General features: G+C 42.7%; 1 protein-coding gene across 2 annotated transcripts; it reads left to right on the top strand.

Annotated features, from left to right (window-relative positions):
• Positions 1-15302: 15302 nt before the first annotated feature.
• Positions 15303-70909, top strand: CMTR1 (cap methyltransferase 1). Of its 2 annotated transcripts, none has more exons than XM_047733257.1 (24): positions 15303-15486; positions 17461-17598; positions 25947-26098; positions 28137-28295; positions 30954-31046; positions 32450-32521; positions 33690-33784; positions 33895-33967; positions 38720-38918; positions 39943-40061; positions 42142-42238; positions 42563-42695; positions 43410-43589; positions 60412-60468; positions 61227-61284; positions 61784-61852; positions 62819-62950; positions 64030-64152; positions 64801-64892; positions 65697-65765; positions 66984-67031; positions 67872-67984; positions 68586-68694; positions 69498-70909. In XM_047733257.1, exons 2-24 carry the CDS (start codon positions 17466-17468, stop codon positions 69628-69630), a joined length of 2508 nt encoding a protein of 835 aa, XP_047589213.1. In that variant the 5' UTR covers positions 15303-15486; positions 17461-17465; the 3' UTR covers positions 69631-70909. The 2 variants fall into 2 exon arrangements, with proteins under 2 accessions (XP_047589213.1, XP_047589212.1); XM_047733256.1 differs by having other exon boundaries at positions 17417-17598.
• The last annotated feature ends 231 nt before the right edge of the window (positions 70910-71140 follow it).

The following is a 71140-nucleotide window of genomic DNA, read 5'->3' as shown; positions in this document are numbered from 1 at the left end:
GGAGAGGGAGAAAGAGAGAGAGAGAGCATGAGAAGGGGGACTCGATCCTGGGACTCCAGGATCATGCTGGAGTGGGAGGTAGTTGCTTAACCAACTGAGCCACCCAGGCACCCCTTTGGCTTATTTCATTTAGCATAATGCCCTCCAGGTTCATCCATGTTGTTGCAAATGACAGGATTTCCTCATTCCATCCTGTGTGTGTGTGTGTGTGTGTGTGTGTGTGTGTGTGTGTATGTGTGTAGAGCACATTTTTTTAATTCACCCCCCAAAATTATTATTTACTATAAAGGACATTATGGGACAATTGGTGAAATATAAATAAGGTCTGTAGATTAAAGTAGCATATCAATGGTAACTTACTGATTTTGATCATTATACTCCAGTTAAGTAAAAGATTACCTGTATTCTTATGAAATAAATACTTTAATATTTAGGGATAAAGAGGTATTGTGTCTGCAACTTACTTTCAAATGGTTCAAAAAAAATACACATTTCCATAGAGATAAATGTGTATGTATTTTTGTATGAAACGATGAAAGAGAAAACTACATATGTATAAAAAGAAGTATAGGAGTCAAATATATATAGAGAGAATGATAAACTAAACGTGGTAAAATGTGAACAATTGGGGAATATAGTCCAAGGTCTATGGCAATTCTTTGTATTATTCTTTTTTTTTAAAGATTTTATTTATTTATTTGACAGACAGAGATCACAAGCAGGCAGAGAGGCAGGCAGAGAGAGAGAGAGGAGAAAGTAGGCTCCCTCCTGAGCAGAAAGCCCGATGCCGGGCTCGATCCCAGGACCCTGAGATCATGACTGGAGCCAAAGGCAGAGGCTTCAACCCACTGAGCCACCCAGGTGCCCCTCTTTGTATTATTCTTGAAAGTTTCTTATAAGTCTTAAATTATTTCAAAATTTAAAAAGAGGAAGCAAAGTAGATCAATTTTTTTTTTTTTTTTTTTTTTTTTTGGACAGCGAGATCACAAGCAGGCAGAGAGGCAGGCAAAGAGAGATGGAAGCAGGCTCCCCGAGAGAGCAGAGAGCCCGATGCGGGGCTCGATCCCAGGACTCCGAGATCATGACCTGAGCCGAAGACAGCGGCTTAACCCACTGAGCCACCCAGGCGCCCCAGTAGATCAAATTTTTTATTTTAGCTTTATTTTTGTTAGTTTTGACAAACCCAATTTAAAATGAAATGTCAAAGAAAAGGACAGATGATGAAGACCACGTATTATATTTCTTACTTGTGTTTTGAATGTGTTGGAACACAAAGGCCAGAGTGGGGCAAGTATATGCATACAATTTAATGTGAATTGAGGTAGAATGTCAGCAAAATTCAAAGAGCATCTCACATGCGTCCAGCCTGGAAGGGCATATAAATGAGTTGGTGTCTCTCCACAGATATTTCTCAGTACAGCCAGCTCCCTCTCTGTTTACTGTACACATGCGGGTACCATCAAGGAAGAATTCTTATTTTGTGAGTCCTTCTGGAAGCTCTAAAGGCTTTGGACATTTTGAGAATGGTAAAAATATTTTTGCCAAATAAAACTTGGGAAAGAAAACCTTCACTTTCTGCACAGATGGAGGCCGTGAGATGCTTGCTAATGCATCTAATTTTGCTACTCTCAGGAGAAAGGAAACTTTTCACATCCCTCATTGTCTTTTTTATGCAGACATACACTGACAACAAGATTTTTCTCACAACCCTGAAAAAGAAGTTTTGTCCGTAGCCCTAAATGTCACCAACTTGGTCAGAGGCAGATCTTTGAGTCAAATGCATTTTAAAATTTGCTATAAAGATGAGAGCGAAAGATGAATTCTTTCTCTACCAGAGAGAAATTCACTGGCCTTCATGAGAATATGCCGCTCAAGTGCTTTTTTGAACTAAGAGCAGAAGTTTTTTGTTTTTGTTTCTTTTAAATTTTGATTTAAATTTTAGTTAGTTAACATACAGTGCAATATTGGTTTCAGTAGAATTTGGTGATTCATCATTTACATACAATCCCAGAGCCCATCACAAGTGCCCTCTTTAATACCCATCCCCCATCTAGCCCATCCCCCACCCACCTTCCTCCATCAACCCTCAGTTTGTTCTGGATCCTTAAAGAGTCTCTTATGGTTTCTTTCCCTCTCTCCTTTTTCTTTCCCCCCTTGTAAGGGCAGAAGTTTTAATTTAATTGAAATTTTAAAAAGAGAGGAAAAAAATCTACCCTTGGAACACGAGAAAAAGAATTTTATCTATGTATTGGCTTACCTGGCATCTACTTTTTTTTTTTTTAAAGATTTTATTTATTTATTTGACAGAGAGAGATCACAAGCAGATGGAGAGGCAGGGAGAGAGAGAGAGAGAGAGGGAAGCAGGCTCCCCGCTGAGCAGAGAGCCCAATGCGGGACTCGATCCCAGGACCCTGAGATCATGACCTGAGCCGAAGGCAGCGGCTTAACCCACTGAGCCACCCAGGTGCCCCCTGGCATCTACTTTTAACCACGTGAATGAAACCTTTCAATTCAATGCTATAAAGTCAACAATACAGAGGCTTCCTAAAAAATTTAAAACATACCTGGTTAAGTAATTGCTAAAGAAGAAACTGGAGGACGTGCTTGTCTAAGATGGAGTTGTACAAAATTCTGGCAATTTCTTTGGAAAGAGAAATCTGCAAATTTCTGGAACACTTCAGAAGTCCTTCAAAAGTTATTTCTACCTTGATGGCTCCTAAATTGAACCATAGATATGCAATCCATTTCTTTCTTATATAAGCTGAATCAAAGATGTTAAGATGTTGACCTAACTGAAGATGAATTCATTGATCTTAGACCAAAAAAATAATTGAAATTTAACTCAAACACACTTGAAGAATTCTAGTATTCCTTGAGATAGGATTATTCTTGCCTTGATTTTAAAAAACACTCTAGAAACTTTAATTCCATTTGTAGCAATACATCTTTATGAATCTTCAAGTGGGGATTTTCAACATATCTGACCATCAAAACAAAAATTAAAAATTGATTGAATGTTCAACAAAACATGAGTGTAAAGACCAGCTCGCAATTCAGTTTTCTTATTTAAGCTGGATAACAGCTTTCTCACTGACTTACATATATATGTTGTGTATGATATATATGGTATTTTTTTTATGGAGATAAATTTTATATCCAGTTAAATCATAGCACTAAGTGTGGACAGTTTATGAATTTTGACAATGTATATCTCTGTGTGACCACCAGTTCAATCAAAATGTAAAATATTTCTAGCACCTTAGAAAGTTCCTTCACACCCCTTTTCAGTCAGTTCTTCTGTTCTAGAGCCAATCACTGTTCTGATAACACCATTGATTAGTTTCAACTCCTCTTGAACTTCAACTGCTTGGCTTCTTTTGCATAGTATTTTATGTTTGAGGTGATTACCAATATAGCTGCTATGCACATTCATATACAAGCCTTTTCATGTGCATATCTTTTTATTTCTCTTGTAATACCTAGAGGTGAAATGGCTGGGTCATAGAATAAGTTATGTCTAACTTCATGAGAAATTGCCACAGCAATGTATGAGAGTCCTGGTTGCTCCATATCCTTGTCAACATTTGGTTCTGTCTGTGCCATATATTTAACTTTAGCCATTCTAGTGGCTTTAAAGTGGGTGTAAAGTGGTGTTTCATTATCGTTTTTGTTGTTGTTGTTTTTTAAAGATTTTATTTATTTGTCAGAGAGAGAGTGAGTGAGCACAAACAGGGGGAGTGGCAGGTAGAGGGAGAAGTAGCCACCCCACCGAGCAAGGAGCCCAAAGCGGGACTCAATCTCAGGATCCTGGGATCATGACCTGAACCAAAGACCGACACTTAACCAACCAAGCCGCCCAAGCATCTCGGTTTTTGTTTTGTTTTGTTTTTGTTTTTTTTAGAGGGGGAGAGGCAGAAGGCAAGGGAGAGAGAGAATCTTTTTTTTTTATAAGATTGTATTTATTTAAGAGAGTTCACGAGTGGGGGGAGGGGCAGAGGGTGAGAGAGAGGAAACAGACTCCCTGCTGAGCATGGAGCCCATCAGGAGCTCTACCTGATGATCCTGACATCATGACCTCGCCAAAACCAAAAGTCAGATACCCAACTGACTGAGCCACCCAGGCACCCCTCATTATGGTTTGAATTTGTGTGTTCTTGATAACTAACAACATATAGTCAAATTGGGTCTTTGGTGTATGGTCCTATAAGTATTAACCCATGTAGATCTGCGTAACCACCACCACAATCAGCATATAAAATAGTTTCATCATCCTAAATAGTCCCTCATGGATCCCATTTTGTTTTATGGTCAAACCTTGCTCCCCACCCCCTTCCATTCCTAACTCCTAACAATCACCTATCTTTTCTTTATCCCTATAGTTTTTTCTTTTCCAGAAGTTTATGTAGATGGAATCATACAGTATGTAATCACTGGAGTCTGGGTTCTTTTACTCAGCATTTAAAATTCTTTCATGTTGTTCCCTACATCAATAGTTCTTTTTTATTGTTTGCATGGCATTCTTTTATATTGATATATCATAGATTGTTTACCCATCCTCCTTGAAGAGCACCTCAGTTCTTTCCATATTTTAACAATCATGAATAGAGCTACTCACTATATAAACATTTGTATTTGGTTTTTGTGTGAACATAAGATTCCTTTATACAGGGGTGCCTTGATGGCTCAGTCGTTAGAGTATGTGACTCTTGATCCTGGGGTTGTGAGCTCAAGTCCCATGTAGGATGTAGAGATTACTTAAACATAAAGTCTTACAAAGAAAGATTCATTTACATAGGGTAAATAGATAAGTGTGACTGCTGGGTAATAAGGTGTGTATATATATTAAATTTATAAGATTCTGCCAAACTGCCAAATGAAACTTATTGAGATTGCTTGTGCCATTTTGTACACCCACCAGCAACATATAAGAGTCTCAGTTGCTTTGTATCTTCACCACACTTAGTATTATGAGATTTTTTTTAAAATTATAGGCATTCTGGGCGCCTGGGTGGCTCAGTGGGTTAAGCCGCTGCCTTCGGCTCAGGTCATGATCTCAGGGTCCTGGGATCGAGTCCCGCATCGGGCTCTCTGCTCAGCAGGGAGCCTGCTTCCCTTCCTCTCTCTCTCTGCCTGCCTCTCTGCCTAGTTGTGATCTCTGTCTGTCAAATAAATAAATAAAATCTTTAAAAAAAAAAAAGATTTAAAAAATTGTAGGCATTCTAATAGGTGTGGATCTAACTGTGGTTTTAATCTGCATTTCCCTAATGGCTAATGATGTTGAGTATCTTTTTCAGGTGTTTATTTGTGATCCATATTTTTTTATTAACATTTAATGTATTATTAGGCCCAGAGGTTCAGGTCTGTGAATCATCAGGCTTACACACTTCACAGCACTCACCATAGGACATACCTCCCCAATGCCCATAACCCAACCACCCTCTCCCTACCCTCCTACCCCCAGCAATCCTCAGTTTGTTTTGTGAGATTAAGAGTCCCTTATGGTTTGTCTCCCTCCTGATCCCATCTTGTTTCATTTTTTCCTTCCCTACTCCCCAAACCCCCCACTTTGCCTCTCAAATTTCTCATATCAGGAAGATCATATGATAATTGTCTTTCTCTGATTGACTTATTTCACTCAGCATAATACCCTCTAGTTCCATCTACATTGTTACAAATGACAAGATTTCATTTCTTTTGATGGCTGCATAGTATTCCATTGTGTATATGTATGTGTGTGTGTGTGTGTGTGTGTGTGTGTGTGTATAAAATCTTCTTTATCCATTCATCTGTTGATGGACATCTAGGTTCTTTCCATAGTTTGACTACTGTGGACATGGCTACTATGAACATTCGGGTGCACGGGCCCCTTCTATGGATCATCACGATTTGGTGCCATATCTATAAACTCATTGCCTAAACTAACATTATGAAGATTTCCTCCTATTTTTTTTCTAAAAGTTTTATAGCATTAGAGTTTATGTTTAGATCAGTGATCTGTTTGAATTTAATTTTTGTATTAAGTTGCAGTTTAGTTCAAGATGATGATAATGATGATTCTGCGTATGGTATTTAATTGGTGTTCTAACACCATCTGTTGAAAAGACAACCTTCTCTCCATTGAGCTGCCTTTGTCAAAAATCAATTGGCTATGTTTGTATGAGTTCATTTATTATCTTTATATTCTGTTCCATTAATTATGTGTCTATTTCTATATCATTACCACCCTGCCTTGATCACTAAAGCTTTTTAGTAAGTCGAAAAATCATGGAGTATGAACTCTCCACCTTCTTCTTTTTGAGATTGTTTTTGTCTACCCAATTTCTTTGCTTTTGCACATAAATTTAAAAATCAATGTGTCTATATCTATAAATTTTTCCGCTGGAATTTTTATCAGAATTGCTCTATATTGATAGATCATTTAAGGATAATTGATATCTTAATTACACAGAGTCATCCAGCTCATGAATGTGGCATTTCTCTCTACATAAGTTGTCTTTGATTTATTGCATCAGTACCCAATATTTGTTTGTTTGTTTTTGTTTTTGTTTTAGTAGACATTCTTCGAACAAGGTTTGTTAGAATATTTCATTTTCTTGAAACTTTTGTAGATGGTGTTTTTATTTTTTTATTTTTTATTTTTTTAAGATTTTATTTATTTATTTGACAGACAGAGATCACAAGTAGGCAGAGAGGCAGGCAGAGAGAGAGGAGGAAGCAGGCTCCCGGCTGAGCAGAGAGCCTGATTCGGGGCTCGATCCCAGGACCCTGGGATCATGACCTGAGCCGAAGGCAGAGGCTTTAACCCACTGAGCCACCCAGGAGCCCCTAGATGGTGTTTTTAAAAGTTTGATGTCCAATTGTTAATTGCTAGTACCTAGGAATGCCAATTTATATCTGTTGACACTGAATTCTGCAAACTTACAAAACTCACTTATTAATTTAGGAAGTTTTTTGTAGATTCCTTGGAATTATCTGTGTAGATATTGTGTTGTGTGCGATTAAGATCCTCTTATTCCTTCCTTTCCAATCATATGTCTTTTTTTTTCTTGCCTTATTACACTGGCTAGGACTTCCAGTATGATTTGAATATGTGTGTTTATCCTTGTCTTGTTTTTGACCTTAGGTAAAAAGCATTCAGACTTTTAAATTAGGATACTTAATATACATAATAAGTAATATATAATAATATATCACTACATTATATTATGATAATTGATATATATATGTATACATATATATGATATATATAATTATCATATGTATATATACATATATATGTATATGTATATGTATAAAAATCAAACCACATGATAATAATTGATGCAAAAAGTATTTAACAAAATTCAGCACTTATTTATTACTAAAATCTAATTTTATTTTATTTATTTTTTTTAAAGATTTTATTTATTTATTTGACAGAGAGATCACAAGTAGATGGAGAGGCAGGCAGAGAGAGAGAGAGAGAGAGGGAAGCAGGCTCCCTGCTGAGCAGAGAGCCCGATGTGGGCCTCGATCCCAGGACCCTGAGATCATGACCTGAGCCGAAGTCAGCGGCTTAACCCACTGAGCCACCCAGGCGCCCCTAAAATCTAATTTTAAAATGATATACATATATGTATATATATATATACATATATATCATTTTAAAATTAGATTTTAGTAATAAATAAGTGCCGAATTTTGTTAAATACTTTTTGCATCAATTATTATCATGTGGTTTGATTTTTAAGTCTGTTAATATGATGGATTACATTGACCTTTTTAATATTTAATTATTGCTGCATTCTTGGAATAAACCCTACTTGCCATGGTATAGGATTTTTTTTTTTAATACATTGCTAGGGGTGCCTGGGTGACTCAGTGGGTTGAGCCTCAATTTCAGCTCAGGTCATGGTCTCAGGGTCCTGGGATTGAGCCCCTCATCAGGCTCTCTGCTCAGCAGGGAGCCTGTTTCTACCACACACCCCCAGCCGCCCCGCCTCTCTGCCTACTTGTGATAGGCAGATTATCAAATAAATAAATAGAATCTTAAAAAAAATACATTCCTGAATTTGATTTTTCTTCTTTTCTGATATTTGCATTTAATGCAATAAAATTTACCTAGATGCATGGTTTAACTGCATCTTGGAAATTATTTTATGTTGCATTTTTATTTTGTTCAAAATATTCTCTAATTCCACTTGAGATTTCTTTTTGATCCATAGATCATTTGGAATAATTAAAATAACTACCAAGTATTTGGAGATTTTTAAGTTACATTTCTGTTATTGATTTCTACTTTAATATTACATAGAGAACTTACTTTGTATGATTTCAATTATTTTAAATTTATTAAGGTTTGTTTAATGACCCAGAATATGGTCTATCTCAGTGCACATGTGTACTTGAAATGTATTCTGCTGTCATTGGATGAATGTTCTCTAAGTGTTTGTTAGATCCAGTTGGTTGATGAAGCTGTTCAGTTTTTCTATATCTTTGCTGATTTCTGTCTCCTGTCCCACTGATTACTGAGAAATGAAGTTACCACCATAATTGTGGAGTTGTCCATTTTCCCTTTCATTTCCATCTGTCTTCACTTTTATTTTGAAGCTCTGGTACATACATACATGTTTAAGATTGTTATGTCTTCTTGATGAATTTACCCCTTTATCATTATACAAAGTCTTTATTTATTTATTTAGATAGTGTGTGTGTGTGTGTGTGTGTGTGTGTGTGTGTGAGCATGGGGAGGGGCAGAGGGAGAGACAGAGAATCTCAAGCACTCCAGGCTCAGCACAGAGCATGATGTGGGGCTCAGTCTCAGGACCCTGAGGTCATGACCTGAGCAGAAGTCAAGAGTCATATCCTTAACCAACTGAGCTACCCACGTGCCCCATGCAATGTCTTTCTTTATTCCTGATAATTTTCCTCACTCTGAAGTCTACTTTGACAGATATTATTCTAGATCTTTCAGCTTTCTTTTGGTCAGTGTTTGCTTGTATATTATTTCTTGATTCTTTTAATTTTAACTGACTCATATTTAGTGAATTTTTATAGGGAGTGTATAAGTTGGTTCTTGATTATTTTATCCTTTATAATTGATGTATTTAGACCATCGAGACTAAATACAATTATATGTTTAGCTATAGGTCTGCCATTTTGTTATTTATATTCTGTTTGTTCTATTTTCCATCCCTCTGTTCTCCCCTCTCCTGACTTTTTTGGATTATTTGATTATTTGAAATTTTGAAAGATTCCATTTTGTGAGAAGCATAAGTCAATCAGAGAAAGACAATAATCATATGGTTTCACTTATATGTGGAATTTAAGAAATAAAATGGATGATCGTAGAGGAAGGGAAGGAAAATAAAATAACACGAAATCAGAGAAGGAGACAAATAATGCGAGACTTTTAACTCTAGGAAACAAGCAGGGTTGCTGGAGGGGAGGTGGGTGGGGGATGGTGTACTGGGTGATAGGCATTATGGAGGGCACTGGGTGTTATGCAGTGGGTAAATAACTGAACTCTTCATCTGAAACTAATGATACACCATGTTAATGAATTGAATTTAAATAAATTATAAAAATTTAAAAAAAGTTTCCATTGTAATTGATACAGTGACTTTTTAAACTTTATCTCTGTGTATACTTTTAAAAATTCATATTATATATTTTTTAAGTAAGAAATAAAAATACATCCTCTCAAGTTACTTCTGACTTTGTTTTCTGATTAAGTGACAGTTATAAATACAGTAGGGAATATAAGACAGAGAACTCTGAATGTAATTTATTTACTGTTTTTCATTTGTCTACTCCCAAAATGGATTTGAGGTAAACTTTACTGGTGTTATACATTTTCTTTGCATGGATTCAACTTACTATCTAGTGTCCTTTCTTTCAGCTTAAAGGATTCATTTCAGTATTTCTTGTAAGGCAGGTCTGATAATAATAAATTCTGCTTTTGTTTATCTGGGAATGTCTACATTTCTTCTTTATGACCCCCAATCCCCCAGTTTGGGTTTTTTGCCCCCCCCCCTTTTTTTTTTTAAGTTTTGCTGGGTATAGAATTCTTGGTTGACCATCTTTTTCTTTAAGCATTTTGAATATGTCATCCTACTGCCTTCTGGCCTCCATGATTTCTGATGCGAAGTCAGCTGTTAATCTTATTGAGGCTCCCTTATGACCCCAGTTAACCTTAGTTACCTCCTAAAGCCCTATTTCCAGATGCAGTCACATTGGGAGTTAGGGCTTCAACATATAAATTTTATAGGAGACACAATTCAGTCCATATTATTATGGCAACAGTGAAATTTTCATGTCAGTTATTGTACTTTTCAATGCTGGAATTTCTACTTTATTCTTTATTGATGTTCTCTATTTGGTGAGACACTTCCCTCATACTTTCATTTAATTCTTTGGACATAATTTCCTTTAATTCTTTGAACATATTATAATAGATGATTTAAAGTCATTGTCTACTAGGTTCACTTCTGGGCACTCTCTGGTATAGTTTCTACTGGCTGCTTCTCCTCCCCCTTGAATAAGTCATACTTTACCATTTCTTTGTGTGTTGAAAACTGAATTTTGAAAATAATGTGACACCCCCCACCCAACTAGTTTGGTTTTGTTGCTATTTTTTGGTGGTTTCCCTGAATTAATTCTGTAAAGTTTGCACTCTTTGTCATGACCACTGAAGTCTCTGCATGGTTAGTTTAATTGTCAGCTAATGATTGGACAGATTTCCTTAAATGCCTTGAACCAATAAATCTCCTAGCCTTTGTTAAGGTCTGTGTGTGCATGGCTTCAGTGCTCTGACAGGCAGTTTACAACTAACTCTCCCTTTATCTTCACTTCCTGCTGTGAAGAACCTCAACAGTAGGTCAGAGGTGAGAGACTAGGGCCTTCTCAGGTCTTTCCTAGGCATGTGAACAGGCCTGCATATTCCTGTAGCCTTCTAGATACCTAGGAATATTCTAGGGCTTTTTATTTATTTTCTATATTTTTATTTTTTAAATATTTTACCTATTTATTTGACAGAGAGATAGAGAGCACAAGTAGGTAGAGCAGCAGACAGAGGGAGAGGGAGAAGGTGGCTCTCCGCTGAGCAGGGAGCCCAATGTGGGGCCAGATCCCAGAACCCTGGGATCATGACCTGAGCTGAAGGCAGCCGCCCAACCAACTGAGCCACTCAGGTGCCCCATTTTAGGGTTTTTTAGAGATCCCTTTGGGTAATTCATTCCCAGATATTTTATTTTTAGTTTTTGTTAGCTCCAACTGGTAATGGTTGTTGCTTATTATTTTTGATAATGCTTTGCAAATAGAATCGTTTGCACAGAGTAACCTCTGGATCAGATAAAATAAAGACATACTCTGAGAAAGGAATTTTTTGGCAAACTGCCAGACATTTAAAATAGAGATAATTCTCTGGGGGAATGGGGCTTTGGAGGAGTTCCAAACCTGTTTTGTACTGCCACTTGCTGTTAGATTTGTGGTTTTCATAGCTACCATAGTTGTGATGTTGTTGGTTTTCAAGTCTACCATGGAGTTGGTGGTAGGGGAGTAGGAATGGGGCAGGTTAAAATGTCACAAATCTCATTGTTCTTACTGAAACCTTTTTTTCCTGAGGAAAGCCTCCTTCAATTGTTGCAAGACTTTGGTTAACTTCCAGAGTTCTGAAAAAATTGATTTTGACAAATCTGCCTGTCTTTTCTTTGCCTTTACGAAGACTATATTTTTAGAAGTCCTTACTATGCCATTCCAGAAGTTGGAATTCCTAAATCTTTTTGAAGGGGTTGTTCTAGGGATTACAATATGTGTACTTAACTTTTCATAGTCTATTTAGAATTAATATATTACAACTTTCAGTGAAATATAGAAACCTTATAGGTTACATTGCCCTCCCCCATTTATGTTATAATTGTGATATATAGAGTACACATACGTCCCTTGAAAACTCCACCAGACAATGTCACATTTTTTGCTTTCAACTCTCATGTGAATTTTAAAGAACTTAAAAGAAAAAGAGAGTTTCTATTATTTATCTAAATATTTGCCATTTTTATCATTCTTTCTTCATTCCTGACATTTCTGATGTGAAATTCACAGTTACTATAATTGTCCTTTTTCTATGTGTGATACTCAGTTTTTCTCTGACTGTTTTCAAGATGTTTTCTTTGCCTTTGGTTTTCAGCAGTTCGATTATGATGCGTTTGGGAATAGATTTCTTTGAGTTTTTCTTGTTTGGAGAGTGAGCTTCTGGAATCTGTAAGTTATGGGTTTTCCCCCATCTTTTGGAAGTTTTCAGCCATTATTTCTTCAAATATCTTTTCAGCACCAAATATTTTTTTGAAGATTTTATTTGATTGTTTGAGAGAGAGTGTGCATGAGCGTGTGAGCATGTACGAGTGATGCAGAGGTAGAAGGAGAAGATGACTCCCCACTGAGCAGGGAGCCTGTGGTGGGGTTTGGTCACAGAACCCCAGGATCATGACTTCAGCTGGAGGCAGATGCTTACCTGACTGAGCCACCCAGGTGCCCCTGTTTTTCTTTTATTATTGAGTATTATAAATTTTTTGGGTGTATGTCATTTGTCAGATGTACATATTATGAATGTTTTTCTCTCAGTCTGTGGCTTGCCTATTCAATTTCTTAATGGTGTCTCCTGATGAGCAAAGCCTTTTATTTTGGTGAAGTCTATTTTAACAATTTTCTCTTCTGATTAATGCTTTTTGGGTCTTTTGTGAAAAAATCTTTGTCTACTCCAAGTCTGCAAGGTTATTCTCCTATGTTTTCTTTTTTTAACTTCCTTTTTCCCCTGTTAGTGGAGATATAATTGACATACAGTATCAGTTTAAAGTGTATAACATAATGACTTGATATATGTATATACTGTGAAATGATTACCATAAATATGTTAATATCTATCACCTCACACCTCTATAATTTTTTCTTGTGATGAGAACTTTTAAGATTTCCTCTGTAACTTTCAAATATACAATATATTATTGTTCACTACAGTTGCCTAATGTTTTTTATTACAAGCTTTATCATTTTTGCTCTTATGTTTAGGTCTGATCCATTTGATTTAATTTTGCATATGGTGTAAGGTAGAAATCAAGGTTCACCTTTTCTCTATAAATTTATCTAGTTGTTCCAGCACTATTCATTGATTTTACTCTTATGTATTAAAAACTAGTTTTATTTTTAATTTTTCTATTTTTAAATGCATTATTTAATGCTTTACATTAAAATTACCAAAAAACCACAAAATTTGTTAAATAATTCTTTTTCAATATAATTGATTTCCTTTGCAATTCTATATATTGTATTTTATGCCCTTCAAATTATTATTTTGAGAATGGGGCCATAAGCTTTAAGATTACCAAAGGTGTCCAAAACATACATATTTTAAGAGCCTCTGGTGAGGTAGAAAAATGTTTAGCTTTAGAATCAAAGAGACCTAGGTTTAAATGCTCATTTGCTGCTTCCTAGTTCTGTGACCTTGGGCACATCATTTAACCTTAATTCACCTTCCATACTTCCACAGATTCCATAAATGTCTATTGAGCACCTACTACTAGCCACTGTATTAAATCTTGTGGATCTTATGGATTTAATACAGACAGATGGAGATAACCTTTCTTGTATAAAGTTTACAACTGACGGGGTGCCTGGGTGACTTAGTTGTTTAAGCCTCTGCCTTTGGCTGGGGTCATGATCCTGTGGTCCTGGGATGGAGCCCTGCATCGGGCTCTCTGCTCAGTGGGGGGCCTGCTTTCCGCCCCCCACCCCCTGCTTCTCTGCCTATTTGTGATCTCTCTCTGTCAAATAAATAAATAAAATCTTAAAAAAAAAATAAAGTTGGGATGCCTGGGTGGCTCAGTTGGTTAAGCAGCTGCCTTCGGCTCAGGTCATGATCCCAGCGTCCTGGGATAGAGTCCCACATCGGGCTCCTTGCTTGGCGGGGAGCCTGCTTCTCCCTCTGCCTCTGCCTGCCATTCTGTCTGCCTGTGCTTGCTCTCTCTCCCTCTCTCTCTGACAAATAAATAAAAAATCTTTAAAAAAAAAAAAGAAAAAAAATAAAGTTTACAACTGAGTGGGGGAAACAAATGAGTCAAGGGGTCATTACGCAACACTGAGATAAGTACTTTGATAGCAGAAGGACAAAAGTATGGGAACTCAGGCATGGGATTCCCAAATCAGACTTAGAGAGTCAGGAAAGATTTCCAGATAAGGTTGCTAAACACATCTCAGAGTTAAGTGGGGATTAGCCAAGCAAAAGGGAAGAAGAGCTATCCAGGTTGGGGGGGCGGTGAACCCTTAAGAGACATGGGGATGGGGAGAAAGTACCAGTAACACAAGGCAAGGACTGCAGAACCGGGTCAGACAGAAGAGTTTTGTCGCCATCTTAAAGACAACCTAAGAGAAATGGGAAGTCATTGATGGGTTTTAATCATTGACAGGTTGTGACAGAATCAGAATAAATTTTTAAAAATTTACTCTACAGGCATCACCACTGGAGACAGGAACAATGATTTGAAGATTATTGGGGAAATCCTGTCGAGAGAAGGCAAGTGCATGGGTTGTGGCAATGGGGATGGAAAAGAATGTATACATTTGACAGACAATTAGGTGGTAAACTCAATGAAGTGTATATTGGAGGCTCTAGGAAATGAGGGAGATGGGGCCATCTCAGATTTCCGGTTGGACCAACGGGATGAACGGTGGTGCCATTCACTGGAAAAAGAGCAGGCTTACAGGAAAATATAAAATCAGATTTGAATTTATCGGTGTGAGTGACTAAGTGAGGATGTTCAGCAGACTTTTGGCCATATTGTCCAGAAAATTGGAAGAGGGGTTTGGGATGGAAAGCCATCTGTTTCCATATGGTAAGATGGCATAGGCAGCATTCCTTCTCTCCTCCCGGCCTTCGTTCAACATCTGTTGAGGATGTATTATACGCAGGATGTTGGGGATACAGCAGTGAACAAGGGGACTGAGTTTCTGACCTTAACCAGTTCACCATTTACCTCTCTCAACTTGCTCTTAATCTGTAAAATGAAAATAATAATGAGATCAGGTGAAATGTGACGACACCCGCTTTTTAAATTTTTTTATATTTGTTTCTCGTGCCTAGAGCGGGAAGGAAGATAACTGGGTTACTTTTGCTTTTGTACCCTTCCCCCTAGGTTCCTGCGCGCAGGCGCCCTGGACGGCCTTGGCTGGGGGTGGGGCGGGCCCGAACCCGTGTCTTTTTCCCCCGGGGCCGGGACCCGGCCGCGCAGAGGGTGCGGGCTGCCCGTGACGTCATCAAGCTGCGCAGGCCGCAGGGCGGGACCCGAGCGCGACAGCGCGGCCGGCGGACCGGGCTGGCGGTGGGAAAACGAAACTGAGGGAGGAGGCGGCGGCTCTGGCAGCGGCAGGGCCAGGCCTGGTGGCGGCGGCGGCAACGGCAGCCTGAGCCCCCCCCCCTCTCCGCTCCCAGGCAGCTCACCCTCTCCCCTCAGCGTGAGTGCCGACGCGCGGCCTGGGGGGAGCGAGTGGGAGGGCGGGCGCGCGGGCGCGCGGGCGAAGCATCCCTCTCCCCTCCACCGCCGCCTCGGCCGCGCACTGGCGGTGGTGACCCTCGCCGCCCCTACTCTCTCTCCGACTTCTTTCAACCCTTCTCCGCCCCCTACCTGCTCCTCCAGCTCCTAGTAGCCCAAGTTGCCGCTGACAAACGTCTCTGCGCACACATTCACACACTCACGTTGTTTTCAAATGAAAAGACTGGTCGGGAGAGAGAGGTGCTCATCTCCCTCAGTGAATAAGGGTGGCGATACCGACACCCTGGGAGAGAAGCCTGGAGAGGGGGATTTGAACCCTTTCCTTGGGGAGCAGCAGGTAGAACCAGGCCTTTTGCCTTACATGTAGAAGTTCCCTGCCTGGGCGCATTCTTCTGGCCTGTGTCGATCACTTGAGCGGGGCACTGGTTAAGATGTGCGGCCTTCCCTCTTGGGCGTCGGTTCTATCCAGTGGAAAATGAGAGGGTTGGAGTAGATGATTCGGAAGGCCTGAATCTAAGGTGGTTTGGGGAGGAGCATCAGTATCTTCTGCCTTTCACACAACTATTCACTCTCCTTTTTTTTGCACCCACCCCAACGCAGTCCACACTGAGTTTCCCGTGCTTGCAGTCTCCCAGAGTCGTTAAGAATCAGATGGCCCTTTTTCCTTTTTTTATGGGCATTTTGGGGGGCATTTAAGACGGTGGTTTAAAGTGAAACGTGGTTTTGCTTTCTCTTTGTTCAAGGTTCCCCGTTCTAACTTCCCCAGGATAGCCCCTGCCTGTGGCTAGTAAAAGGCTGCCTCCTTAGGATAAGATAATTCATTGGGTTGACAGGCTCAACCTTGAGCTGCAAAGAAGTGAAACATGTGATTCAGGGTTTTGTGAGGTTGAGGGGATCAGTGGTATCCTTGCATTCATTGCTCTTGCAGCTGTGATCCAGTTAAAAGTCTATTTTGTACCTCTGCACCTCCCCTTCCTCAAGGAATTGCAGCCCAGCTGGTCACCACCTGTTTGCTTCTATGTTTTGAGTTCTCTTTCTGAGTCTCCTTATAGCCCATCAGTTGTGTGTAAACCACACTGTATTCACTACTGCTCCCTCTTTAACTTGATCATTCCTTAAGGTTTCAGGATGGCATAATCACTTCATTCCATCTCATTTCCCGCCTGCTCCAATCATGCTTACCTCTCATATACCTGCCAGTGGGCATGGATGATGGTGACATGGTGCCTGATCATCTCCAGTTTTTCATGGAGATGTATTGGTGTTGTTAAAATTATTTCTACACCATAGTTCATGATGTGGCTATCTCCAGTTTGAATAATTTCCCTACCATTCTATTTTCTTAGTCCTGAGGCAACCACTGCTTCTGTTCCTTATTCTCATTAAAAACTTTCCCAGTTCTTTCATGGTTTCAAACATCCTGAAATAAACCAAAACCAGCATTTGTATCATATTATGTAATCTCCGAATTGGTAAAATAATGATGGTGATGGAGCTATCATTCTGGGCTGGCCCCTTCACCTTGGAAATACTGGTTGATATTCACTAGGTTTCATAATGTCCACTGTACATTGTTGTCACACATGGCCAGTGTTGCATGAAAAGTATAGAATAATAAGTACCCAAGACTTTTTCTCCCCTGTGGCTTGTAGAGTTGATCCATGACATTTTGGTATATGACATCAAGGCCCTGAGGCCTCTGGGTCTGTGAGCACCACACATTTTCCAATAAAACTAACCGCTATTATTGAAGACTAGAGGCTGGCTAGCATCCTTCCTGGACCTCAATTTGAGAAAAAGACTATTCAAATGCTGGCATTGGAAGCTGTTTGGAATTGCCAAATCCCATCCCATTGATGATTTATATTTTGGAATCCCTGCTCTGATCCTAGTGACTCTAACAGGGGCAGCTGACTCTCTGGATTTATGGTTGCAGTAACAATGAAGAGGAGAAATGATCCAGAATGCACTGCCCCTATCAAGAAACAGAAGAAAAGAGTTGCAGAGCTTGCCCTGAGCCTCAGTTCTACGTCTGATGACGAACCTCCCTCTTCCGTCAATCATGCAGCAAAAGGTATGCTTGCCCACATGATGTGAGGCCGCTGGCCATCTGGTTGACTCCCTGGTGACTGAATTGGGCAGAACACAGGCGTCTGCCCCCTAAGGGAAATTAGGCAAATTCTACAGAGAGATGTTGGCTATAGCCTCTCTTTCCTTCAGCCCATTCTACTAGGAATGGGCAACTTGTTTTAAATAATTGGAATTTTTACAGTAGTGCCTTAATTCTGTGGCTGGTCTTTCAGTAGGTGGCACTCTTTTGCTGCCTTAATTAAACCAGTTGGAAGTAGTGGTGAGCGCTGAGTGCCCTGTGCTGTTAATTGCTGTTAATGATCCTGGGGCTCTTTCATAGGGGATGGGCTCTTTGTTGCAGTGATCTGGCCTAATTCCCTTCAGGTTTTTGCATTTTGATTTCTCAATTCCCTCAACTGTTGTGATCAGAAACACCCATATGAATTGGAGCATCTCTGTGTTCACTGTTGACATTAAGCTCAAAAGAGTTCACTGATCTGGTTGAAACTAACATTTTGCTTTCCCTGTTTTTTAGGGTTATGGACATATGCAGTGTCCATAGATGCCTTTCTGTGAAAGAAATTGTAGAGTGCCTAGAAGCTTGCCTCAAATATCAAGCAGCTTCATTTGCATTTACCTTGACTTGCCAGCTGTATTCAATTCCTAGGGGTGCTGCAACAAAGTACCACACACTGGGTGGCTTAAAACAATAGAAGTCTGTTTTCCATAGTTCTGGAGGCTACATATCTGAAATCCAGCTGTCAGCAGGGCCATGCTTCCTTTGAAGGCTCTTGGGAAGAATCCTTCCTTGCCTCTTCTAGCTTCTGGTGGTTGCTGGCAGTCCTTGGTGTTCTTGGTTTATAACAGCATAACTCCAGTCTTTGCCTCTGTTTTTCCTCTGTGTGTCTGTTGCAAATATTCCTTTTCTTAAAAGAGCATCAGTCATTGAATCAGGGCCCACCCTAATCTAATATGACTTTTTAAAATTTGATTACATCTGCAGAGACCATATTTCCAAACATCATATTCCCTGGTGCAGAATGGACATAGCTTTTTAGAGGGACACTATTCAACCTGGTACGCCAGCAGTCTTGCATTTTGGAGCCTTTGCTGGATCAATGATCAATTAGAATGAAGTTTGGTAATAGACCGGTGACTGAAAGGGTGTAAAGCATCCTTTGAGAGTGGTAGGAAATACAATTTACAAGTGGTAGGCAGTTGTAATTGTATGGCAGTTACTCATCAGTTGTACTGAGAAGCTGGTTCAGAAAGGAGAAGGCAGTTCAGCTGAAGCGTTTGGCGCAGCTGTGGTCTGGTTGAATAAGAGTCTCTCTTATAACCTTGTGTGTGAATATATGAGTCCCTTTAAAGTTGTCGCAGTGGATTCCAGAATAACTGAGAAAGGCTATCTGTAATTGAGGTACTAAGTAGGAAGGCAAAAACATAGTGGGTGTACTGGTTCTAGGGACTATTGAAGAAAGGGAATTTTGCTTTTCACCTGGGACTTGAGCAGCTTGGTGAAGGTAGAGTCTCCTTAGGTAGAACTCTGGATTATTGGGAGAGATGGTCTATAAGGTAAAAAAAGGGAGAGCATGTCTGGGAGAATAAATGTACTCAGGGGCTGGAGGTATCTAGTTCTAAGTGGATCTCAGGGGGCGTCTTCTTGTGGTAAAAAGAGGGCAGCTGACAGGGAGGCATATGGTTAAGGGTCTTTTTTTTTTTTTAAGATTTTATTTATTTATTTGAAAGAGAGGCAGTGAGAGGGAGCATGAGCAAGGAGAAGGTCAGAGGAAGAAGCAGACTCCCCGTGGAGCCGGGAGCCCCATGCGGGACTCGATCCCGGGATTCCGGGATCACGACCTGAGCCGAAAGCAGCCGTCCAACCAACTGAGCCACCCAGGCGTCCCGGTTAAGGGTCTTTTAAGGGAACCAGTCTGATTTAAATTTCAAGCTTTTAAATCGACTGAATTGAAATTGTCCACCGCCCCCTGCATTTCCGTTAATTGTACCAAACAGCTTTAACCTTTTCTGGAAGTAGCACCATGTGATTCAGTTAGGATTGACTTGCTATTGTGTGTACAGAATGGAAATCTAAATGGCCAGTACCTTATATGCGTTTGGCAATAGGCCATATGGTACTTTTTTTTTTGTTTTTTTAGAATGTAAAAGAGAGAAAGGGAGAGGGGCAGAGGGAAAGAGACTCTTAAGCAGGCTCCACGCAGAGCCTGACATGGTGCTCAATCTCATGACCCTGGGATCATGAGTCGAGCTGAAATCAGGAGTTGGACACTAAACCCTCTGAGCCACCCAGGTGCCCCTCATCCTTTTTATTTTTCCGAGGCAAATAAACAATGCTAGATTTCCCTGTTTTAGTTTACTTCAGCTTTTTTGTTGTCATAAAAACTGAGGGCTGGAGTCTGATGTCTTTATCAGCAAGATTGCTCTCTCTGCAACCCCCACCCCCACCCCATACCTGGCATGGAATAAATGCTCAGTAAATAGTTACTGAATAGAATCGATAGAAGGCAACAGTAGTATCTTTTCCAAGAAGCTTAAAATGCTTTACCTCTTTCATTTTGCCTATCCCTCCTCCATTCTATAGAAGATCATTTCATTAAGTAATTAGCATTTATATCATCTCTGTTCTGAATTGGCTTTTCTTTCTTCTTTTTTTAAAATTTTATTTATTTGAGAATGAGAGAACACGAGCTGGGGTTGAGGGGAAGGGCAGAGGGGCAGAGGGAGAGGGAGAAGCAGACTTCCCGCTGAGCAGGGAGCCAGACAAGGGGCTTGATTCCAGGACCCTGGAATCATGACCTGAGCCAAAGGCACCCCTGGAATTGGGTTTTCTTAGGTGTCCCCTGGATAGTGTGCCCTGGTAATTTACTGTCTCACCAGAAGATATATATCCGCTGAGATTTATATGCAGCTTTCCTAGTCAAGTCATTACAGTAAAGCAAATGTGTTCCCTTTTGCTTCAACCACTTCTACCTGGACTGTTGAACAAGTGATTGAAAAACGCTCTTTAGGGAGTGCAAATAGAAAAACAAAAAAATTGTAGTTACTATTTCTGTCTTTCTGAGCCTTATTTGTGCTTTCTCTGCTAGATCAGTGTGATGCCTCATTAATAGATCTATTTAGTTTAATCAGTTTGTTTGTTTTACTTTACCAACAAGGTAAGTGCAGTGCCAGGTCAGAGATTGACACCTGACCAGAGTAACGAAAAAAAGGGATGTTGTTGTGATGGCCACTGTGGGATCATGTGTTCTTTTGAGTATTTTAAGAGGAGTTTGAAGGCATTTTTAAGCCTAAATAAACTCTTAGAAATTTGCTATTAAATAACCTTTTGAAGTAAGAAGAGGCAGATAGGGGTCGTTTTTTTCTTTTTGGTTGTTTCTCTCAGGAAAACTGTGGTCTAGTCTCCCAAGACAATTTTCTTTTCTCCTTAGCTGTGCATCCAGTGTGGGCTCCTGGCCCTCCCACAGCATGTTGCTTTGGAAGTTGCCAGGCCCTTTTGCAGGTACCACACTAGTAGTGCCTTTCCCTCTACCAGGTTTAATTCTTCGCTAAATAGGCTATTCTCCCTGAAACACCATTGCTTTACTGTCAGCCCAGATTCATGACCTTAATCAAAAACTTCCTTTATCGGTATCTGTTTAAATTGCTCTAACGAGTTACCATTTGTCTGGCATGAAGGAGAAATTGAGTCTTTAAACAGGAATGAGTATATTCCACAGCAGTTGTTAGGCAGGTTGTGATATTTATTAAAACCCATAATGTATTCCTCTGTATCTGTGTGCTGCTCACCTTGGCCATTAGTGGTTGGAGCTGCCTCTCCGTATGTGTTGTTACTGTCATTTTTAATGTTGGCATGTTTGCCCTACTGTTCTGTTGCCATGTAAAAAATTTTTGCCCTGCTGTTCTGTTGCTATGTGAAAAAATTTGAACTTTTCTTCTTTAAAATGCCTTAAGGGTAATGATTTCTATCAGGTAGAGAAGAAATCTTAAATGAAAACTCTAAATAATGTTTTGGGCTATCTTAGGTTTTAGAAGGGAAGCTCCTGGGGAGGTAAATGGGAACGCCACCCAGCTTTGGCAAGTTCTTAATGAAACTAATCATTTTAATAGACTGGCCTTATTACTCCTGTTAATTTATATCTTCAATACAAAATTGTCTCCTCCGTGTTTGCTGAATTCTTACCAGTCTTGGGAGATGAAATCTCCCCTTTAGTTATTGCTGCAGCCACAACAGTTGTCTTCTTTCCACCTGAAAAGCATGGCCCCAAAGGTCCATGCGTGAAATGGGCAGTGGCTGTGGCTGTCTGTGGACATCAGGACTAGTCTAGGCAGCTTTGTCTTAAATCATCAGACTGAAAACTTGCTTCAAATACCACATGAAGTAAAAGACAAATAAGGCTTATCCAGCACACTTCTTGATCTCACAAAGAAATGCTTAGTAGGATGGATTTTAGCTTTCATTCACCTCACTCTCAGAACCTGTACAGACGTCTGTATGCTGGGTAACTCCTACGGAAGGGGATGGAGTGGAAACATCTCTGTCCCAGAGTCTGGTGCTGGTATTTTGCATTTAGGCACCACTGATTTGCCTAATGAGCCCTCCACCCAAATTTGGTTCTCCTTGTCATTTTGCTCCAAGAATGGTATGAAGACAAAGAAAACAAAAGATTTCTCTTTGAGATCTGAGGGTGGTTTGTACCCTGCATGCAGAGGAATGATGTTCATACCATTGATGAGTGCCCATTGCTGTGTCCTTAGGCAGACCTGACAGCCTGGCAACTCCACCTAGAGCTGGACCAAGGGCACACTCTCCTTTGATAAGGATACCAGGTTTTCCTAATCTTTTCGGAGGTTCACCTGTGAATCCCCAGAAAGCCGGTGAAAGGGATAGTAACTGATCTAATGTTGTAGCTTCTGGTGAGTCAGGACCCCAGGTCCCTGGGCTGCACAGAAAGAAACTTTGGGACTGTGCTCAGGGAGCCACCCACATTCTTGGCACCCCCCTCTTTCTGTACCAGTCAGTATGGAAGTGACTGAGTGAAGAGAGGCTACATCTTTGGAAGTACGGTTCTTTAGCATGTGGGCCCTCTGTTTTAGAACGTGCCTCTTTCTCTTGCATGGGAGATAGGAGAGACCCGGGGTTAGTCTCGAGCCACTTGAGAGGTCTTTTCCCTTAGATCTGCTGTCCTCTCAAGCTTGGTCTGGAAGGGAACCAAATTCTTCTCAAGGAATGGTACTTTATTTCTTTATAGCTGTATTTTTTTACTCTAATTTTCAAATGAATATATTCTCACACAGAAAATGAAGAAAAGTGCAAAACAGAAAATAAATATAACCTCACCTCACAGTTTCCATGGTTACTCATTATTAATGTTCTGGGTCTTTCCTTCTGAGTGGCACTCTCTGGCACTCTGTGACATGTGCTGCGTTGGTCTGTGTAAGCAAGTCAGCTCCTTAGGGAACTGGATAGCTTTCTAAGAGGAAAGGGGTAGGGGTGCCTGGGCGGCTCAGTCAGTTAAGCATCTGCCTTCTGCTCATGTCATGATCCCTGCATCAAGCCCCACGTTGGGCTTCCTGCTCAGTTGAGAGTCTGCTTGTCTGCCCCTCCCTGCTTCTCATGCACGCGTGCTCTCTCTCTCTCAAATAAATAAATAAATACCATCTTTAAAAAAAGAAAAAGAGGAAGGGGTAGATTTGGTGCCTCTCATATGAGGTTATTCTCAACCAAAATTTCTCCTTACTAACTGCTTGGGAGCCAGAATGTTGGTTTTAAGTTTATTCTAGTTTTTTTCAAATATGTTTGTAAGCCTTTTCTTTCTTCTGCAAAATGTTCTATCACTAAAAGAAAAAAAATGTTTATTTTAGCTATCTGATTTTTGTGTTTTTTAAAAATTTTTATTATTTTAATACTTTCTTCATGGACCAATCTAAGTTATTTATTTAAGCCATCTCCTGCCATAAACAAAAGGATGGAAGATCAGTATTCTGGTCATCATTTGACACAAGTAAGGGAGGTGAGCTTGAGGTCCCATATACTTTTCTGGTCCTCATGCGGAGTCATGGTCCAAGCCAGTGCTGTGGTCCCCGCTGGGTAGTGGTCCAGGTTCTCCTTATTCATTTTCATAGGTGGTTGGAAGTGGATTCATGTGAGAGTTATGGAATAGAGTGTGACTATCATCTCCCCTGGGAAAGGGCTTGGACCTGGTGCAGGAATGAGGTAGGCCACGAACTTGGGGCTCTCCATGCTCTCTGTGATGTGACTTCAGGAAGACGTTTAGCATACTCCCACATCGGGGAGCGCTATGAGGTAGGGGAGGGCCTTCCACATCTGAGCAGAGCCCTCCTCACCGCCATGGGTGCCACTCAACATGGACTACCCCACATATTTCCCTGACTGACTTAGCAGCTCAGAAACCCAGGACCTATCTGCCATCACCATTTTCAACCTGGACCTTAGTTATCTGGTTTTTAAACTGAGAGTAGGATTATTTCTGTAGGAGAGAGGCCCATTGTATATACCATGGACCTTTTATAGAACATGTCCAGGCCTGGGGTGCCTGGGTGGCTCAGTGGGTTAAGCCTTTGCCTTTGGCTCAGGTCATGATCCCAGGCTCCTGGGATCGAGCCCAGCATCAGGGTCTCTGCTCAGCAGGGAGCCTGTTTCCTTCTCTCTCTCTCTGCCTGCCTCTCTGACCACTTGTGATCTCTGTCTGTCAAATAAATTAAAAAAAAAAAAAAGAAGAAAAAAAAAGAAAATATCCTGGGCCAAAGTTGTCTGATCAATTAAACAATACCAGTGTTTTATTCCCTTTACAGGTCTGACAGATACCGTATTTCAACCTACTGGCTGGAGGCGTTGGGGAATGGGAGTTCTTAAATAATAGTCCAAGGAAGGCCCAATTCTCTATTAAGATATAGGCATTTCATACTCATGCTTAAACTCTTTGTTATTGTTTAACCTTTTTAACAAAAGTTTAAAGACTTAAAATTTCTTTTTAATGGCACCAGGTTATAAAGCTGCTTTATTTAAAACCGTCTTTGTCAAAGTTTTAACACTGGAACAAAGTTAAATGTACCTAAATGAGACTTGAAGCTATTTTTGGTAGTAGTACAAATTTCGTCCTATGGGTATTACTATTTTCAAGTTTTTTCTTGTATATGAAACTTTTGAAAGGAAAATTTATGTTTCAATTCCTAGATTACTTTGTACATGCCTCCCTCTATAAACAAATGTATTAGTAATTAATATATTAAGGCTGTCAATCAAGACTTAAAATTTTTAAAAAATTCACTGTAGTGAGTACTTAATTTTTTGTTGAATGGGAAGACTCGATCCAGGTGTTGGAGATGGAAAGTTGAGTGTGACACAGTTCTCGCTCTCCAAGAGTGACCCTGGCCAGTGGGATGGCATTTGTGCTGGATGATGTGCTGGTGGTGCTGCTGCCCCTGGAGCACAGTGTGGAGGAGAATTGGGCCTGGGGGGCTGGGGAGAGCATTTTGCTCTTCTCAGATGCTAACCCTGAACAAGTTTATGTTCTCATGGGGAAGTGGATGAATCAGTGCAGTTAGGCTTTAGAATTATGATGCCATTGCAAGTTATGAATACCTGAATAGTGACCTTCATGGATCTTTGAAGAGTTGTTTTACACTGCTGCCTTTCCTCAACACCTCCCACAAGCAGCCAGGCTTTGACTCATCAACACGGAGAGTTTAGTGTGTAGGCCAGGCTGGTGATTGAAAGAGAACAGTTACTTCTATAAAATGTCACAGCTCATTGTGAGCCAGCTCTTCTCTGGGGCAGTGCTGTAGACATACCCTCTTACCTGTGAGTTTGAAGGACCGTGAAAACAAAGGAATCTAGGAGATTAAACAATCAGACTGTTAGTCCCGTGATAAAATTTTGAAAATGGAACTAAGTATCCTTGTTTGGAAGGTGATGTTCAAATAATAAGCAGCAGAAATAACAATTATATCTTCAATAAATACATTTTATATTTGACAGTGTACTTTCAGACACATTATTTCATTTAATCTTCATATAAGCCCATGTGGTAGGTAGTACCATCTCAGTTTTGTGGGGGAAAAATTGAAAGAATGGGAAAGGCACCTGATATTTTGAGCTCCCATCGTCCATCAGGTACCATTAGGAACTTTCAGTGACTTGCCCAAGATAACACAGTAAGAAGTAGAGAATACATTTGACCCTGGCTCATTTAAAGAACATGATGTGTATAGTGCATATACCGAACACTAGTTGAATAAATGAAACTTGGACTTTTAGAGGCTACTTGGTGCCATAAACTCACCTGAGCATTTTCTTTTTTTCTTTTCCAGCATCTACCACGAGCCTAAGTGGGTCTGACAGTGAGACCGAGGGGAAGCAACACAGCTCTGACTCTTTTGACGATGCATTCAAAGCAGACTCCCTTGTGGAAGGAACTTCTTCTCGCTATTCCATGTATAATAGTGTCTCCCAGAAGCTTATGGTATGTCAGTGCTTGGGTTGGATTTCTAAAGCTCTACCAACGGAGTAAGAGAAGGGAAATTGTATTGATGTGAAAAGAAGAAAAGCTAGGGCATGAGTTTTTCTTTTGCTTTCTAGTGGAGATTTAGTAGAGAGTGTGGCCCCCCTTTTTTTTTTTTTTAATATTTTATTTATTTATTTGACAGACAGAGATCACATGTAGGCAGAGGTCGGCAGAGAGAGAGAGAGAGAGGAGGAAGCAGGCTCTCCACTGAGCAGAGAGCCCGATGCGGGGCTCGATCCCAGGACCTTGAGATCATGACCTGAGCCGAAGGCAGAGGCTTTAACCCACTGAGCCACCCAAGTGCCCCTGGCCCCTTTTTTAATAGAAGTATCTGTCACATTTGAATCATCCATGGGAAGTGGCTGTGCAGGCCTGCTTGTCCTGTCCTATCCAAAGCTGGATCACCCTTTGGTCTCCTTAGTAATGAAAGCTTATCGTGAGTACATGTGAATGTACTTCCCTACACATGGACGTGTGTGGTTGGGTAAAGAGGCTTCATCATGGGAGTTTTTGCTCTAGTGAGTGATCTCAAGAGAATGACTAAAATCCTGCTCACTCCATGTGCCCAAAAATAAATGAGAGTAGTACAGTCTTTAATATGACTTTGAAAAGAAGGTTCAGTTTTCCTTCCTAGCTTCTTTACCCCATTGATATACCAGAAGAAGAAAAGTGACTAGGAAGACCTGCTGGCTTTCCTGATAAAACTTCAGTGAAAGTGCACAAAGGTTAGGGAAATCCAAGTTTGCTTTCTGGCTGGCTTTAATATTACAGGTATTAACTCCTCCGTTTTCATTTGGATTCATTAAGGAATGGGAACTGCCACTTCTAAGGTCATAGTCAGGATTCTAGTTGGGGGGCTGTAGATTTAGGGAAGTGGACAATGGGGAGGTTTGTGACTGAGTCAGCCTTTTTGTTCTGTTTTGTTTTTAAAGATTTATTTTTTATTTATTTGAGAGAGAGAGTGGGAAGACAGAGGGGCAGGGGGAGAGGAAGAGAGGGTACCCCTCAGTCAGCCTTTTTGACCTGGAGAGAGATTTGTGGCTACTGTAGGAATACTCTCCAGCTCTTGAGTTGGTAATACCCCTTCCAAAGGGAATATAGACCTTCAAGAGGGGATTACATTTTCTTAGGGTTGGAGTTATTTTATTAGACAGGTCCTTGGGCTTTGGGATTTAGGTCTCTGTTTTGGGGGTATATATCTGGGCCTAGTGACTCTAGAGTTTATGTGAGCTTATGGACAGTTGTGACACTTAAAAAAATATTCCCAGGGCACCTGCGTGGCTCAGTCAGCTGAGCGTTTCAGCGCAGGTCATGATCTCAGGGTTGTGAGATTGAGCCCCTCATCGGGCTCTGCACTGGGCATGGAGCCTGCTTGGGATTCTCTCTCTCTCTCTCCCCGCTCTCTCTTTAAGGGGAAAAAAAAAAAAAAAGGCCCTCTCTGGTGTCTTATGGTACTTATGGGTCCATACCTCAGTTTTACATGAAGCGAGTTCAAGTGGGCTCCTGCAAGCCCTCACTGTCTTTACATAGTAAGGCTATTTGAATGGCTGCGGGTAAGGTCGAGTTGCTGCTTGAAGCAGTTCCATTGTAAATTATGTTCTCTTTACCAACTCAACTCTAGATCTCCTTTTCACTTAATCAGAGAAATTAGCTAGAAGGGTAGTTGTGCAGATGTCCAGTGAAATTCATTAAGTGCTCTTGGTGCTTTTAATTACAGCTATGAGGTGCCTTCTCATTTATCCAAGTTCTGGTTGCCCTAGACTTTCACCTCCGGAGTAAATAGCCACTGCATGCACAGATAAACTGTAGTTACTTATTTATGCTTATTTTCTTCATTAGGCTAGAAGGAAAACTTTCAGCCTTACTTATCTGTGTTTCTCAGAGTTTAGCATAATGTCTGACACATGGTAGGGGCTGAGTAAATGTCTGTTGGTTTATGCAAGTGCTCTGTTATTATCTCTTTATTTATAAATTCTCTATTTTGTCTCTTTTTCAGGCCAAGATGGGCTTCAGGGAAGGTGAAGGATTGGGTAAATACAGCCAGGGTCGGAAGGACATCGTTGAGGCCTCTAATCAGAAAGGCCGAAGAGGCTTGGGTCTGACACTGCAGGGCTTTGATCAAGAGCTGAATGTGGACTGGCGAGATGAGCCAGAGGTAACTGGTGAGGGGAGGAGGAGACTGGAAGGCCAGCTTGTGTTTTCATGTGCATGGCTCTGAGTAGCCATGTTAACAAACTAGAAGTCTCCAGAGGCAGTGGGAATTTGAACTGAGTTTTTACATGGAAGGTACTGGGAGTGTCCAGAATGGAAACAGAAGAGATATACTGAGGGAGATATACTAGGCTGTGGATTTATTTTCTGTTAACGACTGTGAGTAGAAGATGCTGGAAGGCAGAGTTTGGTTCCACAAAGAACTTTAATAGATATGCCTTTCCACTAGTGGCTAAGGTACCTTGTAAGGCAATGAGTTCCCTCTGCTGAAAGGATTCAAAGCGGTTCAGTGAGGACCTGCTCCCCCATTGGGTGAGTGACTGGATTAGGTGCCCTCGAAGGTCCTATACCTCTACAGCTTTATGACACCTGAGCTCTGTGTAGGTGTTTATTTATACTGTGTAGCTTTCCTGGTGTGGCTTTAGTCTGCTTATCTGCTTGGGTACTAGTTTGTTTGGACCTAACTACCAAAAGAGACTCATATCCTTTTTCATGGCGCAGATGATGTTGAGATTTTACTTTTATTCATTGGTATATGTCCTGTCTTATATCACAGAGAATTCCAAGTAGGTATAGTGAAACAACTAAAAATAATGATGAAATATTGCCATTATAGAGTTGAAGCTAGAGAAAATAGAACACAAATGTCTAGTCTTCTACGTAGCTGGTGTAGTTGAGCTTCACATGTGGCTGTGAACTCTGGAGAATTGATATTTTATTTGTCTGTCTGATGTTCCAGTCCAGGAAAGAATTCCCGTGAATTGCACATGACAAAAGCCTAATAAGGCTTCAGAGTAAGATGCTGACAAGCCAGGAGCTAATGGCTTCGGGGGGTGGTCCTGCTGTGTTGCCTTGTAGTTGTAAGGAGATGAGACCAGCAGAATAGCAGATGAGACAGTGAAGAATAGGGTAAATATTTGTAATTGGGTCCTAGATGTAGGTTTTTACCTCAGAAATTCTTCGTGCTTTTTGGGTCCTCATTTGTATGAAAACCAGTAGAGTCCCCATCCTCATAGTGGGGCAGAATTAGAACTTAGCTAAACTCAAAGTCTCAAATTTGCCCATGGAAATCTCTATTTTTCATGGAGACAGGCTATTGAAATTCCTTTTTGAGGCAAGGCTGTCCTAATTGTCATTTACCGTGTATTAATTTTTCTCCTACGAAAGATGCTCTATTTCTTGGTTAAGAGTTTGTCTTAACTATTAGTTGGTATCCACTTCTTTGAGGGAGAGGAATCTGTGTTGCCTCAGGTGACTGTCCATCACTGCAGAAGAAGTGCCTAGTGGGTTCTGCAGCGCAGGATTGTAGAGGGCAAGGTTTGACCCTTCACAGACAGCACTTTGCAGTCCATTTTTGCTCCTAATGTTCATGCTTCTGTGGAGAAGTTGAGTCTGCTTACTCTCTCCAAAGGGACATCCCAAGTTTACATGAGCTTTTTTTCCCATAGAGTTTATAACTTACAACCATTTATAAATGGTTAAAGGTGATGGATTTGACTGGGGGAGGGGGAGCCGTGATTCACTGTCAGATTCATTGACAAAAGGGCTTCTGTAAATTTTCTTTTAAACTTTTCCTGTGTTGTTGATGGTTAGCTTGCCCTCAAGACCTTGCATTGTGTTACCATTTTATGCCTTTCAGAGCATGTAATATTACCTTTAATCACATTGCTTCAGTTTGCAACGGTGAATCTCTTCTCCATACTTGCTTGGGAGGCAGTGTGTAGAGCTGCCATGCAGGTTAGCCACCTGTTTAAGTTTTATAATCTGTGTCTCTAGCTCAATGAACATAGTCCTGGCTGCACATTAGAATCATCTGGGGTCTTCTAAAAAAATGTGATTATACCAAGTTTCTGCCTCAGACTGACAGAATCATATACTCTGAGGGTGAGGCCTTGTTATCAGTATTTTTTAAAGGACTGCGGAGGGGTATTTGGCTTGCTGAGTTGGTGGAGCGTGCAATTCTTGATCTCGGGGTTGTAAGTTCGAGCCCCATACTGGGTGTAGAGATTACTTAAAAATAAATAAAATCTTAAAAAAAAAAGTGCAGATATTTCTTATATATAATGTAATTCAAAAATTAAGAGAAAGCACCATTGAGATGCCAGTTTCTGCTTTGGGATTGAATAGGCAAGGAATCCTATTTGTGAATAACACTTTAAAGGGCATTGGAGATGAGACTCATTGCCATTGGGTCTTCCTGGTATAATTACCTTTTCATAGACTTATCCTGTGTGTACTTCTCTGTGTCCCTAGTAGTCTGATTGTAGGCCCTTTCAGTCAAGGATCATGTCATTTTTAACTGCATTCTGAGTACTTAGCCCATAGTACATATTTATGAAATAATATTGGAACAAAGGAAAGAAACTTTGAAGGTTTGGGAAGTTTCTTAAGATTCAAACTAGAATTGTAGCTGGCCTTCCAAAGTTAACCCTCAGTATCCTGGCTCAGTTCTCAAGTCTGACCAGCGCATTTGGCCTCAGCTTCCCAGACCCTTCCATCTGTCTGAATCCCTTTTGATTGTTTTTGGGGAGGCCCTTGCAAGTTGGAGCATAGCTCTGATGGGCCATCTTCCTCAACTTACTGTCCTCTTTTTTGTTTGTAGCCCAGTGCCTGTGAGCAGGTGTCATGGTTTCCAGAATGTACCACTGAAATTCCTGACACTCAGGAAATGAGCGATTGGATGGTTGTGGGAAAGGTAGGACTTCAAGAAAATGTACCCTGAATTCTTGGCACTTACCTCCTGACTTTTCTCTTTGAGTCCAGTGTGTCTGTATGTATACTCATAGTGTAAGAAAAATGTGAATCTGACATTACTGGCAAGAATTAAGTTTTGTCAAGGTGGTGTGTCAAGGGGTTTATAGGTATGCCCCTGGGAGATGTGACAGCGTTTTTTTCTCCTAGTCATTTAACTTGCAAGGCAGCACAAAATGCATAACTTCTGTCTTTCTCATGGATGCTTTTTAGGGTAGCTTATTATACATTTGTGTATATTCTGGTCACTGCTGGGCACTGTTCCAGGTAGATGAAAAGACACTGTCCCTGTCCACAGAAAAATAATGAGGGAGTTGTTACAGAGGGAATTTGTTTAATCTCCTTCTGGAAAACTACGAATAAAGTACATAGCTATCAAATCAGTATGGTCTAGAGAGCAATTCTCCCAAGTGTAGGGCCCCCTGGGGATCTCCCAAGACCCTTTCAGGGGCTCTATAAGGTCAAAGTTATTTTCATAATGATACTGGAAATTTACGTGCTTTTTTTCACTCATTCTCTCACAAGTTCCAGTGGAGTCTTCTAGAGGCTGTATCACAACCAGTTGAACGCAAATGCAGAGAGGAGAGTCTGGCCATCTTATATTAAGCCAAATAGTAAGAGATTTGTAAAAATGAAAAACAGTGCTGCTCTTCTCATTAAAAGTTTTTTTGGGAAATATAGTTATTTTTCATAAAAATATTTGTGTTAACATAGTGTGTTCTTTTACACTGAATAAATTGTCTTAGTTTCTAATAATAAATGTTGCTGTGTATATATCCCCCACATAAACAAAAGCTCTTTGGGGTCCTTAGTGGTTTTGAAATGTGTAAAACCTGAGAACACCCAAGTTTGAGCATCGTTGGTTTAGAGATAGCCTCACTGAGCCATGAGGTTTGATTTGACACCCCTGTGAGGGTCTCTTGAGCCCTCGTTATCTCTGATGCTACCAGGTCAGTGCAGTTGTACCTCTTACAGATCAAGAGGCTTCCTGGTTGAAGGACGGGTTTCTGTCATTTAAGGGCAGTCCCCATCCTTCTGCCTCCATGCTCTGGGGGCAGACAGCTAGAATGTTTCCTTCCTGTGTGCTTTCTCAGCCTCAGCGTTCATGAGTCTTGTATCCATATGGTGCTCTAGTCAGAGCGCCCAGGGGGCTGCTTCATCTCCCAGCCATCTGGAGTACAGCCAGAGGGGTTTAGGATTTTCTCTTTCCTGCACCTCAGGGATTGATGTTCTTGGCAGAGACTCAAGCCCCTTCTTGTTCTACTCACTTAGAACCCTCATTTCTCCATTCATTCCCCCAACTGCAGTCATACGTAGTCATTATCGATTATTTTCTTCTTTCTGTAGAGAAAGATGATTATTGAAGATGAGACAGAGTTTTGTGGGGAAGAGCTGCTTCACAGTGTGTTGCAGTGTAAGGTAAGGCCTGTGGGGCTGGAATACCTTGTGTGAGGGCATGTGCTGGGCTCTTACAGTTCTTTTGAATTGGTTGGGGGTGGGGGACCGAAGTTTAGCTAAGATTTTTCTTGGAGATGAAATGTGTGGCTTGCCACATTTCTCCAGTGTATCCTTTTCCTGGGGCCTTGTAGTATTATGCTCTTCCTGTGGTCGGTAGCCAGGAAAGGCTCCACTTAACTTCAGTGGGTCGGTCCATCACAGTCCTGAGGGGGCGTGGTGTAGTGAAAAGTTTGGAATGATTCTTTAGTGTCGGGTAGACCTGAATTCACATCCTTGTGAATTTAGGCCCTTTGCAGCTTTCTTGCTGTGTGACCTTAGGTCAGTTGCTTTAGCTGCTCTGAAGTTTCCTCATCTGTAAAATGGGGAGAAAATACTTCCCGGAGAAAATACTTCCTGTTTTGAGAATTAAATTGGATAGTCAGCGTGAAGCCCCTAACATGCTGGGCAAATGTTAGTCTTTCCTTGATAGCTTTCGGTGTGAGTTTGTGTCAGGAAGTACATGGCCCAGGGCAGGATGAGCCAGGGAAGCTCTGAGGAAGAAATGGGTTAGAGAAGAAGACTCAGACCAGCCTCACGAAATTTTTTTTTGTAGGCAGAGGGTTGGGAATATCCTTAAGGTGACTGGAACTCTGGTGAAGTGAGGCTTTTTTTTCTCAGGGAGAAAATAGAAGAAGGGAGAAGGAATCCCTACTGTGTGGGTAGGTGCCATCACAAAACACTGGTTTTGGTTTGCTTTGCCCTCTGAGTGAGCCTTACTATCAGTACTCTGGTCCCTTGGAAAATTGCTGCTGGACTGGAGAAACAGATTTGCTCTGAGGATTTGTGATGCCAGCAGGTGGCTTTGTGCCTACCCACAGGTGCCATTTATTAACCATTTTGCAGGGATATATAAATAAATGATAAATACATTTTATTTATCATTTATTTTTTACCACTTCACAGGTGAGGTAGTTGAGGGTCTGAGAGATTGAGCAGTTTGTCTAGGGTCACACAACTAGTCATTTCAGAGCTGGGATGCGGCAGTATTGTAGCTCTTCCAAGGGCTGAGATGGGCTCCTTAAGCTCTTAAGTCCCCTGTACCTTCCTGGAGGGTGATGCTCACCTTAAGGTTCTGACTCTCCCTGGGCAGAGTGTGTTCGATGTCCTGGATGGGGAGGAGATGCGGCGAGCTCGGACCCGGGCCAATCCCTACGAGATGATCCGAGGAGTCTTCTTCCTAAACAGGTTTGCTGACATTGCCCACCTTTCCCTTCCCCTGACATCCACTGTTCCACCTTTTCATAGTTTTCCATACATCTGGTGTATTGAGTTGTGCTTTTCCGTCTTTAATGCAGGGCGGCAATGAAGATGGCTAACATGGATTTTGTGTTTGATCGCATGTTTACAAATCCACGCGACTCTTGTGGGGTGAGAACAAAATTCTTTGTCTGAATTCATAGTGCTAAATGGGCTTACGCTTCAGTGGCCTAGAAATTGCCATTTGTGCAATGTCAGGAGACTATTCCTGCTATGTGAGAGAGATTTTGCTTTGAGCTTCTCAAATTAGGTCCCATGGTGCTTCCTATGGTCCCAGGGATGCTCCAGTAAGCAGTTGTCTCTAGGGCTTCAGGCCCAGAATTGTAAGCCCCAACTCTGCAGATCCTGCTGCTCACCCCAGGTGGAGGAGGGTAGGGCTTACAGCAGTGGCAAAGGGACATTTCTGGGCAAAATCAGCAGTTGTGACATCTGTAGGCCTAGGGAGCAGGGAGGAGGAGGGTAAGAGATAGAGTGTGGGCCCTCCTCCTGCATCCATCAAACATATATTTATCCAGCTCCTACCATGTGCTGGGTACCAGGAATATAATTTTGAATGAGATAGATGGGATCCCTTCCCTGTGGCATTTAGGTTCTGGAAGTTCTGGTGGATTCGAGAACTGGCAAGGGTGTGGGGTGGGAATGTTTGTAAAGCCTTTCTGTGGAGGCCAGTTGCTGCCAGGATGAGTATGTAGTCTTTATAGTGAGCTTGTTTTCCAGATTCAAACCTGTGACATCATCTGATTTGTGTGCTGTGGCTGGTATGAGAAGGGAGTGCTTGGGGAAATGTGATATGAGTATTGAATGAAATGTAAGCATCTGGGTCCTTTGACTGGTCCGTTTAAAATCAGTATCCTGTCTGAAAATCTAGGCGTGTTGTTCAGTGACGGGTTGTGGGGCAGGAAGTACAGCACTTAACATTGTAGGTGGTGTCGCTTAAGTTCATCCCTTTTTTGGGCTTCAGCTGCCTCATCCCTGAAATTAGCTCTACTATCATGTCAGAGGGTTAAGGTAGCACCAGAAGCCTTTAGGATCTGTTCCAGTTCTAAGATCTGTGATTTCGGATGTGACCACTTTCCCTTTCTGCTGTTCTTAACCAGCTTCATGTGAGATCATAATTATTAGATTTTGGTCCTTCTCAAGAAGTGGTAGAGCAAAATGATTTTCTACTGTGCTCCATCTCATTTCTCTGAACACAGACACACCATAATGATAGAGAAAAAAGGAAATTTCATTCTAGCATTCCCTTCAGGGTTTCAAAGCACTTTCACTCAGTCCTAAAAGTTAGTTCTCTTTGACAGTGACGGGCCAGGAGCCAGCTGTTCCCAAACCTGTTTCTGCTTCACTCTACTTCCACTAGGCCCCTGATTATCCACCCGCTAAAGGAACTTATTTTCCAAGTTCTTTAGTGTTTCAGTTCCACCTCCCTTACTGCTTCCCTCCATGCTGGCAAAACTGGCATGTGGACCCCTCCAACCCATAGTCATTTCTCTCCCCCAGGTCTCCCTCCCTGTTTTCCAGGACCAGCAGGCAGCACAAAAGACCTCTTGGAGTTAGCATCTTGAGAAAATTAGGTTGATACAATGTTGGTTTAATTTTCTGAGCTCTAAATGATTTCCTTTAAACCCCTGCCTAGCAGAGGAGCTCTGTCAGGCTGCTGGGAAGCCACATCATTTTGGGCTTTTGATTATAAATGCCTCCAGCAGCTGGGATCTGGTTATTGTCTTTTGCTGTCAGGAAAGCGAAGGAGGCACCAGGGTTGAACCATTCAGGTCAAGGGTGGAGATGTTAGTTACATAGGAAAAGGCAGCTGTGTTTGTAATGCTTCAGGCACCTTCTGGACCTGAACTGATTGTTACTGGCCATGGAGAATTGCCCTTTCAGAGATGTTTCCCTGCACTCCACTATAGGAAGTGATTTCTCTCCAGCCCCTACTGTTTTCTTCTCTCTTTTCATCTCTGTTTTCCCCTGAGGACCAGAGTGTGTTTTTCAGGTGAGCAGAGTGCTCTAGCACAGTCACCCGTAGAGACGGGAGTGGCTGAAGGGTTTGCTAGGGTCTTAGTAGTTCTTGGATCAGGCAGGTTTAGAAGAACATGGAGAACTTGAAGCCTGAGCAGTGTGGGGAGGTGGGAGGTGGGGGACTATGAAGTTTTTCACTGGCATTCTGGTTCTGTGGGTTGTGGTAAAAGGAAAGAAGAGACTATGTAGGGAAACGAGTTATAAACAAGAATTGGAAGAGACAAGGGAAAGAAGGGAGTTTAGATTCTTGGGGGATATGCTAGCCTATAATAAACCATAACATTATGTGTGGGCTTTGTGTGCTTGGGGATATTGCTGAAGTAAGTAGATGTTGTCCGTGAAGCCTTACAGGAGACAAAAACTGAATGTGGATCTTAGAGTTGCAGTGGTATCTTAGAAGAAATTAGACAGCACTTACAAAGTACCCCCTGAGCTTGAGTACTGCATGAGGTGATGGAAAGGGACAAGAATTTTGACTCCAAGGAATTTGATCTAGTTGAATATTGTATCATCTTATGTTTGTTTAGTATTTACAGTTTATAACCATCTTTGACATATGGTACTTTAATTCCACAATAGCCTTGAGAACCTACATTAGTCCCAATTTACAGTTGAGGGAGCTCAAGCTTAAAGGCGTAAATTGTATGCTGCCTTTAGCTGCACAGCCCGTAGGTGGCAGAGGTGAGAACTCCAGCTGTCCTTTCTATGAAAAGACCTTCTGGCCATGACCTGTGAGGGCCACATGTCTTGAAATCAAAGAATGAAATCATACTTATGCCCTCTTTTTTTTTTTTTTTTTTTTAAGATTTTATTTATTTATTTGACAGAGAGAGATCAAAAGTAGGCAGAGAGGCAGGCAGAGAGAGAAGAGGAAGCAGGCTCCCTGCCGAGCAGAGAGCCCGATGCGGGTCTCGATCCCAGGACCCTGGGATCATAACCTGAGCTGAAGGCAGAGGCTTTAACCCACTGCGCCACCCAGGCACCCATACTTATGCCCTCTTTTTGGAGGTAATATTCTTTCATTGATTAATTTTCCTTCCTTCGCCCAGCCTTCCTGAGCCAGCAGCTCTCTGGGAAAGCCTACAGCCTGGGCTAGGTATGGCCAGTGGTGAGGAACATTGTTTTTCCTCTTCCCAGTGTGTGCAGGCCTTAAACTTGTGATTCTTGCCTCCTTGCCACTGTGCTGCCTAGAAAATGCCACATAATGTTCTCAGTAAGTGCCATTAGGTCTTTTTTGTGTGTGCAAATGAATATAATCCAAAAATATGAATAATTGATGGCTCAGGAACAAAGAATACTGGGCTAGATTGGTGGGAAAGAAGAGCAAGAACTGATACATCTCCGCATGCCTGGGTGGGCTTGTCATAGGATGATGAAGTTTATTTTTAGCTGAAGTCAGTTTCTCCAGAGACTTCTTCACTGTTTTGATGAAGCTGGATAGCTATCATCAGAGGCAGGGCCCTTTTCACCCAGAAAGTGATGAGATTGTGAACATTTGTATTTTCCATTTCTTTCTTAAAACCTTCCCCTAAAGCTTTCTGATCTTTATCTAGCAGTTACAGAACTCTGGACAAGTACTCAGCCATGACAAACCTATGGAGAGGGAGGTTCTGAGCTGCCTAAGCTCCTTCTCACTGGATGTTCCTCAGGGTCTTCTTTAGTCATTTGCTCTAGAGCTCAGTCTCTTCTTGTCACCAGTGCAGATGGCATATCCACTGTGCCTTGGAGCCAGGTCGGGACAAGTAGAATTCGCCCTCTGCGACCAGGTGTATAGAAGGGAAACACAGTATGGGCCAGTGCTGGGTTCAACTTAAATATCAGATTAAGAGTTAAAAGGTACTGGAGTGACCAAACCTGTAATCCAGTTAAAATTCAAACGATGATTGTAATGTAGTTATTTCTGAGGTGGGCGGGCCCTCTGGGGGCTGCACACCAGCGTCTCCTTCACCCTCTGCCTTGTTGGCCTCCAGCTCTGCACCGCCGCCCCATGCACCTGGCCCGCAGAGGGGCAAAGGCAGGAGAAGGGAATGCAAAAAGGAGGAGACTCAGTGCACTGTGGTATCTTGGATTGGATTCTGGGACAAAACAAAGACTAATAAAACCCGAATCAAGTCGAATTTAGTTAATAGTATACCAATATTGGTTTCTTAGTTTTGACAAATGGCCAGGTAAGATGTCAACAGAATTGGAATCTGGATGAAGAGTATATGAGAACTCTGTCTTTGCAGCTTTTCTGTAACTCTAAAATTATTCCAAAATAAAAAGTTAATTGGAAAAAAGTAGGGAGAGTCGAGAAGGAAGAGAAGGGAAGCAAAGGCTGTGGTTTGGAAAGGTAGGCCCTGTGATTGGGAGGGGGAGATGTTAGAGCCCCTCAGGCTTTGGATGGGAAGACCTGAGTCTAGCAGTCAGGCTGACTGGATTCTGAATAAGCTTTCTTGCATGCAGGCTATGAACAGGTTGCTTTGTGTCTTGGTGTCTTTTTTTCTCTGTCTGTAAGTGGGGGATACAGCATCTAGTCTACTCAGTGGGACTCTTGTAAGGCAGGATATGGTAAGGAAAAGACTCTGAGAAATAAAAATGCATGCTCAGATTCCTATTAAGATGCTTTTATTAGGAGTCTGAGCTGGGCCCTATGGTTGCGGGCACCAGGGGTATTTTGAAGTAGGGATGGGCAACTCCAGAGGGCAGGGACTGCAGAGGGTACATCTCCTGGGTGTTGTGGCCCTGGCGGGAGCTCTGCACTATGCTTGTTGAAAGGCTCATTTTACTCCCCCTGCATTCTCCTTCCTGTTCCCCATTGAGCCAGACTTTTTCCCTTCCTCCCTTGTCCTCAACTTGCCTTTGCAGAAACCACTGGTAAAGGACCGGGAAGCTGAGCTTCTATACTTTGCTGACGTCTGTGCAGGCCCAGGCGGTTTCTCAGAGTATGTGCTATGGAGGAAGAAGTGGCATGCAAAGGGCTTTGGAATGACTCTGAAGGGCCCTAATGACTTCAAACTGGAGGACTTCTACTCGGCCTCCAGTGAGCTCTTCGAACCCTACTATGGTAAGGACACCGAGGAGGAGGTCCTGGGGGCAATGGGAGACTGGCCTCTGTGGGGACTCTAGGTCAGAAGCAGTTATTATCCACTGGGCATGTTTCCTTTACTGGGTCCCTCAGCCTGGGGTTTCCAGTCCATGTCATGAAGATCTTGGTTCCCTCTAGACTGTCTCTTTTTACCTCAGGCCTGTAGGATGCAGGTTAAACACTCCACAAGGCAAACTCTCATCAAAACCATATTAAATCCTCTTTTCTTCTCTTGTGGTGACAGGAGATAATGAAACTGCCTGATCTCCGGCTGAGAATTGGCAGAGTTCTTAACAAATACAAACCCCATGCCCATCTCCAGCACTATGCACCGGGTGTGGAATGCACTGGGTAACAGACAGCTCAGCAGCCCCACACAGTCCCCTCCACTCTTTCTTGATTGCTGTGATTTGGCAGCAAATCCCAAGTTCTTTCGTAACAGTTCTTATTTAAAAATTGATACTGGTTTCTAAATGTCAGTGCTTTATTATTTTATTTATTTATTTATTTATTTATTTATTAAAAGATTTTATTTATTTGACAGAGATCACAAATAGGCAGAGAGGCAGGCAGAGAGAGAGGAGGAAGCAGGCTCCTTGTTGAGCAGAGAGCCGGATGCCGGGCTCGATCCCAGGACCCTGGGATCATGACCCGAGCTGAAGGCAGAGGCTTTATTAACCACTGAGCCACCCAGGCGCCCCCATGTTGGTGCTTTAAACACAACTTCAGTCTTGGAGAGGAAGTTCCTCTGTTTCAGTTGGTGACTCTTCACTAGACAACTCTTTTTGAATTCTGCTCTATTATAGCAGGGCCCTATTTTTGCCTCTTGGTCCATCACTACAAGGCAGCTTGGCAGGATAGATCCTGCAGTGAGTTGCTCCCCACAGGGCCTTTTCTCCTGGTCCTCAAGGAGAACCTGTGTTCCCAGCCCCAGAGTGCTTGTGTCCCAGCTCCTGGGATGCAGAGGGTGGATGAGCTGATTGTGAATCTTGTGCCCTGCCAGGTGAAGGTGGGATCGATGGAGATGGAGATATCACCCGCCCGGAGAACATCACTGCTTTTCGGAATTTTGTCCTGGATAACACAGATCGCAAGGGTGTCCACTTTCTGATGGCCGATGGGGTGGGTGATCTTTTTTCCACAGGGTGATGCTTTAGGGATTTATCATGTTAGAGGCTTATTTTGTTTTATTTGGTCCTTTGCTGCCCCAGAGGGTGGTGGTTCACTATTCAGATAGTAGGGATGTGTGATGTATGTTTTTATTCTTTCTGCACACATTTTCAGTGATTCTTTTGTCAACATTGTAATGTTGTGGACATCTTTGCTTGGAGCAAGTGGATTCTTAGCTCACTTCCTCAGAGGGCCTTGGTTGGCTGTAAGAGATGGTAGGTGAAAACCGTGACCACAGTGGACTAGGCAAAAGTGATTGGGAAGAACGTTTCCATCATTTGTCACCTGGGTTTGTTTCCTGGTAGAGGCTGTCCTTACATCCCTAAGCCTCTGGATGGCTGACAGATAACCAGAAAACCAAAGGCAGCAGCTCGGGGGAACCCACAGGAGGCTCTGGTTGGAGGTCAGTGGTTGGGCTCAAGTGAATATTCAGGGAGCCTTGTTCTTTGGGCAGCTGCTTGAGGTACAGAGGGCATCCCATTATGATGCTGCTAGAAATCTTTTCTGCAGAGGGCCGCTACTTCCTCTAAGAGGAAGGACAAAGAATGTGGCAACTCTCCAGTGTCACATGGCTAGAATTGAGAAGAGCCTCAGAGGTCCTTGGGTGGCCTCTCAAGCAGTAACAATGTGGAAAGGTGAAGGAACGGGCAGGATGCCAGCACAGGATCTGAAGATGCCCTGTCTTACCAAAGCATTGTGCACAGCAGGGAACAGCAGAGAGACAGGCTTGGGGGATGCAGAGGGTGGATGAGCTGCCCCTGCCCCTGCCCCTGAGCAGACGTGGGGGCCTAATGGTGCTTTTGAGGCTGTTAGTGCCATGTGGCTGGCAGACAGAGTGCAAACTCGAGGGTTGTCTTTCTGCTTAGGCAATATAGACTGGTGACTTGGGCTTTTTTTTTTTTTTTTTTTTGATCCTACAAATAGACATGCATTTTGAGAAAAATTTGTAAATCTGGAGGACATGGCTAAACAATTTTGGACTCTGAGTCAGTTAGCTATTACCGTTGTAGGACTGAGTGAGGGAGACCTGGTCTGGCTGGAGCTAGCTTAACAGAGGTCAGCCTCCTTTACTTTTTAAAAAAATTGTGATAAAAAACATACACAGTGTTCCATCTCAGCCATTTTTAAGTATACAGTTTAGTAGTGTTAAGTATGCCCCCCATTTTTTGAAACAGATTACCCTGCTTTTTTTCTTTTTGTGAAATTGAAACTCTGTGGCCAGTAAACAGCAGCTCTCCTCTCCCCGCTCCTCCAGCCACTGGCCTCCTTTACTTCTGTGTGAGCTTGACTCTCTGCTCCTGTTGGCATCTCACAGGCAGGGAGACCACTCGAGGAACAGGAAGGCACATTCTTTGAACAAACACCCTGGCCAGAGGCCCTGCCAGCTGGAGGGAGAGGCTCCATGGTCTTGAGACAGGAAGGGGGTTTTGGTCAGCAGAGAAAGAGAGATTACTGTGACAAGAGTTGAGCTAACTTTTCTTCTGTCACCATACTGGGGCCTTGTCGGTGATCAGCACAGTGGCTGAGTAAGACCAGGCAGAGCCGTCACACCACTCCGTGGCTCTTGGGATGAACAGGGTATTCTGTTTCCTAGCTTGTAGTTGGCCTATGACCAGCCAGTATTTTGCCTCCGTCCTCCCTTACTCTTCCCCTGGATTCCCACACGGGTTTTACACTTTTTTGGACCGTCTTCTTGAAAAAGTAGACTTGTTTCTACCCGTGGGAGCGATGAAGCAGAAGGAAGGCCCTGTTCTAGTAGTCAGGCCTGGGTCCTAGTGCTGACTTCACCCATGAGGTGCCATATGACTGTGCCAAAATAAATTAAACGCTGAGCTGTGTCTGTGTCAGTCAGATGGTGGAAGTCAATGAAAACACTTGAAGACGTCTCAGTGAGGATGGGGTAGGGATGAATGAAGTCCTCATTGTGGGGGAGCAGCGGTGTCGCCGCCGCCACCGCCGCCTCCTCCTCCTCGCTCTTGTGAAGTCCTCATTGTGTCTCTTTCCTACTCCGCTTCTTACCCTCTCATTTCAGGGTTTCTCCGTGGAGGGGCAGGAGAACCTGCAAGAGATCCTCAGCAAACAGCTGCTGCTCTGTCAGTTCCTCATGGCGCTGTCTGTTGTCCGAACAGGTGACACTTCTCAGCTGTCTCCCTGGCCTAAGACCCATTAGAGGCCCCGTTGGACAAGAGCATGTACGGGGCTTAGGAGTAAAACAAACAAAAAAACCCTGCTTATCTCAGGTGGCTAAATGAGGCTAAATGAGGAATTTAGGGGAGTACATGCTATAGAAGCCCCAGAAGCCCCTCGAAAGCTGAGTCTTCCCCTTAAATTGTCTCCTTTAATGGGCCCAGGCAGTGGGTCCTTGGCTTTGTCATATTTATTCCCTGAGGTTACCTTATTGCCTCCTGGGATAGAACCCACTGACTGCTGTTGGTGTTTTTGCTCAACTCTAGGCGGCCACTTCATCTGTAAAACCTTTGACCTATTCACACCATTCAGTGTAGGGCTCATCTACTTGCTCTACTGCTGCTTCGAACGAGTGTGTCTGTTTAAGCCGATTACCAGCCGTCCTGCCAACTCAGAGAGGTGAGGCTTTCCTCTCCGTTCTAATCAGACTAGTTGACTGCATGTTAGCACAGCACATCCTGCTGCATCTCTGGCATAACTACTCAAGCTTCATTAAAACCCTGATTTTTAAGGACGTAGTTAGAACCAGTAGGAGATCGGATTCTGACCCTCATGGTTCTGTGGTGTGCCACTTCAGCCTCTGCTTTCTCCACAAGCCTGATTCCGCACACTTAGGTGGGGGATCCTTGGCTTGGTCCAGGAAGGAGAAGGTGACCAGAAGAAGGGGCACCTGGAGGGACATGGGCTGGGCAGGGGAAAGGGGGCTGCCAACCAGAGGCACTGCTGTTATCCCAGTGGGGACACAGTATGCAGTGCTCCTGCATGATGTGAGAGAAGTTGTGGCCAGTCTGAACTGCTGGGTGGCTTGTTAAAAACACAGGTTTCTGGGCCCCATTCCTGGAGAGTCTATTAAGTAAGTGTGTAATTTAATAGACTCCCTAGTGATGGTGATGCAGCTGGCCTGGCATAGGGCAGGAACCGCTGCTGCAGAGGGTAGAGATACAGCCCAACATAAAAAGGAAAGAATTGAACTGAACTTTTGCAGCAGAGTCTGTGCTGTTCTTTGTGATGGTCTTAAGTCTGTTTAGCTTTATGACTCAGCAGGGAGTTTGGGGAGGAGGAATGTGGGGGAGAAGCCCTTGCTCAGTGGACTGACAGGATCTCTTCCCCCAGGTATGTGGTGTGCAAGGGCCTGAAGGTGGGCATAGATGATGTGCGGGATTACCTCTTCTCAGTCAATATTAAACTCAACCAGCTGCAGAACACTGATTCTGACGTCAACCTTGTGGTCCCCTTGGAGGTGATCAAGGGAGACCATGAATTTACTGACTACATGATACGATCCAACGAGAGGTGAGCAAGACCGGGTGGTTTTTGCTGACACCACTGGGGTATCAAGGAAGACCAGAGAACAAAGGACTGAATGACTGGCTCTTAGTATCACTTGGTCAGTCCTAAAAAAATTGGTAACTAGGATGGGTCTGCTTGTTCCAGAGCTCCTTGGACTTTGAGGAGTTGGGGGACCCTCATCCTACTCCCATGCCCTGTTCCAGTGTGGCCAGTGGGAACCTGGTTGGTACAGCCCTGCCCATGGGAGCCTGAGGATGACAATGAAACCTGACAGAGAGCAGCCTTGTCCTGTGTCCCTGGAGGCAGGAGTGACTGCTCTTGAATTGCTTCTGTTTGTGAAAGGCTGTCATGGTTGTTGCCTTGTGAAGCTCCCTGTTTGGAGACAGGAGGTGGCTAGGAAGCAAGGATGCAGCATGCTTTGGAAGTTTCTGGTATTAAAGCTTTTTTGTTCATGAATTTCCCAGTCAGGTGATCTGAATGTTGTTCTGTTTTGTTTTTTTTAAACCTTCTTTGATTCCCACCCTCCGTCCCCGTTTCTTGTTACTGGTAGTAATTTAAAGTAGTGACAGTTGGCTCAGTCTTCTAAGTGGGCAAGCCTGAGAGAAAAATTTTTGGAGGTACATTGGAGAGTTGTATAGTAGCAGTGAATCAGTACAGGTGCTTTCTCACGGAGCAGACAGGTGTTGGAAAGGTCATTTCTAAGGGTACAGTCCCTTCTCCCAGAGAAGTCTGAAGGTATGGGTGGCCTTGGAGAATCACAGAAGAGGAAGTCTTTACCCATTTATCCATCATCCTGCAGTATTTTAACTCTCCACAGTACTGCCACCAAAGTGCTCTCATCTTGATGGTAATGGGAGGTACCAAGGTGGAGCAGATGCTGAGCTTCAGCATGTTATACATGAGGAAGCAGGCTGAACTGGTCTAGAGTCAGCAAAACCACGGCTTTGTAACATTTCTGGACTTCTTTTTGCTGAACTGTGTTATCGTCTGCTATGAGCGCGTGTGGACGCACGGCAGAGCTGGACTTCTCAGGGGACCCTGGGAGGCTCCATCGGTTAAGTGTCTGCCTTCGGCTCAGGTCCTGGGATCAAGCCCCACATCCTGCTCCCTGCTCAGCGGCAAGTCTGCTTCTCTCTCCCTGCCCCCTCCACTCCACTCATGTTCTCTCTCTTGAATAAATAATCTTAAAAAAAAAAAAAGAACTGGACTTCTCAGTGCTCCCAAAAGTTCACTGTTTAAGCAATCCAATATCAAATCTGTTCTCTTTTTTTAAATTTTATTTATTTAGTTGACAGAGAGAGACAGTGAGAGAGGGAACACAAGCAGGGGGAGTAGGACAGGGAGAAGCAGGCTTCCTGTTGAGTGGAGAGCCTGAAGCAGGGCTTGATTGCAAGACCCTGGGATCATGACCTGAGCCAAAGGCAGCTGCTTAACAACTGAGCCATCCAGGTGCCCTAGTTCTCTTTCTTTTCTTAAAAAGATTGATGTATACTTCCATAATTGAAGTGTAGATCTTTATGTGGACACTTCATTTTTGACAAATGCATATATTAATGTAGCCTACATTTCTATTAAGATTAAAAAAAAAAAAAAAAACAACATTACGGTAACCTCAGGAAATTCCTTTGTGTCCCTGTCCTGGCATTCTAGAACTTTGTATAAATGGAATCATACATAGACACTTTTGTGTCCATAATTTTTTTCTCCTTACCATAGTGTTTCTGAGATTCTTTCTTGTAGTGTTCATTTGTTCCTTTTCATTGCTGAGTAGTATTCCATTGTATGACATATCAAATTTATTCTCTCTTGATGGACACATACTATATTTCTAGTTTGGGGCTATTATTAATAAAGCTGCTAAGACACTTTTGTGAAGGGCTTTTGATGGACAAATGTTTTCATTTCTCTTAGATAAATATCCAAGAACAGAAATTCTAGATCATAAGTTAGATGTGTATTTAACTTTTTAATAATGCCATGCAGTTTTCTCAAGTGCTTATACCAGTTTATACACCCTCCAGCAGAGTGTGAAATTCTGATTGCTCTATGTCTTTGCCAACATTTGGTATTGTTAGTCTTTTTCATTTTTGCCATTCTGGTAGAGGTGTAGTGTTTGACCATTGTGGTGGTTTTTTTTTTTTTTTTTTTTTTTTTTTTAAATTGAATAGTGTATTAGTTTCAGGTGTACAACATAGTGATTCAGTGTTTATATACATATATGAAATGGCCACAACAGTAAGTCTAGTTACCATATGTCACCATACAAAGTTGTTACAGTATTATTAACTGTATTCCTTATGCTGTACTTTATATTCCTATGTCTTATTTATTTAATTGGAAGATTGTACCTCTTAATCCCCTTCACCTATTTTGTCCATCCCCCCCAATTCCTTCCCCTCTTTCAACCATCAGTGTTGTCTATATCTGTAAGTCCGTTTCTGTTTTGCTTTTATTTGTTCATTTGTTTTGTTTTTTCTATTCCACATATAAGTAAAGTCATATGGTTTTTGTCTTTCTGTGTCTGACTATTCACTTATTTTACTTATTATAGCATAATAGCCTCTAGGTCTGTCCATATGGTTGTAGATGGTAAGATTTTGTTCTTTTTTTCATGATCAAGTAACATTCTGTTATATATATTCATCTTCTTTATCCATTCATCTATCTATTGATGGACATTCAGCTTGCTTCCATATTTTGGCTATTTTAAGTAATAGTGTGATGAACGTAGGAGCACCTATGGGCTTTTCAAATTAGTATTTTTGTTTTCTTTGGTTAAATACCTAGAAGTAGAATTGCTGGACTATGGTAGTAGTGTTCTCTATTTTTAATTTTTTGAGAAAATTCTATACTGTTTTCCATAGTGTGTGCACCAATTTACATTCCTACCAACACTGCACAAGGATTCCTTTTTCTCCACATCCTCCCGAGCATGTGTTATTTCTTTTCTTTTTCATAATAATCATTATGTGAGGTGGTATCTCTTTTGGTTTTGATTTGCATTTCTGTGATGACTAATGGTTTGAGCCTCTTTTTATTTGTTTATTGGCTGTTTGTATATTTCTTTTATGATGTGTTTCTTTAAGTCTTAGACCATTTAAAAATTGATTTGTCTTTTTCTTAAATTGTAGGAACTCTTTCTATATTTTGAATACAAGTCTAGTTTCAAATATGTGTGTTGTGACTATTTTGTCCTAATGTGTGACTTAACTTATTTATTTTCTTAATGATATCTTTTGATAAGCAGAAGTTTAAAAATTTTTATCTTTTTTTAATTGTAGTTACATATACTTAAAGTTTACCATTTTGACCCTTTTTAAAATGTATAATTCAGTGGCATTAAATATAGTCATTCACATTGTTGTGGAACCATCATCACTGTATATTTCCAGAACGTTAATCATCCAAAACAGAAACTCTGTATCTATTAAACAATAACTCCCCATTTCCCCCACCACAAGCCCCTGGTAATCTCTATTATACTTTCTAGCTTTATGAATATACCTAGTCTAGGTACCTCATATAAGGGGAAATCATACAATATTTGTTCTTCTGTGTCTGGCTTATTTCACTTAGCATGTTTTCATGATTCATCATGTTGTAGCACGTGTCAGAATTTCAGTCTTTCGGGGCTAAATAATATATCCCATATGTATATACCACATTTTGTTTATCCATTCATCTGTTGTTGGACATTTGGATCATTCCCACATTTTAGCTATTGTGAATAATACTGCTCTGAATATTGGTGTGCAAGTAACTGAACGCCCCCCTTTCAGTTCTTTTCTATATATACCAAAAAGTGGAATTGTTGGATCATGTAGTAATTCTGCTTAAATGGCACAGCTACTGAAGAACTGCCATACTGTTTTTTACAGCATCTGCCCCATTTCACATTCCCACCAGATTTCTCCACATCTTGATCAGCGCCCGTTATTGTCTGTCTCTCTTTTTTTGTTGTTGTTTTTTGTTTTTTGGATAATAGCCATCCTAATGGGTATGAAATTGTATCTTACTGTAGTTTTGACTTGCATTTCCTAATCACTAATGATATGTACATATTTTTATATTGGGCTATTTATGTATCTTCATTGGAGGAATGCCTGTTCTAGTCCTTTGCCTATTTTCAAATTGGTTTGTTTTCATTGTTGAGTTGTAGGAGTTCTTTATATATTCTGGATATCAAACCCTCATCAGATATATGATTTGAAAATATTTTCTTTCCTTCTTTCCCTATTTCCCCATGTATTGATTATGTCCTTCAGTGTATAGTTTTTAATTTGATGTAGTTCAGTTTACTTTTTCTTTTATTGCTTACGCTTTTGATGTAATATTCAGGAAGTCATTACTGAATCCAGCATCTTAAGCATTTTGCTCTGTTTTTTTTCTAAGAGTTTTATAGTCTTAGCTTTTTTATTTAGGTCTTTGATCCATTTTGAGTTAATTTTTATAGATGTAAGGTAAGGGACCAACTTCATTCTTTTGCATGTAGATATCCAGTTTCCCCAACCCACTTGTTGAAATGACTGTTCTTTCCTCATTGAATGGTCTTGGTACCCTTGTTGAAAATCATTTGATCATATATGCAAGGATTTATTTCTGGGTTCTCTGCTCTGTTCTTTCGGTCTATATGTCCGTCTTTATGCCAGTACCACAATTTTGATTACTCTAGCTTTGTAGTAAGTTTTGAAAGGAGGAGGAGGTGTGAGTCCTTCAATTTGTTTTTCTTTTTCAAGATTATTTTGGCTTTGGGGTCCCTTGAAATGCCATATGAATTTTAGGATGGGTTTTCTTGTTTTTGCAAAAATTGCCGTTGGGATTTTGATAGGGATTGCATTGTATCTGTAGATTGCTTTGGATAGTATTATCATGTTAACAGTATCGAGTCTTCCAATCTATGATCACAGGATGTTTTCCCATTCATTTATGTCTTTTTCCATTTTTGTCAGCAGTGTTTTGTAACTTTTAGTGTGCAAGTCTTACAGTTCTTTAATTTATTCCTAAGTATTTTATTTTTTTTTGACACTGTTGTAAATGGAGTTGTTTTCTTAATCCTTTTCAGATTGTTCATTATTAGTGTATAGAAATGATTGGTTTTTGTGTGTTGACTTTTGTATCCTGTAGGTTGGCCAAATTTGCTTATTAGTTATAATTGTTTTTGGTGGAATCTTTAGGGTATTTTGCATAAAAGGTCATGTTATCTGTGAACTGATGTAATTTTACTTATTTTTCTTTCAGTTTAGATGCCTAGAATTTTTTAATTTTGATGATGAAATCTAATTTATCATTTTTTTCTTTTTGTTAGTGATTTGATTTTTTTCCCTAAACAGTCTTAGCCTACACTAAAGTCATGAAAATATTGTCCTGTTTTCATCTAGAAGTTTCATTTAGGTCTGTAGTCCCCCTGAAATTAATTTTTGCATGTGGTGTGACGGTAGGGGTCAGAGTTCTTTTTTTCCCCCTATAGATACCCGTTCTAGCACCATTTGTTAAAAATACATTCCTCTTTCCATTTAATTGCTTTGGCACTCTTTTTGAAAATTATTTGACTATATATGTGTGATTGATTATATCTAGAGCATTCTGTTCTATTCTATGAATCTGTTTGTCTGTCCTTTGTCATATTCTCTTGATGACTGTACCTTGAAACAAATTACCTTGAGGTCAGGTAGTGTATGTTCTCCAGCATTGATCTTTTTCAAGACTGTTAGCTAGTCTAGGTTTGGTTTTGTTTTGTTTGTTTGTTTTGCAGTTCTGTGTAATTTTAGAATCAGTTTGTCAGTTCCTACAAAAAGCCTCCTGGAGTTTTGATGGAGATTACACTGAATTTATGAATTAATTTGGTGAGAATGGACATCTTAATAAAATTGAATCCTCCCATTCATAAATTAAAAAATGGCCATTTATTTAGTTTCTTTAATGTCTCTTAGCAGAGTTTTACAGTTTTCAGTATAGAGGTCTTACATATCTTTTGCTAAATTTCCTTAAGAATTTTGTGCATTTGGATGTACTGTAAGTAGTATGTTTAAAATTTTATTTTCTAGTTCATTGCTAGTATGAGGAAATACAATTGATTTCTGTATACTGACTATATCCTATGAGAATGTTTCATTTACTTACTGGTTCTATGAATTTGACTATTTCAAATACCTTATATAATTGGAATAATGCAGCATTGATCTTTCTATGACTAGTTTATTCCATGTAGCATGATGTCCCCAAGGTTCATTCATGTTGTCTCATGTTGCTTAATTTTCTTTATTTTTAAAGTTGGAATAATACTCCAGTGTATATGTAAAGGAGTGCCTTGTTGGCTCAGTCAGTAGAGTATGTGACTATTGATCCTGGAGTTGTGAGTTTGAACCCTACATGTGGTGTGGAGTTTACTGAAAATAAAAAAATTTTAAAAATACTCCATCATGGGGCACCTGGGTGGCTCAGAGGGTTAAGCCTCTGACTTCAGCTCAGGTCATGATCTCAGGGTCCTGGGATCGAGCCCCACGTCGGGCTCTCTGCTCTGCGGGGAGCCTGCTTCCCCCTCTCTCTCTGCCTACTTGTGATCTCTCTCTCTCTGTGAAATAAATAAATAAAATTAAAAAAAAAAATACTGCATCTGGGGCGCCTGGGTGGTTCAGTGGGTTAAGCCTCTGCCTTCGGCTCAGGTCATGATCCCAGGGTCCTGGGATCGAGCCCCGCATCGGGCTCTCTGCTCAGCGGGAAGCCTGCTTCCTCCTCTCTCTCTGCCTGCCTCTCTGCCTACTTGTGATCTCTCTGTCAAATAAATAAATAAAATCTTAAAAAAAAATACTGCATCATAGGTATATTACCACATTTTCTTTTTTCATCTGTCAGTGGACATTTAAGTTGTTTCTACATCTTAGCTATTGTGCTTAGTCCTACAGTGAACATGGGGGTACTGAATCTCTTCAAGATCCTGATTTCAGTTCTTATTGATAAATACTCACAAGTGGAATTGCTGGATCATATGGTAGCTCTGTTTTTTTTTTTCTTGTCTTATTGCACTGACTATTCCTCCAATTTGATGTTGAATTGAAGTGATAAAAGCAGATAGCCTTGCCTTATTCTTGATTTTAAGGATAAAGTGTTTAATCATTCATTATGTATGATGTTGCTGGTTTTTTTTAGAGTCCTTTATCAGGTTGAAGAGTTTTATTCTATTTTGACTTTGTTTAAAGTTTTTTTTTTTTTTTTATAAACATATATTTTTATCCCCAGGGGCACAGGTCTGTGAATCGCCAGGTTTACTCATTTCACAGCACTCACCATAGCACATACCCAACCCCAATGTCCATAACCCCCCCCCTCCCAAACCCCCTCCCCCCATCAACCCTCAGTTTGTTTTGTGAGATTAAGAGTCACTTATGGTTTGTCTCCCTCCCAATCCCATCTTGTTTCATTTACTCTTCTCCTACCCCCCTTAACCCCCCATGTTGCATCTCCTCTCCCTCATATCAGGGAGATCATATGATAGTTGTCTTTCTCCGATTGACTTATTTCGCTAAGCATGATACCCTGTAATTCCATCCACATCGTCGCAAATGGCAAGATTTCATTTCTTTTGATGGCTGCATAGTATTCCATTATGTATATATACCACATCTTCTTTATCCATTCGTCTGTTGATGGACATCTAGATTCTTTCCATAGTTTGGCTATTGTAGACATTGCTGCTATAAACATTCGGGTGCACGTGCCCCTTCGGATCACTATGTTTGTATCTTTAGGGTAAATACCCAGTAGTGCAATTGCTGGGTCATAGGGTAGTTCTATTTTCAACATTTTGAGGAACCTCCATGCTGTTTTCTAGAGTGGTTGCACCAGCTTGCATTCCCACCAACAGTGTAGGAGGGTTCCCCTTTCTCCGCATCCTCGCCAGCATCTGTCATTTCCTGACTTAATTTTAGCCATTCTGACTGGTGTGAGGTGATATCTCATGGTGGTTTTGATTTGTATTTCCCTGATGCCGAGTGATATGGAGCACTTTTTCATGTGTCTGTTGGCCATCTGGATGTCTTCTTTGCAGAAATATCTGTTCATGTCTTCTGCCCATTTCTTGATTGGATTATTTGTTCTTTGGGTGTTGAGTTTGCTAAGTTCTTTATAGATTTTGGACACTAGCCCTTTATCTGATATGTTGTTTGCAAATATCTTCTCCCATTCTGTCAGTTGTCTTTTGGTTTTATTAACTGTTTCCTTTGCTGTGCAAAAGCTTTTGATCTTGATAAAATCCCAATAGTTCATTTTTGCCCTTGCTTCCATTGCCTTTGGCGATGTTCCTAGGAAGATGTTGCTGCGGCTGAGGTCGAAGAGGTTGTTGCCTGTGTTCTCCTCAAGGATTTGGATGGATTCCTTTCTCACATTGAGGTCCTTCATCCATTTTGAGTCTATTTTCGTGTGTGGTGTAAGGAAATGATCCGATTTCATTTTTCTGCATGTGGCTGTCCAATTTTCCCAACACCATTTATTGAAGAGGCTGTCTTTTTTCTGTTGGACATTCTTTCCCGCTTTGTCGAAGATTAGTTGACCATAGAGTTGAGGGTCTATTTCTGGGCTCTCTATTCTGTTCCATTGATCTATGTATTTGTTTTTGTGCCAGTACCATGCTATCTTGATGATGACAGCTTTGTAATAGAGCTTGAAGTCCGGAGTTGTGATGCCACCAACTTTGGCTTTCTTTTTCAATATTCCTTTGACTATTCGAGGTCTTTTCTGGTTCCATATAAATTTTAGGATTATTTGTTCCATTTCTTTGAAAAAAATGGATGGTACTTTGATAGGGATTGCATTAAATGTGTAGATTGCTTTAGGTAGCATAGACATTTTCACGATATTTATTCTTCCAATCCAGGAGCATGGAACATTTTTCCATTTCTTCGTGTCTTCCTCAATTTCTTTCATGAGTACTTTATAGTTTTCTGAATATAGATTCTTAGCCTCTTTGGTTAGGTTTATTCCCAGGTATCTTATAGTTTTGGGTGCAATTGTAAATGGGATTGACTCCTTAATTTCTCTTTCTTCTGTCTTGTTGTTGGTGTAGAGAAATGCAACTGATTTCTGTGCATTGATTTTATATCCTGACACTTTACTGAATTCCTGTACAAGTTCTAGCAGTTTTGGAGTGGAGTCTTTTGGGTTTTCCACATAGAGTATCATATCATCTGCGAAGAGTGATAGTTTGACTTCTTCTTTGCCGATTTGGATGCCTTTAATTTCCTTTTGTTGTCTGATTGCTGAGGCTAGGACTTCTAGTACTATGTTGAATAGCAGTGGTGATAACGGACATCCCAGCCGTGTTCCTGACCTTAGCGGAAAAGCTCTCAGTTTTTCTCCATTGAGAATGATATTTGCGGTGGGTTTTTCATAGATGGTTTTGATAATATTGAGGTATGTGCCCTCTGTCCCTACACTTTGAAGAGTTTTGAGCAGGAATGGATGCTGTACTTTGTCAAATGCTTTTTTAGCATCTATTGAGAGTATCATATGGTTCTTGTTCTTTCTTTTATTAATGTGTTGTATCACATTGATTGATTTGCGGATGTTGAACCAGCCTTGCAGCCCTGGAATAAATCCCACTTGGTCGTGGTGAATAATCCTTTTAATGTACTGTTGAATCCTATTGGCTAGTATTTTGGTGAGAATTTTTGCATCTGTGTTCATCAAGGATATTGGTCTGTAGTTCTCTTTTTTGATGGGACCCTTATCTGGTTTTGGGATCAAGGTGATGCTGGCCCCATAAAATGAGTTTGGAAATTTTCCTTCCATTTCTATTTTTTGGAACAGTTTCAGGAGAATAGGAATTAGTTCTTCTTTAAATGTTTGGTAGAATTCCCCCGGGAAGCCGTCTGGCCCTGGGCTTTTGTTTGTTTGGAGATTTTTGATGACTGTTTCAATCTCCTTACTGGTTATGGGTCTGTTCAGGCTTTCTATTTCTTCCTGGTTCAGTTGTGGTAGTTTATATGTCTCTAGGAATGCATCCATTTCTTCCAGATTGTCAAATTTGTTGGCGTAGATTTGCTCATAGTATGTTCTTATAATTGTCTGTATTTCTTTGGTGTTAGTTGTGATCTCTCCTCTTTCATTCATGATTTTATTTATTTGGGTCCTTTCTCTTTTCTTTTTGATAAGTCTGGCCAGGGGTTTATCAATCTTATTAATTCTTTCAAAGAACCAGCTCCTAGTTTCATTGATTTGTTCTGTTGTTTTTTTGGTTTCTATTTCATTGATTTCTGCTCTGATCTTTATGATTTCTCTTCTCCTGCTGGGTTTAGGGTTTCTTTCTTGTTCTTTCTCCAGCTCCTTTAGGTGTAGGCTTAGGTTGTGTACCTGAGATCTTTCTTGTTTCTTGAGAGAGGCTTGTACGCTATATATTTTCCTCTCAGGACTGCCTTTGCTGTGTCCCACAGGTTTTGAACCGTTGTGTTTTCATTATCATTTGTTTCCATGAATTTTTTCAATTCTTCTTTAATTTCCTGGTTGACCCATTCATTCTTTAGAAGGATGCTGTTTAGTCTCCATGTATTTGGGTTCTTTCCAAATTTCCTCTTGTGATTGAGTTCTAGCTTCAGAGCATTGTGGTCTGAAAATATGCAGGGAATGATCCCAATCTTTTGATACCGGTTGAGACTTGATTTAGGACCAAGAATGTGATCTATTCTGGAGAACGTTCCATGTGCACTAGAGAAGAATGTGTATTCTGTTGCTTTGGGATGAAATGTTCTGAATATATCTGTGATGTCCATCTGGTCCAGTGTGTCATTTAAGGCCTTGATTTCCTTGTTGATCTTTTGCTTGGATGATCTGCCCATTTCAGTGAGGGGAGTGTTAAAGTCCCCTACTATTATTGTATTATTGTTGATGTTTTTCTTTGATTTTGTTATTAACTGGTTTATATAGTTGGCTGCTCCCACGTTAGGGGCATAGATATTTAAAATTGTTAGATCTTCTTGTTGGACAGATCCTTTGAGTATGATATAGTGTCCTTCCTCATCTCTTATTATAGTCTTTGGCTTAAAATCTAATTGATCTGATATAAGGATTGCCACTCCTGCTTTCTTCTGATGTCCATTAGCATGGTAAATTCTTTTCCACCCCCTCACTTTAAATCTGGAGGTGTCTTCGGGTCTAAAATGAGTTTCTTGTAGGCAACATATAGATGGGTTTTGTTTTTTTATCCATTTTTATCCATTCTGATACCCTGTGTGTTTTGATTGGGGCATTTAGCCCATTAACATTCAGGGTAACTATTGAGAGATGTGAATTTAGTGCCATTGTATTGCCTGTAAGGTGACTGTTATTGTATATTATTTCTGTTCCTTTCTGATCTACTACTTTTAGGGTCTCTCTTTGCTTAGAGGACCCCTTTCAATATTTCCTGTAGAGCTGGTTTGGTGTTTGCAAATTCTTTCAGTTTTTGTTTGTCCTGGAAGCTTTTAATCTCTCCTCCTATTTTCAATGATAGCCTAGCTGGATATAGTATTCTTGGCTGCATGTTTTTCTCGTTTAGTGCTCTGAATATATCATGCCAGCTCTTTCTGGCCTGCCAGGTCTCTGTGGATAAGTCTGCTGCCAATCTAATATTTTTACCATTGTATGTTACAGACTTCTTTTCCCGGGCTGCTTTCAGGATCTTTTCTTTGTCACTAAGACTTGTAAATTTTACTATTGGGTGACGGGGTGTGGACCTATTCTTATTGATTTTGAGGGGGGTTCTCTGAACCTCCTGGATTTTGATGCTTGTTCCCTTTGCCATATTGGGGAAATTCTCTCCAATAATTCTCTCCAATATACCTTCTGCTCCCCTCTCCGTTTCCTCTTCTTCTGGAATCCCAATTATTCTAATGTTGTTTCGTCTTATGGTGTCACTTATCTCTCGAATTCTCCCCTCGTGGTCCAGTAGCTGTTTGTCCCTCTTTTGCTCAGCTTCTTTATTCTCTGTCATTTGGTCTTCTATATCGCTAATTCTTTCTTCTGCCTCATTTATCCTAGCAGTGAGAGCCTCCATTTTTGACTGCACCTCATTAATAGCTTTTTTGATTTCAACTTGGTTAGATTTTAGTTCTTTTATTTCTCCAGAAAGGGCTTTTATATCTCCAGAGAGGGTTTCTCTAATATCTTCCATGCCTTTTTCGAGCCCAGCTAGAACCTTGAGAATCATCATTCTGAACTCTAGATCTGACATATTACCAATGTCTGTATTGATTAGGTCCCTAGCCTTTGGAACTGCCTCTTGTTCTTTTTTTTGTGGTGAATTTTTCTGCCTTGTCATTTTGTCCAGATAAGAGTATATGAAGGAGCAAGTAAAATACTAAAAGGGTGGCAACAACCCCAGGAAAATATGCTTTAACCAAATCAGAAGAGATCCCAAATTGTGATGGGGGAGAAAGGGGATAAAAAGAGGTTCAGAAAGAAAAAAAAAGAAAAGAAAAAAAAAAGAAACAAAAAAAGAATACGAATAAAGAAAAAATATAAAAAAGAAAAAAATATATATATTAGATAAACTAGTTAAAAAACGTTAAAAAAGAAAAGGATAAAAGTTAAAAAAAAATTTGGCAGAAGACGAGAAAAAAAAATTGAAAAAAAAAATTAACTGCAAGGCTAAAGAATCATGGTGAGAAAGCCATGAGCTCCGTGCTTTGCTTTCTCCTCCTCTGGAATTCCGCTGCTCTCTTGTATTGAAACTGCACTCCTTGGTAGGTGAACTTGGTCCTGGCTGAGTTTCTTGTTGATCTTCTGGGGGAGGGGCCTGTTGTAGTGATTCTCAAGCGTCTTTGCCCCAGGCGGAGTTGCACTGCCCTTACCCGGGCTGGGCTGAGTAATCCGCTGGGGTTTGCTTTCAGGAGCTTTTGTTCCCTGAGCGCTTTCCGTAGAGTTCCGGAGGGCGGGAATGAAGATGGCGGCCTCCCAGTCTCCGGCCGGAGGAGCCGAGAGCCCGGGGCCCCACTCCTCAATGCGCCCTCAGACAACAGCGCCCAATTACTCCCGTCACCCTGGCCTCCTGCCGCGCTCCGAGCTGACTGAGCCTGCGACCGGTTCAAGGTAACCCCGAGCTGAGAGCTCACTCCTCGGCTCTGTCTCTGTAGCCGGCTTCCCGGTTCTAATACCTGTAAGCTCTGCGACACTCAGACACCCCCGATCCTTCTGTGACCCTGCAGGACCTGAGGCCGCGCTGACCCTGCATGGGCTTCACCCCGGTTAAGCCTCTGGAGCAATGTCCCTCAGCCGAACAGACTTTTAAAAGTCCTGATTTTGTGCTCCGTTGCTCCGCCGCTTGCAGGGAGCTGGCCCCTCCCCCCGCGGTCTGTCTTCCCATCACTTTGGATTTACTTCTCCGCCAGTCCTACCTTTCAGAAAGTGGTTGATTTTCTGTTTCTAGAATTGCTGTTCTTCTCTTAGATCTCCCATTGGATTTGTAGGTGTTTGCAATCTTTAGATAAGCTGTCTAGCTGATCTCCTGCTACCTGAAGTAGTCTCAGCCTGCTACTTCTCTGCCATCTTGACTCCTCTGTTTAGAGTTCTTATCATGAATGGATGTTTAATTCTGCCAAATAATTTTTGTTTCTATAGAAATTATGTTATTTTTCTTTATTCCCTCAATACAGTTACATTGAGTGATTTTCAAATGGTAAACAAATCTTGCATTTTTGAATACAGTTTGATTATGAGTATCACTCATATATTGCTATATTTGATTACTAATATTTTATTGAGTCTATATCCATGAGGTACATTAGTCTCTAAATCTGTATTCTCTGTTATTCTTAATGAATTAACCTTTTGTTATTATGAAATATCCTTCTTTATCTCTAGTAATACTATTTGTCTTGAAGTTTATCTTGTTTGGTATTAATACAGCCACATCAGCTTTCTTTTGCTTAGTATTTATTTGGTTTGTGTTCTTATGTTCTTTTATTTTCAACCTGTCTTTGTCTTTGTAAATAACATATGCTTGGATTTTACCTTCTTATCCACTGTGACAGTCTGTGCCTTTTAAAAAACTTTTAAAATTATTTTTATTAACATATAGTGTATCAGTCTCTACCTTTTAATTAGAGTGTTTAGTACAGTTACATGGAATGTAATTATTGATATATTTGGGTTTAAATCCTCTATCTTGGTGGTTTGATATCTTTTTATCCTGACTTCTTTTTGTTTCTTTTTTCCTTCTTTCCTTTTTGCGGGGGGAGTGCGAAATTTTGGTATTTTTCAATAGTCCTTTATATCTCCTTGGGCTTTTTCTTTTATATACCTTTTATATACATAAAACAAAACATAAGTTATGTTTTAGCTGTTTCAGAGATTACAGTATGCATCTGTAACTTACCATGGTTTACCTTCAAAAAGTATTCTATCTCATGAACAATGTAAGAACCTTAACATAGTAAATATATATTTACTTGCATGTGCGTGTTCTTATTTCATATAAACCCTACTTTACTTTGCTGTTATTTTAATTTTAAATTATAAAGTCCATATCATCTTTTTAAAGAGATTTAAAGGTACACATGCCTGTACAGGCATATTTCAGAGATAATGCGGGTTTGGTTCTAGACTAGCTCAATAAGGTGAATATTGCAATACAGCAAGACAAATGAATTTTTTTGTTTCTCAGTGCATATAAAGTTTTGTTTATACTATACTGTAGTCTGTTAAGTGTACAGTAGCACTATGTACAAAAAAAAATGTACAAATCTTAATTTAAAAATACTTTATTGCTAAAAAATGCTAAGCATTGTCTGTGCTTTCAGTGAGTTGTAATCTTTTTGCTGGTGCACAGTCTTGCCTTGGTGCTGATAGCTGCTGACTGAGCAGGGTGGTGGTTACTGAAGGTAGGGGTGGTTGTGGCAATTTCTTAAAATAAAACAACAATTTCTAAAAATAAGATATTTGCCACACTGAATGACTCTTCCTTTCATGAACAATTTCTCTGTGCATGCAGTGTTGTTTGATAACATTTTACCAACAGAACTTCTTTCAAAATTGGAGTCATTCCTCTCAGACCCTACCACTGCTTTATCAACTAAGTTTAAGTAATATCCTAAATCCTTTGTTGTCATCTCAACAGTCTTCATAACATTGTCACTGGCAGTAGATTCTATCTCAAGAAACTACTTTCTTTGCTTATCCATAAGAAATAGCTCCTCATCTGTTAAGGTTTTATAGCATTTCAGTTTCATCTTCAGGCTCCAAAGTTTGCTGATCACAGATCACCATGACAAATATAAAATAATAATAATAATAATAAGTTTGAAATATTGTGAGAATTACCAAAATGTGACACGGAGACATGAAGTGAGCAAATGCTGTTGGGAAAATGGCACCAATAGGTCTGCTCGACACAGGGCTGCCAAAAACCTGCAATTCGTAAAAAATGCATTATCTGTGAAGTGTGGGCATGTGAAGCACAATAAAACAAGGTATGCCTGTCTTTGTACAATTGTTTTTTTAAAGATCCTTCATATTGACTGACCTAGTTACCTGTTTTGGTGTTCTTCATTTCTTTCTGCAGACCCAGGTTTCTATTTGGAATAATTTCCCTCTGGCCCAAAGAATTTCTTTTAGCCTATTTTTGTTGGGCAAGTGTGCTAGAGTGATTCCTTCAGCTTTTGTCTCTTGATAATGTATTTATTTCCCTTTCATCTTTGAAGGATATTTTCACTGGATATAGAATTTGAGGTTGGCTATGTTTCTATTTCAACACTTGAAAGATAATTTTCCATTGTTCTCTGCCATCCTTGTTTCTGATGAGATTTAGTCATTATTCTTAACTGTTTTTGTGCATATCCTGTGTCCTTTTTCCTCTGACTGCTTTCAAGATTTTCCCTTTATCTTTGTTTTTAGCATGTTGACTATGATGTGTTTATGTATGGTTTTCTTTGTATTGATTCTGCTTGGGATTCTCTGACATTGGATCTGTGGATTGATTTCATTTATCAGTTTGGGAAAGTTCTTGGCTATTATCAGTATTTTTGTCCTATTCTTTTTTCTGCTTCTGAGACTCTCCTTATTTATGTTGAACTGTTTCCTGCTGTCCTATAGAGCTTCAGTGCTGGTGGGTTTTTTCACTTTTTTCTCTCTTTATTTTTCAGTCCCCAGGTTTACTGATCCTTTCCTCTATTTTCAGTTTGCTGTTAAGCCCATCAAAATCATTCTTCATCTATAATATTATACATTTTATCTTTAGAATCTTTGTTTTTTAGAAGTGTGGTTTCCACATCTCTGCTGAAATTCTCTGTTTTACATGCACATTTTACATCTTTTCTGCTAGATCCTTTAACATGTTTTTCAGTTATTTTAGGGGCCCTGTCTGATCATTCCAACATTCAGACCCTTTTCTGGATCTTGTGCTGTCAGATTGTTTTTCTTCTTGCTAGTTGGCCACATTTTCTTGCTTTATCACATGTCACATACTTTTTTATTTAATGCCAGACATTGTGTGTAACACTGGGGATTAAAGTAGAAAGGGCAGTTGTTAGTATAGGGTTTAGTCTGTAGTTGAACTGGGTCTGGATTTTGTTGTTGCTTTATTTAGAATTAGTTCACTACTGCTATCCAATTTTTAAGGATGGGATCAGAACTTGCCTTTTAGCAGGACTTGGGAGCTGAGTGTCTGCAGGGTTTGACTCAATTCTGCTTTATTATAAGCAGGCCCCACGTAACTCTACCTTGGGGTGTGGTCAAGGGAGTTCTCTTTTAGGTCTCCAGCTTCTGCCCCAAAAATAGATAGCACTGCTTTGGCCGAACTTCTCTTTTTTGGTAATCTTTCTGAAATTAAATATTTTTTTTCCCCCCATCTCTCTCTCTCTAGCCACTGTAGTCTGCAGATCAAAGCTCTGGCCAAAATCCATGCCTTTGTTCAAGACACGTAAGTGTTGCCCACTCCCCAGAATTCACCTATTTCAAGGGAAGATCTTTTCATTTTGCTCTATGCTCTTTGTTTATTTTATTTCAACAAATGTTTTAAAACATCTACTCTTTTATCTTATACTCTGCTGTGGTCTGTGAAGCATGCTAGAGAAGTATATGGCATGAACCTTGCCCTCAAAGACTTGGTGTTTGTGTTTGGGTAGAGAAGAGTAACCCAGGAAAAGGATACAGCACGAGTTATTAATAGTGTGTCAGAGGAGGTAGAGTGGCACAGTATGATTAGCATATATGATGTTCAGGGGACATGGAGTAAAGAGTGGTCCAGAGAGGGGAGATAGGACTGGTCAAGAAAAACTAGCCCTCTGGTAGGGGGTGAGCAGAAGCTGATCCAACTTTCTGGGACATAGTGACGTCCACTGGGATGGACTTAATGTGGCCTCTCTCAGCAGAGGAGGAGCCAGAACATGCTGATGGGTCATTGAGAGAAGGCTGCGTGGGGAATTCTGGCATCCAGGGTGATCAGGGAGATGGTCTCCCTTCCCTTTGTGGTGGAAAGGGGAGGTCATTCCATTTTATGTACCTCTGAGTGCCCATCTTTAAGGGGCAGAGCTGTGTAAGTGTTGTTAGCACCTGAGCTGATGGCATTGTGGCCTCAGTGTGTCCACACACGTTTACTCATATGGGCTCCCTCTCTCTGGGGTCCTGAGGGGTACACCTCTTGGAGGTTTTAATCACTTACTGGCTTCATTTTCCTAGGACCCTGAGTGAGCCTCGGCAGGCAGAGATCCGGAAAGAGTGCCTTCGACTTTGGGGGGTGAGCATCTCCCCAGCCCATTGTTGCTCCAGGGCAGGGAAGCTGTAGACAAGAATGAATTGACCAACCCTGTCACCTTAGGATCTCCTCTTGTGTGAAAACGTCTGCCTACCTTCATGGCATTTCAGAGCTGGCTGTCTCAGCACTGACAGGAGTTACCTTCTTCAGCCTTTCACTGTCGGTGTAGTCCTATAATTGGGTCAGAAAGGACAAGAGTGGTGGGTGAACAGGCCTCATTTTGCTTCTGGGGCCCTGTACAGCAGCACTGGCCACAGTGAGCCCCAGAGGGAGGGAAGTGGCCTTTGTGGTGTACAACCACAAGGCCTGAAATCAGGCAGTGGCTGGATTACCCATCTCCATCTCCTGCTTTCTAGCCCCCTTTGTTAGGTACCATTGTCTTTTCCCCTCTCTGGACCTGTCTCCTCGCCTGCATAAGCTCACACACAGCCTTTGTCGAAAGTGCATTTGAAAATCAAAGCTCGTTGCTGTCTCCTTTCAGATCCCAGACCAGGCTCGAGTTGCTCCTTCTTCCTCAGACCCCAAATCTAAGTTCTTTGAGCTAATCCAGGTAAGCTTGGTATCTGGTGAAAATAAAGTTGGAGAGGCCTAACTTTAGATGTGGAAGTATCACTGAGATGCCCCAGGCGTGGCCTCCAGAGGGTTTGTGCAAGTACCTTCCTGGCTCTGAGGGGCTAGGCTGAGGCCACTACGTAGGTGGTATCTTTGGTGTCGGGTGATGCCTAAAGATGCTTGTGCAGAGATGTGATGTGCTTAGCATTCCCACTTGCCCGAAGGGTGGGGCTGGCTATCACTCCTTGGCAAGTTCAGGGTCACATGAGATTTGCCGGCTGGGGAGACAATGAAGTGTGGGATGATCTCAGGTCGGGGAGCTAGGCAGAGGGCTGGGGGAGGCTGTCAGGGGAGCTCCACAGTGGGGCTGGCCTAACCCTGGACTCCCTGTTCTGTTTCTGGTGAGCTGGTCCTGGAATAATTCTGCCCTGTTTTTTTTCTACCACCTGACTTCCAGCTTTTCTCTGGGCTTCATTTAAATCTGGCCCAGATCATGGGCCATTGTGCTGGTTTTATGGGGTCAAGGACTGGGGAATGTGGTTCAAGATGACCTCGAAAGAGTAGCATGTGTACATTTTTCTAAATGGGGTGGAAAGGTCACTTAACTGCTCTCAGACTAACTACTGATGAGCCCTTGCCTTCAGTTTTATTGAAGGGGTGGCTTTTATATTCTGGTGACATTTCCTTATGGCTCTGGTAAATTGATCTGTACTCAGGGACTCGGTGTTCTTTCCCTTCCCAGCCTGTCCTAATAGGTCCTAAAGGAACACTTCAAGCAGATGGAATTAGATCCCAGTCAGTGCCTGGTTAGGTAGAGCAGGGGTGCAGGCGTGTATGTTTTAGAGAGCCAGTGCTTCCTGTCCCTCACCCTTCCCAGCCTGCCCCTGCCACCATACAGTCACCCCTACTGAGCGCCTGTCCGTTCCCCCAACCCAGCCCTGTTTTCTCTGACCCGGGGCTGCAGGGCACTGAGATTGACATCTTCAGCTATAAGCCCACGCTGCTCACCTCCAAAACCCTGGAGAAGATCCGCCCAGTGCTTGACTACCGCTGCATGGTGTCTGGCAGCGAGCAGAAGTTCCTCATCGGCCTGGGGGTAAGTCTGCCGCTGGCTTCCCCTAGTAGTTGGGGTGTGGAACCTTGGTCTAGGTCTGTGGGTCTGGACAGCTGCCTGCCACGCTTGGTGTATGTTCCCTTGGCAGAAGGAGCTGGGGCTTTGACCCCAGGGAAGATACTTCTTAGAGTTTCACTTTCTTCCTCTGAGTTAGCCAGGTGTCATTCAATCATATTCAGTTTTTCATCCTTTCAGTTCACACATTTGCTTACTCATCGCTGTGCATTGCTAAAGGGAACACTGCTTCTTTTCTTGTGAGATTAAGCTTCCTAGCCTAGCAGAATGGTCAGCAGGCTAATATGGTTTGAATCCACACAGCCATTTCTTTGCAACACCATCCCTTGTCATCCTGTTTTGCTCTGGAGCCCTTGGAGTCTAAGATAAGGGAAAGCCTTGGCAATATTTTTATTTATTTATTTTTTTTGTGAGAGAGAGAGCATGTGTATGAGTGAAGGGGAGTGAGGGAGAGGGAGAGAGAGAATCTTAAGCAGGCTCCTTGCCCAGGACTGAGCCCAAGGATCTCAAGGCCCTGAGATTATGACCTGAGTCAGAACAGAGTTGGATCCTTAACTGACTGAGCCTGCAGGGGCCCCAAGCCTTGGCAATTCTGTATCTTAATTGGGTAAAGTCATCATTGCTTTCTTTCCACTCTGCCTTGTATCTTTGTGTAACTTTATCTCTGCTCCCTCATATACTTTGTGTTCTCCCACACTTGATCTTTTTCTCTTTTTACTTTCTGTACCCCCACCCCCTGCCCCCCACTTACCGGATCTTTCTGCAAGCTCACCTTAGAGATACATACACTAAGCTTGATCTTTTTTGACGGTCACTCATTGTGGACCTAAGCCTTTTGAATGGTGCCCTGAGCCTATTCTGTCCCACCAGGACCACCAGATCCCTATTGCTGAAGTATAACGGCTAATCTCTCCTAGACATTTTCTTCTGACATTTCCCAGCCCCATCAGCTTATAGCTACCAACTGAAAGCCATTTTGAGAACTGAGTCTCTCAACGCCTTGATCTCCATGCCTGCTTGAATGGGCCCTTTCTCTCTGCCCATAGAAGTCCCAGATTTACACATGGGATGGCCGCCAGTCAGACCGCTGGGTCAAGCTGGACCTGAAGACAGAGCTACCCCGGGATACTCTGCTGTCTGTGGAGATCGTCCATGAGCTGAAAGGGGAGGTCAGAGGTGGTTTTGCTCATGTGTTCTGGTCCTGCCAGCAAAGCTGTATAGCTAAGCTCCCCCTGAGTTAACTGGGTTATGTTGTATGTGGTGCCTCATGGGGCCCAGGGCTGGAGGAAGGCTTTGTAATGATTCTTCCTCCTCAGGTAGTTGCTGAAACCATGATATGTTCAGGTAGGAAGGACCACAGTCCCCATGTTTATAAGAGGGGATCTAGATCATTTTTAGGCAGCGAGGGCCCTAGTGGGCTTGCTGGTATTTTTTAAGCTGCTGATTTTGTTTTTACCAGGGATCCCTTGAGCTTTGGCCATTAGAGCCATACAGATGACTTTCAGAACTGTCAATGAAAATGACAAGATTGGGAAGCTAGGCTTGGAAGCTAGGAAGCTGGAGGGCCGTGGTGGTCTCCTTTCCCTGGGTCCTAGGGGGCTCATCAGCCAAAGCCTCAGATCTGTGCCTGCTCAGAAGTCTGGGCCAGTGTGGTGCTGAGAATGAGCTAGGAAGGGGGAGGGGGGCAAGAGAAATACCCTGTGTTTGGCGTCCTTCCCTTCTCGGCTCTAGGTAGAATGCAGGCCAGAGTGCTGGGGTAGGCCGAGTGGGCCCCAGGCCAGTGCCTAGCAAGGTGGGCAGTGTACTTGTCCTTCTAGGGTAAGGCCCAGCGGAAGATTAGTGCCATCCACATCCTTGATGTCCTCGTGCTGAACGGCAGCGACGTGCGGGAGCAGCACTTCAACCAGCGGTCTGACCTGGGCCCTGGGGAGGGAGGGCTGGGTAGGCCAGGGCAACCCTGTGGCAGCAGCCTCGGGGTTGGCTCCTCCCCTGGGCTGAAAGATAGCCTTAGTTTCCCTTCCCACCGGCTGGTTCCAGGGGCAGAGAGAGGAGTTACTGTGGGCACTGCACAGGTTGCTAGGGCATGGGCCTTGATGGCTATAGATACCAGCGCACACTGTTTTGCCATAGCTGTTCAGATCAGAAGTGATGTTTGTGTTAAAGCTGAGCAAGATGATGTTAACCTTACAGAGAGAGGAAGGGTCTCTACAGAACATGTCTTAAGCATGGGTGGTCCCATTTCAGTCTGTTCATCTGGATCCCTTTTGTTTGTGGATGGGTGCCTGATCAGTTGTGGGCAGGGGACAAAAAGGAGGGACAGCTGACACTGCTGTGTTGCTGATGTCACTCCTAAGGTGGTTCTTCTGTGTGGTATGCTGTGGTATCAGTGGCTTGGGGTGAGTGGACACATATAAGAAAGATGATACTTGAGGTTATAGTGGGGGGAAACCAAGCACACCTCCAGGCACACTGCAGGAAAGCCTCCCAGGGTGGAGCCGAACCCGGTGTGGGAATCCAGAGAGAGGGCAGGCCTGCGTGAGGATGGCAGTGCAGGGGCGGGTGGGCTCCCTGGGGGTGGGAGGGCTGCATCTCAGAGCAGTTGTGCTGCACGCTTGGAAGTGTTCCTTCATGGCTGCCATGGAAATGCTCTGGGGGCTGGGGTGCTAGCGGAGGTGCCTTTGCTTGGCTCTGACAGCCTCTGTTTGAACTGTAGAATTCAGCTTGCTGAGAAATTTGTGAAAGCGGTTTCCAAGCCCAGTCGGCCTGACATGAATCCCATCAGGTGAGCATGTGGTCTCTCCCTTCCAAACCCCCGTTCCCCATTGCCACTTTGTGGCCAGTGCTGGCTTCCGCATCCTGTGGGGGATGGGAGAGCTCAGCAGAGGGCACCAGGCAAGGTTGGCTTTAGATAGGACTACCCTTGGTGAGTGTGAATTGTTTGGGGGGGAGGTTTGCTAGGATAGGTGTCTCCTTCGCCCCAGAGTCTCTCCCCATCCTGCCCGTCCCTGTGGGCCAACCTCCAGAGGAGAGCTTCATTCCTAGGGGTTAAGGTGTCTGCATTTAAGATGCACGTGCTCCTGAGGGTGCTCACGAACCTTGTGAATCGCACGTTCATGCGCGAATGTCATTAGCATATCACCTGGCCTTTTCAACTTTTTTTCAGTTAAGAAAAGGTGCTAAGGAAATGGGAGTTTTTGAACATGAAAAAGAGAAAGTTTGTTGCCACGTTAGGTAGTATGAAAGTTCCAGGCCCCTGAGGGAGGAGAGGGGGATGAGGACAGTCAGGGATTCAACAGATGGAGAACAGACTTTCCTGGCTGTGCCCAGGTCAGAGGTTACCTTTGGGGCTTACGTGACTAGAGACTGAGGTGTCTGTTTACGCTTCATTTAGAATCTCCTGTTGGCCACGTCCTGAGGGCCACCTTCCAGGGACCCTCCCTGTGTTGCTGGTGGTCTGGTTGCTGGGCTCCCTGGGGACCTTACCTAGTAGCAGTTCCAAAGATACATTCAAGGGCCCCCAGAGGTGGAGGAACCCTGTGCCTTGTGTAGGGACCCCCTACCTCGTATGGTAAAAGGCCCATTAGAACTGTTTAGAAGTAACTCTGCTACAAGAAGCCCTAAAATCCATGGTGACAGATCTGGGGATGAGCGTTGACCTTGGTGCTTCTGCCCATGGCAACAGGGAAGATGACCTGGGGTGGGAATGCTGGCAGAGACAGCTTTGTCTGCCTCACCTTGCCCTCTCGCCCTTCTTCTATAACCATAGTTGTGCTCCCCTGTGGCCTGGGGCAGGCCGAAGGTGGTGTTTGGTAGCTCTGAGCTAGCAGCATGGCTGTGAGGGACAGCACCGAGCCAGACTGGGGTCCTCATTCTGGTGGGTCGGGAGAACAGGGGCCTGAAGCAGAGGACGAGGACAGGCACCACCTCCTGCCTCCTGCCAGACAAGAATGTCCGCCCCCAGCCCCCAGGAAGCCTTTGTCCTCTGTCCCTCTACACACAGGGTGAAGGAGGTGTACAGGCTGGAGGAGATGGAGAAGATTTTTGTCAGGTGAGTGACTCTCCCTTTGCTCAGGATTTGAGAGGAGTTGGGGCGGGGGGTGCATTGTTCTTTTTTTGCAGAGATGGGTTGTGGGGGAGGCAGTGAGTTGGGCTTGGCAGGCTGCCTCTGACCCTGCGGCTGCTGCCAAGAGCCCCCCAGCTGAGAGCTGATTCAGCACCCTGTCAGGAGGGGAGCAGGGCGGGGGTGTGTCAGGCAGAAATACTGGCTCACTGATGCTGTAATAGTTACGATTGTCCCTGTGAGGGGCAAAGCGGCAAGCTGCTCGAAATGCTATAAATCCCTGTTCCTGGTGCTGACAGAGATCGAGCCTGGGGTGGGGGGTACAGAACTGCTTCCTCGGATTCTTAGTGGTGTGTGGGCTGCTGCAGTCTGTGGCTCTCATCCTGGGCCTGTGCCCACCGTGGCCATGGGAGCTGGGCCTGGCCTCCCTGGTCTTGTGTTAACTCTTTAGTGGCCACCACAGTGCCTTAGGTGGTAGACTGAAGGCCCAGTGGCACCTCTGATCTCAGACTCTACCCTACTGGTATCACCCTGAAACCTCCAACAGCAGCAACAGAGCGGGGCCATCTGTCACTTTCCTGCCTCCACTGCTTAATCGAGAGTTCAGAGCTCGAGTCCTCCATCCAGCTCTGCACAAACTTCCTTGCTGTGTGGCCTGGAACCACTCCTGTCTCTGCCTCAGTTTCTTATGTTGAGCTGAAATAAAATGCCGTGGATGGTGAGATTTTGGTATTAGCCAGAGGCTAATGTGAGGGCGCCCTCACTCTCTCCTGCTCTCCTTCCACGTGTGGACTCACACTTCCTGTTTACTTACCTTGGGGAAATCAGGTTAGAAATGAAGATCATCAAGGGCTCCAGTGGCACTCCGAAGCTCAGCTACACAGGGCGGGATGACCGGCACTTTGTGCCCACTGGCCTCTACATCGTCAGGACAGTGAATGGTAGGTGATGAGGGATAGTTCCCTGTCCGCTTCCTGCAGCCGGGATGACTGGCCCAGACCCTGACTGAGCCAGAGCCGAAAGCTGCCTGCTGAGGTGCACAGCAGCCAGGCTGGCATTTCCTGGAGGTGATTTTGGAGGGGTGGGGACTGCTTTTCCTCCCTGGGGATTGGGTTGGGGCTAGGGAGAGAGAAGCCCAATTGGCCTGTGCACAGATGGTATCCTCATGGCAGGAAAAGGGCCTTCTCAGGGGGCAGCAGCAGATCCAGAAAGTCAAGTTTGGCCATTTGCATCTTTGGTACCATCCCTTTTTCCTCAGTGCCCTCTGGCTAACAGAGCCCTCTCTTTGCCAGGGTCCTGGAGTTGTTGCCCTGGTGGCAGGTTGGTAGGACTGGGGTGGGATTGCTGAGAAGTAATTATCTTAGTTGTCCTTGAGCCTCTTGGGCTGGTGATCAAGGCTGCATCCTCACAGGCTATTCTCTGCCTACGTTTTGGGAAGGGAATGGAAGAACAGGAGTGCAAGACACACCCTTATGTTGATCTACCCCTGTCCCCCATGAATAATGGATGTCCTTTATAACCTTTCCTTCTTCCTTCTGCCAGAGCCATGGACTATGGGATTCAGCAAAAGCTTCAAGAGGAAGTTCTTCTACAACAAGAAAACCAAGATCTCTACCTTTGACCTCCCTGCAGACTCCATTGCCCCCTTTCAGTAAGTGGCCCTCCTCTGTGCCTTTCCCTTCTGCAGCTTCAGGTGCTCCTGCCAGGATGCCAGCCTTCTTGGGGCACACCCCAAGTCCTGAGAAAGATGGCTGCCCAAGCAGGGGATCCCCTGTGCTTGGGCCAGGCTCCTCCCAAGGGTAGGGATGTGGCCCCATTTTGCGTAGAGAGGCTTAGTGCGAGGCGAGGGATGCTAGAAACTGCTGTAATGGTTGGGGGTCCTCAGTGGGCAGGGCCTCACCTAGGCAGGGCATCTGCCCCTTGGAGCAGCCACTGTTTACATTACTTTCCAGTACTGGCCTGCTGGTAGGAACATACTGAGGGCCTGCAGCCCAGCCTCTTGGGACTCAAGGTCCTAGTTGTCCATCACAAGGACCCAGTGTCCATTTGCCAGATTGTTAGTTCTAGGTTTTGACAGTAGCCAGCAGCCCTAATGTGCCTGTAATTAGCAACTGATACTAGTTTCTGTGGCCACAGTGTTTTAATAAAGCAGCACAGACAGATAAACCAGGAATATCAGTAATTGTAGGAATCCAATTGGACACAATTAGCAGCCTCTTTTGTTGGGAAAAGCTGATTATGAAAGTCAGGGAGGAGGAGTTGGGGCCTACTGGGTACCTTCTGGCCACCAGAGGGAAGACCCTAACCTGGAGTTAAATGACCACCCCTGCCACCACCAGACCCGGCTCTTAAGAACCAACCTTCTAAATCACGGTCACCAGGGCTGGGGTGGTCTCTTGGTCCTGCACCACCTCAGTACAGCCCTCTGACTTCCTTTCTCTTCCTTTTCCCTAGCATCTGCTACTATGGCAGGCTCTTCTGGGAGTGGGGGGATGGCATCCGTGTGCATGACTCCCAGAAGCCCCAGGACCCAGACAAGCTGTCCAAGGAAGATGTCCTGTCGTTCATCCAGACACACAGCGCTTGAGGGCGTGGGGATGCCCACCCCTGCCGATTGACCTGTCGTTCTCTGAGTCACAGGGCGCTCTTCAAGGAGAGGGACTGGGGAGCACAGTCACTGCAGCCTGCCCATAAGGGGTGGGTGGTCTCCTCTCCGTTCTCCCTGAAGAACTCAGTCAGGGGCCTTCAGAGGACTCTGTGCCAGAGGCATTCCTTCTGGGACACCTTTTGAACTTCCCTCCCCAGAGACCTGCCTGCCAGGGCTCAGCCTGAGGATGCTGCTCCGACGGTGGGTTGGAGGTCAGGGCCCAGGGAACGTACGGCCGGTGTAGGACCTATCAGAGAACAGCAGGGCGTTGGCTCTGCCATTCTCTCTTGTATCCTGTAGACTCACTTTTCTGAGTTTCGTGCACTGCCCTGAGGGCGGCCATGCTTCTGCTCTGCCCAGCTTTTTATTGGGCTGACCCCAAGTGGGTGTAGGCCAGGGGCAGCTGCTGTACAAATCAATGTTTTGTTTCTTTGAACTTGCTCTGTTTTGATGCCAAGTTGGAGAAGATTTGGTCTCCTCCCCTGACCCCTGTCCTGGTCTTCCCTGGAGTTCTTCTCAGCCGGACCTCTGATAGTCCCGCAGGCCGGGAAGGGAGGCTTATGGGCCACACATCCTGACACTGCATCATAACACAAGTAGTGTCTTGGCAGTGAGTGTGACTGCCTTCCTGGGCCCCACCCCCTTTCAGTCTGAACCTTGGGCAGCTCTAGAGGAGGAAGCAGCCTTGAAGACCTGCCTTTTTCTGTGCCCCAGAGCACTGGCCCCCTGGCAACACGGGGTACCTCTGGGGTTGGGTCACATCTGGCCCTTTGGCAATCATGGCACCGCCATTTGCCACAGCCACCTTGCTAACCCCTCCCTTCGTTTTTCTTGCCCAGTAGGAAGTACAGTCACTTTTGTTTGTCCTTTTGTGGTCACTCCATTTCCTCTGTTTTGGCAGAGGGGGAAGAGGGGAAGCTGGGCAGTAGCTCTGGGTGGGGGAGGGCACCTATGGTTGTTTTTAATGGGAAATACCTCTCAGAGATGCTCCTATGGACTCCCTAGAGCAGCGTGCTAGGCTGGTTTCCATGGAGATAAGGCACTGAGACTTCCCCAGAGGTTGGAACTATACCTGGGGGCGGGGGTCCTCCAGCCAGCATCCAGCCTTTCCCTCCCGGTTGGCGGCAGCACCGCTGAGAAAGCTGTATTTCCACCCAGTTCTGGGTATATCAGTGTGTCTTGCAGAATCTTGGATCATTAAAGATAAACATATTTTTAATTCCTGTGTGGCTCTGTGCTGGGGCTATTGCTGTTTGTCCTTGGTGCTGTGTGGTCTGGGATTGGCTTGGATGAAACTGCTTGGGCTGGAGAAGTGGGGAAGCTCTCTGCTTAAGAAGAGGGGAAAAAGCAGGTTGGTTTACTCAGAGCCTGTGCAAGTTCCTGGGCCCTGCAGGCCCTGCTGCTTGCTTCTGGAGAGGGCCCCAGAAGAGTCCAGAAATTATGCAGCTCC

The sequence above is a fragment of the Lutra lutra genome, chromosome 6 (genome assembly GCF_902655055.1).
Source record: "Lutra lutra chromosome 6, mLutLut1.2, whole genome shotgun sequence".
Classification (NCBI taxonomy): Eukaryota; Metazoa; Chordata; class Mammalia; order Carnivora; family Mustelidae; genus Lutra; species Lutra lutra.
Note: the sequence above shows the minus strand (reverse complement) of the source record. Positions and strands in the feature narration are given on the sequence as shown.

What these genes read in the sequence shown, in the direction of transcription:
- CMTR1 (XM_047733256.1), top strand. Translation starts at nt 17,451, where the DNA reads ATGGTTGCAGTAACAATGAAGAGGAGAAATGATCCAGAATGCACTGCC. An exon ending in GCTGTCTGTTGTCCGAACAG is followed by an intron (nt 42,239 to 42,562) that starts GTGACACTTCTC and finishes GCTCAACTCTAG; the next exon opens with GCGGCCACTTCATCTGTAAA. An exon ending in GAGCAGCACTTCAACCAGCG is followed by an intron (nt 64,893 to 65,696) that starts GTCTGACCTGGG and finishes TTTGAACTGTAG; the next exon opens with AATTCAGCTTGCTGAGAAAT.